Source organism: Aegilops tauschii, chromosome 4 (genome assembly GCF_002575655.3).
Source record: "Aegilops tauschii subsp. strangulata cultivar AL8/78 chromosome 4, Aet v6.0, whole genome shotgun sequence".
NCBI classification, from domain to species: Eukaryota; Viridiplantae; Streptophyta; class Magnoliopsida; order Poales; family Poaceae; genus Aegilops; species Aegilops tauschii.
The window spans coordinates 102,604,075-102,676,163 of NC_053038.3; the positions used below are offsets into that span (position 1 = coordinate 102,604,075).

A 72,089-nucleotide genomic window follows, 5' to 3' on the forward strand; every position below is an offset into this window, starting at 1 on the left:
TCAGCATGAGGCAATGCTGACGTCAGCAGGTCAACAGAGCGGCTGACCAGGTCAAACTGACCAGTGGGCCCCACCTGTCATAGACAGTGGGCTAACAGAAGATTAAACTAATTAATTTTTAGTTAATTAGCTACTGGGCCCACCTGTCAGTGAGTGATTAGATTAATTAATTAGTTTTAATTACAAAAACATTTTTCTTTTCTTTTTTTTAATTTTGCGGCAGGGCCCGCATGTCAGTGGCTGGGCCTGCCCAGTCAGCACGTTGACTGGGTTGACCCAGTCAACGGGGCCCACGGGGCCCACTGGCAGTGGCACTGGGGTGGCCCCAGGCCAGCCACGTCGGCGGCCGGCGCCGGAGCGACTCCGGCGACCAAAACAGCGGCGGCCCCTCGCCGGAGTTGGCCGGAATCGCGCTACGGGGCTCGGGGAGGAGCGGGGCTAGGCCCATTCGAAGGAGCTCGCAGCGCCGCATCCAGTGGTGGCCGGGGCTTCGCCGGACTTGGCCAGAATTGGCGCCGGCGAGCGGCGGAGGCGGCGGCGCGCACGGGTGCCCGACGGAAACGAGGCTACGGCGGGCTATCGAGCAAGCGGAGGGGCTGGGGGGCATCTACGCGCTGTGGGGAGTGCAGCGGGCTTGAGCCCGTGACCAAAAGGTCACCGGAGACCCGCCGGCGACGAGCTCCGCGGCGCGGCGTTCGGGCGCGCGTGGGGAAGTAGCTAGGGGGCGCGCGAGAGCGAAGGGACAGGGGAGGAGGGGGGAGAAGCTCACGGCGAGGCTGTAGGGGGACGGCAGCGTGCTCGGGGAGGCGAAACGGGGCGGCGATCGACGGCGGCCGTGCGGGGAAGAAGAGCTCGGGGAGGTCGTTGCAGGGGCTCCGGTCTCCAACGGGCTGCACCAGACGATGCAGCGGGCGACGGCGGTCCTTGGAGACACCGTGGGGCGGCGAGGCGGGCACGGTGGCCGTGGGAACGACGGTGAACGGCGGCGACCGCGTCGGGCGTGGGGAAGGGAGGAGCGGCGTGGATCTGGGGGGGAAGAGAGAGGCACAGAGGTGAGCGGGGGTGAGTGGGAGAGGGGCCCGAGGAGGCGGGGGGAGCTGGCATCCTTATCCTCCCCGTCGCCGGCGAGGTGGTGCGGCGGGGACCGGCCCTGTTCCGACCCCGGTCGGGGGAACAGGGAAGGGGGGGGCGAGTGGGAGATGGGCTAGGCCGGCTGGGCCGGGGGGGTCGGCCCAGTTGGGCCAGGGGTCCAGTGGGGGGGGCCTTCTCCTCTTTCTTTTTCTTTGTCTGTTCTGTTTTCTGTTGTATTATCTTTTTATTTATTTATTTTATTTTCTGTTTTATTTCATTTAAAAGTATTTAGGTATTTTATAAAAATGTGTTTTCTCCACCATAATTACCAGTGTATTATTTGGCACCCACGGAACATTTTTGTTTAAATTTTTGAAAACTTTTATTTTCCACTTTAATTTTAATTGAAGTTTGAATTAGGAGTTTGAAAAGAAATGTGATGCCAATGTGATCAAGCCCTGTTTAGCAACATGATTAGCTTAATCACAGAGAGTTACTGTAGCAGGATTCTCGGGGTGTTACACAGTCTTACTTACCCCCCTCAATGTTAAATCCTGCTATGTCCCTGCTCTCCACATCAACAATTATCTTAACTAGCAAGACTCGACGATTGAGGGCAATATTTGTGGGCTCTGTTCTAGTCCACCCAACAGTTACTTTCTTGCTCCACAAGTGCATGTACACATACTATTTGTGCTTGAAAAAATCACGTCCACCAACACCGTGTTGTAGTAAATGCGTGTTGGGAGAATTTGCATTAATTTGTTTTATTTACTTGATTGTACACCTAGCTTGCTAGTAGCATGTGGGGCTTGGTGAAGGAAATATGCCCTAGAGGCAATAATAAAGTTATTATTTATTTCCTTATATCATGATAAATGTTTATTATTCATGCTAGAATTGTATTAACCGGAAACATAATACATGTGTGAATACACAGACAAACAGAGTGTCACTAGTATGCCTCTACTTCACTAGCTCGTTAATCAAAGATGGTTATGTTTCCTAGCCATAGACATGAGTTGTCATTTGATTAACGGGATCACCTCATTAAGAGAATGACGTGATTGACTTGACCCATTCCGTTAGCTTAGCACTCGATCGTTTAGTATGTTGCTATTGCTTTCTTCATGACTTATGGGTTCACTGGCAACGATTGCAACTCTGGAGCGTTCATTCTTAGGGGCACATGCACAAAGACTTTCCCACTGTCATCGGAATTCCTAGGGCTACAATGACACTTCCGTGACTAGTTCTTGCGGTGACCGTGGTCGTTTAGTGGTCTAGGGGCCTCGGTGTTAATCTTAGAATTTCGGGTGCTTTGTACTTCTATTGAACCTTTATAATGGACCCGACTCCTTAAAAAAAGGAGAGAAACTATAGTAGTCTTATCTGGTGCTAATTTTCAAAAGTAAATCTTCTATATATTTGGGGATCCGCATTGAGAAACACGTATGCTGGTACAGTGTATCAGATGATTATAACCCGAGTTCCAATTCGGTTGATGCGTAACTTTCTTAAAAGATTGGGAATGAATTAGTCACTTCTGTCAATTGAGCTCCTGTCCACTTCTTAAAAGTATATGGTACCTTGCATGTTGTTGTGGGAATATTTTGCATATTTTTTAATGATATTTGATTGTATGAAACATAAATATTGGGAGTAATAATATGAGAACCAAAACTAAAATACATATATTCTATTTTTTGATTATTGTATAGTTGTAACATATTTATAAAATATAAATAGCATAATGAAATCGAATTGTCGCCATGCATGTTTGCATGTTGATATGGACCTTTTCCTATGCATGATTCAGTAATAATATGAGAGCTAAAACTAAAAATACATACTTTTATGATTATTGTATAGTTCCAAAATATTTATTAAATATAAATAGCATAATGAAAAAAAATGCATGTTTGCATGTTGAGGTGAGCTTTCCCCTATACATGATTGTAATGTTGAGATGGGCACTTCCCCATGCATGTTGCTTGCTGAGATGCCATGCTTGCGTGCTAAGAAAAATAGGTTAGTGAAAGTTAGATATTAAATATAGAAGATAAATGGACATGCCCAGCTTCCTATGTAAATGAAGGCTTGGAAGTTACTGCTGGGGGTCATAGGATGAAGAGAGTTCTGCTCCTTTAGCCAGTGCATAGCTTAGTGGACTGATTAGTTTCCTTTTCTCACATTTTGGTGTCTTTGATGCCAACGAAGGAGAGAGAAAATGTGTGTATTGTGTGTGTGCGCGCCTTTATTTATAGATCATTTATATTCTCTTGTATGTCTTGTAAACTCTTTCTTTTGTGTGATGTCATCTATCATACTTGTTTTTGTTGGTGTCATGTTCTGCATGTCTGCGCCATGTGTTCTTATTTTCCAAGTGAAATCATTATAATTCTCGAGCGGAGGGCGGAGGGACCTGTGGGCTCATAGTCAGTAGTATCTGGTGGGACTTTATCAACTCCTCGGGAAGGTAAAGACTGTGGCATTTGATCTTTAGCTCCTCTTTACTTTACAATTTCAGGATTTGCCAATGCATACGTTGAAAATATAAATTGATTTGCCACATCTCACTTTGCACTTTGTTCTTCTGCTAGTGCATCCATGTTCAGTTCTTCTGTGAACATGGCACAAAGGAGCAGTATTATAATATCTTTTAACCTTTTATCCTTAAAAGAAAAGGAAACAAATGAGTTTAAGTGAAAAAGGGAAAATTATCATGAATTCAAGCATGGGAAGAACATCGGAATTGTCGGTGTGGGAAGGGGAGAAGAATCTTAGTTCATCCTCCTGCAGTTCATTCTAATATGTCCGTTGGATCCTGTCAGCAGCGTTATGTCCCCCATCTTGATCATTCCCTCCACAAAGTCCTTGAAGAAGGCGCTCTGGCTACCGACGTACTCCCGGACCAGCGCGTCGGCAGCACCGCCATTGAAGAGCTCCTGGTCCGAGTGCAGTAGGCCCCTCTTCTAGACGAGGTTCTTGTAGTAGTCGTTCTCGAAGACAGTCGGGGTTTGCAGGTCCAGCGGCGCCAGGTTGTTGTCGCTGGAGCCGGTGGCGCGAGGGCAGCCTGACTGGCGGCTCCTGGCGAAGCCGGCGTCGATGTTTGTGTCGTTGTAGATGTGGTCCCGGAAGTTTGTGCAGCGTGCTAGGCCGATTGTGTGGGCTCGTGGAACACAAGTTATACCGTCAGCTCAAGTTATTACCTGTTTTGCAGTTACTCTTTTGTCAATCCATTGATCGGTAGGAATCATTCACCAACTTTCCTAATTAGCACTACGTGTTTAAGTGACCAAGGAACAATGTTTTTTGACGTTGTCCAGTCTTACAAATTAAGCGGACAGACCAAAGGTTAGGTCAGTGGTAAGTAGTCATCAATCAACTTTGTAACTCATCACCTGTAAAGTAGTATATTTGTTTAATCCAGAGAAATTATCTTATGTAGAAATTTTGAGCTTTGGAGTCAAAACGTTGCTATTAGTTCCGTTGGTTGATACCAGCTGTTCTACTGCTAGAAAGCTATAACTTGCTTCTTCAGCAAATTAAAGGAAAATATTGCTATCTCCGTCCTGGTTTATTGGTCCCTTTCATATTTAGTATCAAATTTTAACCACAGATTTAACTAACAAAACGTCAATACACACGACAAAAAATTAGGACGCGTCTAGGGAGCGGCCAGCTGCTCCCTAGCGTTCCCGAGCGGCCACCACCAGAAAAGAAAAGATTCGGTCCCCTGGCTCCAGAAAAGGAAATCCAGCTACAGACCCACGCCAACCCAACAAACCACACACAGGACGCGGTCCCCAGGCCATCACATGCCCTTCCCTCCCCTCCTGAAGCACTCAAAGCTCTCACGCCCTCTTGGCCACGAACCTTCTCCCCATATGCCCCTACCTGCCCCCACCTAGCTTCTTCTCCACGAAACAAGGGGTTCCCAGTTCTGGATCTCCATCACCAGAGCTACCATGGCAGATGAATCAAGGTGAAATAACAATGCTATGGAACAATTTGCTGCGAAAAAAAGAAGAAAAAGAGGGAGGACAGATTAGAAAGTACCAGGCAGCACCAACAAGGGTGAAAAAAGAGGTTGATCCTTTCTCCTCATGTCCAGATCCTCACTCCTTGACTTTCCCTTTCACCCCCACACCAAATTTCTCTGTGAAAAATAGCTTCTCCATACTTAAAGGACAACACAAACAAGGTAAAAAAAATGGGGAGATCCGGTACCTGTGCAATTTTAACTAATTATTGTGCAACTAGATCATAAGACAAGTCAACTTTTGCAGCAATGTGTGCAACAAAACACAGAAAATATGCAAATATATATAAGAGAGCACATATAGAGTCTTATTTCACACATAATGCAGAAGAACCAGTGTCACTATAGCAAAAAAAGAAAAAGAAAAAAGCATATTGTAGGTACAATGAAAATATAACTACCAACTAGACAAGAAGTATATGTGTTTTTTTCCTTTGATCTTTCCACACAGTAGTATATGTCACTTTGTAGCTTAGAATTGTGTGCAAAAATCTATATCAGTTCATGCACCCCCATAGCCTGTAAAACCTGCACATGATGCAAAAAAAGAAGCTTGAGAAAAAAATGAACCAACGCTAGCTTGTATTTGTAAAACTTAACGGGTACAAGTGTGCAACCGACAACACTCTCATATCCATCCACTTGTGGGGTTTGAATTTCATTAGTTGGCATCTTCAACTCATATAAAAGTAAAAGATGCCAACTCAGATAATTTCAGATTCATTTTGGTTTTAGCTAAAAATCTGTATGCAGAATTCCAAAACTAAACTTTATGTTGGCTGTTGTGCAACTACATCATCTATTTTGTGCAACTGCAAGTACTCCTGCATGCAAATCATGTCGCGTGTTTATGCAGCTATGTAATGAATTTTGAACTGAGGAACATGATGAATTTAGCCTATCTAAACACAAGAAAATAGATAAAATAGTGAATTTAACAGATTATAATCTTCCAAATAAGTAGTGCAACTATAGTCAAGTGCATTTGCAAACCTAGAAAATCATATGCATGTGAACACATGAGGATGCCAACTACTGAATGGTTCTTGTGCAACTAAAGAAGTTGAAGATGCCAACTCATGTGGCACTGTTGGTAAATATTAAAAAATTGGTGATGCCAACTCCTGATTGGTTCTTGTGCAACTTAAATAGTTGCGGATGCCAACTCATGTGATATTGTTATGTGACTATTCAAAAAGTTGAGACTGCCAACTCCCAAATGGTTCTGGTGCAACTATGAAAGTCGAGGATACCAACTCGTGTGATACTATTGTGCAACTATTTGAAAAGTTGAGGATACCAACTCTTAATTGATTTTTGTACAACTATAAAAGTTTCAGGATGCCAACACCTAGCTGGTTCTTATGCAACCGCGTAAAAAATAATATCCCAGGTTTCTTTGTGTAGGAAAAAAATCCTAATGCCATTTTATGTTACCTCGGCAGCTGCTGCAGACGATGTTCCAACTCCAGCTACAACTCCAACCTGCGTGGTCGCCTTCCGTTTCCGCCGTTTCACGAAGAGGAATGGGTTACCAACCTAAAGGATGCATGGAAAAAGTAAGTTGTGTGTGTGCAAAAAAGGGAAATGCACCCTCACTGCTTTCTCGGTACCCCTGTTTTTGAGTTGAACGAATAGTCACGACTAGTCGATGAGTCGTAACTAGAAGTCGACTCAGACACCTCGACTAGATCGGCATGTCATGACTCGTCAAGAGTCGCTACCCCAGAATGACCTGTCGAGTCGAAAACCTTGAACGATACTTATCTCGTCATCCTCTGCCTCCCCATCGATATCAGCACGACGCGGCTGCCGCTTGGCGGGCTGTTTCGAGTTCCACCGAGAAGAATTGTTTACAGGCCACTGGATAGAACAAACAAAACACATAACATGGTCAGGAACACCCCCCCCCCCCAAAATAGTTATTATAATTGCAAAACAAAACTGCCACAAGGATAAATGAAAAATGATGAAAAAAGCAAACATACCTCTCATTCACTAGGAGCCGCATATCCTTCTACAACCATTTTTGGTCTGTGAAAAGAAAAGTGAACAAACAAATTAGTCGAAGCAACCAAATGTATTAAAGAGAAAAAATGAGCAAAAACAATTGATATCAAAAAAATGCCATGAGGTAAGCAAGTAATGTTGATTTTTCAAAGCACACCTACAAAACAAAACAAAAATGTGTGCAACTTGATGCACTGTATGGCCAACAGGTCACACATGAGTGTGCAACCAAAAAATCAGCATACACACTGCATGGTCATGATTTAGGCATTGAAACCAAAACTAAACTAGTTGTCAACCATGCAACTATATAGCCCTTCCCTGTACAACTGCATAAGTGTGACTAAGCTAGTTCGGATATGTATTGCTTATATTTGCAAACTCATGTATGAATGCATACCCTTGTGACAACAGAGCACACATGAGTGTGCAACCAAATGAACACATATACTGCTTGAACATGGTTTACACAATGCATCCATCTGAATACTATCGTTTGTGCAACTGGTTAGCTCTCACGGTGCAACTTCATAAGTTGGCTAGCCAACTGAGATTTGTATATGCATGATCCAACTACATTTACGTTTCTGTGCAACTATGACAACAAAATAGCCAACTGGTTATTTATATGCATGCAACTTATTAGAAAACAGAGAAACCACACAAATACATTTTGAGAGGGTTGAGCAATAACATTAGAACTATCCTCTCGGTACTCTTATGTACTTCCCTTCTTCTATTCCAACTCAAATCGCCGCCCAAAAATCAAAACATACAAACGTTATAGTGTTAGCTGACTAAACAAAACACTTATTTCACCACCCAATCATTCAGTTTCTGCAAGGACGATGGAACACACATATAATTGGACTATTTTGCTTCAGTCATGTACTGAGTAGCAGACTAGCACTCAATTAGAAAAAGGAAAACAAACATTAAAAATGTAAATATAAACTAGACTTGGGTGCTAGAACTACTAGCAAATACTACTACACTGTATTGACATGCAGGCACCCAGAATCGCTAGGCTATGATGGTCCAGTCAACGAATTTCAGACGAGAAGGTGTCAGTGCTCTCCCACGGGACCCTTCTGCCTGAATCAGGCCAGAATCGCTGCCGGCGCTGGGACCTGACACTGCTGCACCTCCGCTTGACAGATCATGACCGGAAAGACCACATCAGACACCACCACCACCGGAGGCTGCTCCATCTTCGCCATCGCGTGACACGGCCATCAAACGCCACCGTGACCATAGAATCCTCCACCTCCGCCATCACGGTGTCCAGGCACGTAGAGGAGATCATCAAAGAGCAAGCAGATGGGGGAGTGGGCTCAGTCAGAGCGGGAGGGGAAGGAATCTCAACCAACCTCGGGCAGACGAAGGAGACGACGGCCGCATCCCGTCGACGACGGCGGGGCACGGCGGCGATGGGGCTGGATCTGGTTGCGCAGGGAGGAGCGGGGCAGTTGGAGAGGACGCCATGGTGGAGTGGGCTGGTGGTGGTGCGGCCAAGCCAACCGCCGTCGTGGTGGTGCGACGACGACCTCGGGGCAGAGCCACGCGGGGGTGGTCCTCCCCTCCCTCGATCCGCCGGTGGAGCGTGGTGGCCGGTTAGTGGGAGGCTCCTGGTGGTCGGCGTTGAGGGGAGAGGCCGGTGAGCCCCGTCTGATCCAGATCCGTGGGGAGAGTGAGAGAGAGAAGCGGGTGCTGCGGGGAAGACAGAGAGAGGCTGTCGGTGGGCCGGGAACTTGTCAGATAGCGGTTGTGATGGCCGGATCGTGCGATCGCGAGCCGGCCGCTCGATGTGTCCAAATAGTGCATATGCACTTTTTAGATTTTAGGAAAAAATTATACCATTGAAAACAATGTTTAAATATGAATCCAATGGTATAATTTTTATCATATGCGTTAACATTTTATTAGTTAAATTCATGGTCAAAATTTGTCACAAAATACTATGAAGACCAATAAACTAGGACCGAGGTACTACTTGGCCATGACAAATTATGTTGGTTTAGAGTGCAACCGCAAAATTGTACTACCTGAGAGTGCGACCATGTCTTTCTGGGAGAGCCCCTGCGCCGCGAAGAGGGACGTAAGGTTCGCGAGCCCCGATGTCGGGGGAGGGATGTTGTTCTCGGCGCCGTTGAAGCTCGCCGTCGTCGAGTCCCTCCGCCCCATCTTCACCTCCCAGCTCGGCCCACCCAGCTACAGCATGTCACAGTAGTGTTCGACTTTGTTGAAGGGTACGTAGTACAGTAGTAGCTACCTAAGCATGACTATGAATGTATGGATACTTACGAAAGCGACGCTCTCCTCGGCCGCGATGGCCAGGATGTCGGCGCAAGAGACGACGCCGGGACAACACCCCTCGACGGCCGCCTTGACGGCGTCGATGACCTCGAACCCCCTGGCGGAGTTCTTGTTGGGCGTGGCGTTCTTCTTGCCGCGCAGGCCCGGCGCGTCGTCCAGCAGCAGCGAGGCGTCGCAGCCCTGGACAAAGCAGCCGTGGACGAAGCAGTCGTTCTTATGATGAGCTTCGCATCTTCGGCTGCCTTTGCTACCCTAGCATCGCCGCTACTGTGCCTCATAAGCTTGCACCCCGCTCGGTCGCCTGCATCTTTCTCGGCTACCCACCTAACACTAAGGGCTACCGCTGCTATGATCCCGTCTCTCATCGTGTTTTCACCTCCCGACACGTTTACTTTGATGAGATGGTGTTTCCGTTTCAGCAGCTGGTACCTCTTGTCGCCTCGTCACCGCCGGCCACCGGCGGCCCTCCGGCGACTCCGTCAGTTGGACGGCCCCGTTCGACCCGTGGACCGCCTCCGGGCTTTGGCGGTCCTCGCGCTCCCACGCCGGCGCCTGCATCCTCGGCCTCCTCGGCCGACCCCGACGGTGTGGCTGGCGCGCATCCTTCACTCGCCGCCCCCGACTCGGGCGCCGCGGGATCGGGCGCTGCTGGCTCGGCCGCTACTTCGGCTGCCTCGACGCTGGCCGCCTCGCTGGGCCCGACGCCAGCCGCCTCGCCGGCCCTGACGCCGGCCCCCTCGCTGGCTACGACGCCGGCCGCCTCACCGGCCCCGACGCCGGCCGCCTCGCCAGTGGCTTCGCCGCCCGTGTCGCCGGCCGCCTCGCCGGTGTCTCCGATGGCGCCGACTGGCCCTATTACACGGGCCCGCACCGGTGTTCATCGTCCGAGCCTCCAGTACTCGCGCGATGAGTATGTCCTCGCCGCCTCCACCGCGGAGCCGTCTCCTCTTCCCGCGTCCGCTCGCGCAGCCCTTCGTGATCCACACTGGCTTGCGGCGATGCAGGAAGAGTTTGACGCTCTTCAGCGGAACCGTACCTGGACAATGGTTCCCCGGCCTCCTCGCGCCAACGTCATCACCGGCAAGTGGGTCTTTCGCCATAAGACCCGCTCGGATGGTACTCTTGAGCGCTACAAGGCTCGCTGGGTGGTTCGTGGTTTCCGCCAGCGTGCTGGAGTGGACTTCACTGAGACGTTTGCCCCGGTTGTCAAACCGGGCACGATCCGCACCGTCCTCCAGCTCGCGGTGTCCCGAGGCTGGCCTGTTCATCAGATGGATGTCTCCAACGCCTTGCTCCACGGCCATCTTGAGGAGCAGGTATATTGTGAGCAGCCCACCGGTTTTTTCGACACCTCACTTCCTGGCCATGTGTGTCTGCTGTCCCGATCTCTCTACGGGCTCAAGCAAGCACCCCACGCCTGGTACCAGCGGATCGCCGGGTTTCTTCAGACACTGGGTTTCAGCGTCACTCGTTCAGACGCCTCATTGTTGTTCTATCGCGACGGTGACACAACTGCATATTTGCTCCTCTACGTCGACGACATCATCCCGACGGCCTCCTCCGCAGCTCTTCTTCAACAGATTACTCTTCGGCTGTGTGACGAGTTTTCCATCAAGGACTTGGGTGCTCTACATTATTTCCTTGGCATTGAGGTTGTTCGGCTCCCGGACGGTTTCTTTCTTCATCAGCAGAAGTATGCGCATGAGCTTCTTGAGCATGCTGGCATGCTCAACTGTCACCCTGTTGCTAGTCCTGTTGACACGAAGGCCAAGGTTTCTGCTCTCGAGGGCTCGCCAGCGTCGGATGCTCCTTTCTACCGGTCTATCGTCGGTGCTCTTCAGTATTTGACTCTCACCAGACCGGATCTTCAGTATGTTGTTCAGCAGGTGTGTCTCCACATGCACGCCCCTCGTGACTCCCATTGGACTCTCGTGAAGCGGATCCTCCGTTACATCCGCGGCACGATGACCCTCAGGCTGACACTCACGGCGTCCACTTCTCTGGAGATGATGGCCTACTCTGACGCGGACTGGGCTGGCTGCCCAGATACTCGTCGGTCCACCTTTGGCTACTGCGTCTACCTCGGTCCTTCCCTCGTCTCGTGGTCGTCCAAGCGACAACCCACGGTTTCGCGCTCCAGCGCCGAGGCTGAGTACCGAGCTGTGGCCAACGCTGTTGCTGAGTGCACCTGGCTACGACAGTTACTTCAGGAGCTGCATCACAACGTCTCCCAGTGTAACATCCCAAATTTTCAATTTGGTATGTTATACATAGATCATCTTTGCATATCATGTTTTATTGCATTTTGACAAATCCTCGATAAATCCTAAGCAACTCAAGGACCCTCGGAGAGAGTTGGGGATTTTTTTTCGAATTTTCATATTTGATTTTCATCAAATAATAAGACGAGGATTTTGGTTTTAATTATTTTCTCTCCGGAAAAATATTTCATTTTAAAAATAAATGAGAGGAGAAAATATGACTTCTCCAAAACAATTGAAATACTGGAGGAAAAATGTTAAAATCATTTATTGGATTTATTTGGATTTTATTTGCAATTTTTATTGCATTAAAAATATTGCATGTTTTCAAAATATTTATTTTGTGTTAAAAAAATGTTCACCCTATTCTAGATTTTCTAACTAGACGGGGAAAATTTATTTTATATTTTTTGGACTTTTATTTATTTTTCTACGAATTATTTTCCGCGGAACTTAAAAAAAAACGCGCGACGCCCGACCGGGCCGCAGCCCAGCCGCGCGCCGGCCCGCCCGCGCCCCTCTCCTTCTCCAGCACGCGCCCGCCGCCGCCGGAGTCCGCCATGGCCACGGGAGCCGCCTCCCGCTCGGCTTGCCCCCTCCCTCAAGCCACCGGAGCCCCCCTCCCTCCTATATATACCCCCTCTCTCTCTCCTCTCATCTCGCCCGCCGCCGCCTCCGCACTTGCCGCCCCGCCGCCGCCGGTGTGAGCTCGGGAGCCGCCGCCGCCATTTGCCGCCGCCCCTCGCCGCCCTCGCCCTTTCCCCGAGCCCCGCACCCCCGCCGCACCCCCGCGCCCCGCCGGAGCCCCGCCGGATCCTCGCCGGAGCCGCCCCGACGAGGTATACCCGATGCCTTTCGGTTTGCCGGTTTTCTTTAAAAAAACCATTCGTTTTAAAAAAAACCCTAGATCGGTTTTTTTTCGGTTTTGTTATTTTGCGAGCGTTCACCGAACCGTTCGTTTTTACGAACGCGTTCGTCGATTTTTCTCTGTTAACGAACGTCCGTTCTTTAACCGTTCGTCCGTTTTTCTTTTTCATCGGATTTTTCTGCGATTATCTCAGATTCGATTTCTGATCGAATCTTCGTTTCTGTTTAACTTCTCGCTCGTTTATCGGAATCAGGCGATTCAAGCCCCTAGAGTTTTGTCTCGAAATTCTCTTTCCGTTTAACCTACTCAAACAAGTTTTTGCTACAGTAAAATTTGACCTAGATCCAGATTAGTAAACGAAGCTTCTTTCTTTCACCGTTTGACTTTCGTTGCTTCGTTCGAGTTGATTCTTTTTGCAAACCGGAGTTCTTAAGTTGAACTTTCTGGTTGGATCTTTCATTCGAGTTTTACCTGTGCATTAGATGAGTACTGATTGTATGCTTGTGTGTTTGCGATAGAGTACCCGGAGTGTGCCGCTTGTTACTTCGACTCGCTAGGTTTTGCGGATCATCAGCAAGGCAAGTAACACTTTGATCATACTTTTCATACCCAGTTTTATTGCATTAGATCTTTTCCTCAAACAATTGCATGATTAGGATCTAATTAAATTGTGGGTATTGGGAAGTAGTTGAGGTAGTACCTATTACCTGTTTTCTATTCAAACCCTTGGGAGTTACTTCTACGTTGCTTTTATTATTGCCATGCTATGCTCGTAGACGTGGATGGGTTTGAGTGATATTCATGACAGATGTGAGATGTTTATTAATGGTTCAACTTAAGGTGGCAACTAAAACTCACATCTGGGTGGATTGAGGCACCTGGAGAACCCAGTGTTGTCTGTTTGTGTAAGGACCGCCACCCAGGCTCAAAGGGATCATAAGATTATTCATGCTAGAAACTTCCATGTGCAGCCACAAGCTATTATGGGCTCTAGCATAGTTGAGTAGGTTACAGGATCTCTTGAAGAGGTGGGCTAGCAGATGTAGGGGAAAGTAGGTGTACCGGTCCATCCGGAGTAAAGAGTGATTGTTCCTGAAAGACTGTGTCTCGGTCATCCGTTTCTCAAACATCATGTAGTGCGAGAATCAAACGGAGGCGATCGAGTCTTGTGGGGAAAAGTGCGCAAACCTCTGCAGAGTGTACAAACTAATCATGGTTAGCCGTGTCCCCGGTTATGGACAACTTGAGTATCTAGTACCTGGATTATCATTTGAATCTCATCACCATGTTACTTTTAATTAATTTTGTTGGGTTAATGATGACACTTAATTGGGATTGAGTTGGAGGTACCTTCTCAATGTTTCACAACCACCATGATAGTTAAATAAAATTTATTCCTTTGCAGTAGGATAAAATTGGCTTTTCGCAAAACTGTAACCATAGAGCTTTCCACCAGCCATATATGCATGTAGTATAGCATTATTACTGTTCTTTATTCTCTATGTGTTACTTTGCCAGCATATCCTATGTGCTGACCCGTTTTCGGGCTGCAACGTTTCATGTTGCAGACTTTTCAGATGACGAGTAAGGTGCCTTAGGTCGTGGTCTTATACTCAGTGATGCCGCTGGAGTTGATGGACTCACTTATCTTCCAAGTCTTCCGCTGTTATCGTTTTTAGATGGCCTTAAGCCATGTTTATCATACTTAATCTCTTCGGAGATATTCGATGTAATAAGTGTGTGATTGCTACTCTGTTATAAATCCTCCATTTGTACTGTGCGTGTCAGCATTACTGATCCAGGGATGACACTGGTGCACAGCAGCACAGACCATTTGAGGTCTGGTCGCTACAAAGTTGGTATCAGAGCACACGCTGACTGTAGGACACGGCCACTGAGCTTAAGCCCTAGAAAGCTTCTCTCTTCTCATTTCTGACCCCTCTCCACTTTCTACTCTTTTAGGAATGGCGGATGCAAGGAGCAAGTTCATGCAACCAGATGAAGGCACGCCGTTTGGACGACACTTGAAGGAAGTCACCAAGTACTTGAACATAGGAATACCAAGCATCACCGGAACCTACAACGCCACATTACCTGAAGAGGAGAGCTGGAAGATTCAAGTTATCATTCCAGGAAGGATGTTTAGTGCCATAAGATTGGTTTTCGAAGCACCAACCTGGAGTTTAGGGAAGAGCATGGCCGCACACATCGCCCTGGGACGCATTGGAGAAGTCTATCACCAGGAGCTTAAGGATACAATTTACCAAATTTGTGGACGCCGAGACGCGCAATGGGAGATGATCAGAACCAAGAAGGATGGATCAATTACAGCTTTCATCCAGGAGCAGAACCAACATATTCGTCACCAGGAGAACCAGATGTGCACGGACAAGGAAGAACTGAAGAAGGCATTAACCAAGATCAAAGAGCTCCAAGAAGAACTCAAGGCTACACGCGAAGATTATTTGGAGGAAATCAACGCACTAGTAGGGAAGAATGACGACCTGGAGAAGAAGATTGGAGTATTCATGGGAAATCCAGTGCCAAAAGCAGAAGTCGATGAATGCACTTGTCCGGATAACTACATCATCATCGACGACACCGACTCAGAACCAAGTGAAGACGATTGGGTTGATGAAGCTGGAGCAGACATCATGGAGTCTTCAACAGATCATAATTTCTAGTAGACCACCATATCGGTAGTAGTTTTCCCCCATTTAATAGTATAGTTCAAGCACTTTGTAACGCTAGTTAGATTGATTGTTTTGCCTTGTTTGAATTGATTGAGTGATATTGATTGTATTTGTCTCATGAGCATATGGGTAGTGTTTTCCCTCTAGACCTCATTCTATTCTTAACTCTCATCTTTTCTAAACCCATCAGATGCCTCCGAGACGCGACACCGGATTTGTTTTCCCGCCAGAGATCACCCAGTTGATTCAGCAACAGAATGCCCTGATGCAAGTGTTAGTGCAGAACCAAGGCAACAACAACAACAACAACCCACCTCCACCACCACCTGTTGATCACTTAGCCCGTTTCTTAAGGCTAAACCCGCCGGTGTTTTCCAGTAGCACCGAGCCGATTGTAGCAGATGATTGGCTCCGCAAAGTTGGAAGGGAGTTGACCACTGCAGGATGCATAGATGCGGAAAGAGTGCGTTTTGCCGCACATCAGCTTGATGGACCCACAACATCATGGTGGGAGAATTATACAGCCACGCACCCTATTGACACTGTCACATGGGACCAGTTTCAGCAAGCTTTCCGTACAGCTCATGTTTCAGCAGGAGCTATGGCTATGAAGAAGCGTGAGTTTCGCAACCTACGCCAAGGAGGACGCATCGTAGGCCAGTATGTGGAGGATTTCAGTAAGCTAGCACGTTATGCACCAGATGACGTTGCTAGAGATGCTGCCAAGCAGGAGAAATTTTTGGAAGGGCTGAATGATGAACTGAGTATGCAGTTGATGGTAGCAACCTTCAACAACTACCAGGAGCTGGTAGATAGAGCTCTCATGATTGAAGGGAAGCAACAGCAGATTGAGAAGCGCAAGAGGAAGTATGGACAAGGGAAGTACAATTCTGGAGCCCAGCAGAAGCCACGATTTACCCCGAAGCCGGGAGGACAGTTTCAGCATACCCATGGAGGAGGTAGTTCGCACAACCATAATGGCTCCAAGAATGGTAATGGAAATGGAGGAGGAAACGGACAGAACCGCACCAACCCATCTACCCCAACCAAGAGGGATCTAAGTCACATTACTTGCTTCAAGTGCCAGAAGACTGGACATTATGCAACTGATTGTCCTGAAGCCCAAAATGGAAATGGCAATGGAAGCTCTGGGAAGAAGCCGAACCCGTTCAACAAAGGGCATGTGAACCACGTGAGCGTGGAGGAAGTTGAAGCTCAGCCTGATGCAGTAATAGGTAAGTTTTTGGTTAAGTCATTTACTGCAACCGTTCTTTTCGATACTGGTGCATCGCATTCATACATATCAAGGGGATTCGTGAATAAGTTTAAGATGTCCACCCAAGTTCTCAAAACCCCTATGTTAGTAGCCTCGCCAGGAGCAGAGTATATGGCAACCCAAGGATGTTTTCAGATACCATTGGCCATTGGAAGGCATGTTTTCCCCTCAGACCTCATTGTTTTGGAATCGCAAGGTTTGGATGTGATTTTGGGAATGGATTGGCTATCGTTGTATGGAGGAAACATCGATTGTGCCAGCAAGACGATTTTGCTTACCACCCCCGAAGGAAAAAGGATCAAGTATGTATCCCGGCATATGCCAAAAAGGACTCAAGTGAATTCCTTATCAGGAGTTGTATAGGAGGAAGTACCAGTGGTGAAGGACTATCCGGATGTATTTCCAGAAGAGTTGCCAGGCATGCCACCAGATAGAGACATTGAGTTCTTGATTGAACTTTTGCCAGGCACAGGGCCAATATCTAAGAGACCGTACAGGATGCCCGCAAAGGATTTGAAAGAAATTAAGAAGCAGACCAAGGAGTTACTGGATAAAGGCTATATTCACCCAAGTTCGTCACCTTGGGGATCACCAGTACTCCTAGTGGAGAAGAAAGATGGATCGCTGAGGATGGTTGTTGATTACCGAGGATTGAATGAAGTGACCATCAAAAACAAGTACCCACTGCCGATGATCAATGATTTGTTTGACCGCCTACAAGGAGCTAAAGTATTTTCCAAGAATCGATCTACGATCAGGATACCATCAGTTAAAGATTCGAGAGCAGGATATACCAAAGACGACTTTTACCACCAGATATGGATTGTATGAGTATACCGTTATGTCATTTGGACTGACTAACGCACCTGCCTATTTCATGAACCTGATGAACAAAGTGTTTATGGAGTTTCTGGATAAGTTCGTCGTGGTGTTCATTGATGATATTTTAATCTTTTCCAAGGATGAAGAAGAGCATGAGGAGCATTTACGATTGGTACTTGAGAAGCTCAGAGAACATCAGTTATACGCCAAGTTCAGCAAGTGTGAATTTTGGCTGAAGGAAGTTGGATTCCTTGGACATGTTATTTCTGGAGAAGGAATAGCAGTAGACCCTGCCAAGGTTGACACAGTGACAAGTTGGGAATCACCCACGACAGTGGGAGAAATCCGGAGTTTTCTTGGACTCGCAGGATACTACCGGAGATTTATTGAGAATTTCTCAAGGATTGCTAAGCCCATGACTGAGCTATTAAAGAAAGACACCAAATTCAATTGGACTGAGGAATGTGAAGCTAGTTTCCAAGAGTTGAAGAAACGATTGGTTACATCACCAGTGTTGATTCTGCCCGATCAACGCAAAGACTATGAAGTTTATTGCGACGCTTCTCGTCGAGGACTTGGAGCAATGCTTATGCAGGAAGGAAGAGTTGTGTCATATGCTTCACGACAACTTAAGCCTCATGAAAAGAATTATGCTACGCATGATTTGGAATTAGCAGCCGTGGTGCATGCATTGAAGACATGGAGACATTTTCTCATCGGAAACCATTGTGAGGTGTATACGGATCACAAGAGTTTGAAGTATATTTCCACGCAGAAGGAGTTCAATCTCAGACAGAGGAGATGGATGGAGCTCATTAAAGACTATGATATGAGATTGCATTACCACCCAGGAAAGGCTAACGTAGTAGTAGACGCGTTGAGCCGCAAGAGTCATGTCAACACCTTCATGACAGGAGAGTTACCTCAGGAGTTAGCCGAGGACCTTCGCGAGTTATGTTTGGAGATAGTCCCAAGAGGCTATTTAACGGCATTGGAGATTCAGTCTACCTTGATGGAAAGGATCAGAGAAGCTCAGAAGACAGACAAGGAGATTGAAGAGATAAAGGAGAAGATGAGCAAAGGAAAAGCCAAGGGATTTCGTGAGGATGAGCACGATACCTTATGGTTTGAGGACCGCGTATATGTGCCAAATGATCCGGAGATCAGGAAGTTGATTTTGCAAGAAGCCCATGATTCACCGTACTCGATTCACCAGGGAATACCAAGATGTATTTGGATTTGAAGAATACTTTCTGGTGGACCGGAATGAAGAAGGATATTGCAGAATATGTAGCAGTTTGTGATGTATGTCAGAGAGTGAAGGCAGAGCATCAGAAGCCAGCAGGATTGCTACAACCATTGCCGATACCCGAATGGAAGTGGGATAAAATAGGCATGGATTTTATCACAGGATTACCCAGGACTCGTTCAGGCTATGACTCAATATGGGTTGTAGTCGACCGATTGACGAAAGTGGCTCATTTCATTCCAGTGAAGACCACTTACACCAGTGCTAAGTTGGCAAAGATATACATGACCAGGATCGTATGTTTGCATGGAGTTCCGAGGACCATTGTATCAGACAGAGGAACCCAATTTACCTCGAAGTTTTGGAAGCAGTTGCATGAAACATTGGGAACCAGGCTGGAATTTAGTACAGCTTTTCACCCGCAGACAGATGGACAGACCGAGAGAGTCAACCAGATTTTGGAGGACATGTTGAGAGCTTGTGCACTAGATTATGGATCTAGTTGGGACGACAATTTGCCATATGCGGAGTTTTCGTATAACAACAGTTATCAAACCAGTTTGAAGATGGCCCCTTTCGAAGCTTTGTACGGAAGGAGGTGTAGAACACCGTTGTTATGGGACGAAGTTGGAGACCATCAGTTGTTTGGACCAGATTTGATTAAGGAGTCTGAACAGAAAGTGAGGTTGATTCGCGACAGGCTCAAGGTAGCCCAGTCCAGGCAGAAGAGTTACGCTGATTCTAAGCGAAAGGAGACAGTTCACGAAGTTGGAGACAGAGTGTATCTTCGAGTATCACCACTTCGAGGAGTGAAGCGCTTTGGAGTTAAGGGAAAGTTAGCGCCCCATTTTATCGGACCATACAGAGTTGTGGAACGTATGGGAGAGGTTGTCTACAAGCTGGAATTGCCCGAAGGATTGTCTGAAGTTCATGATGTATTTCATGTTTCTGAGTTGAAGAAGTGCCATGCAGAGATGGCTGAGATACCACTGAAAGATACTGTACCGCTGGAAGCGATTCAGCTGGAAAGTGATTTTACCTATGAGGAGAAACCAGTTAAGATTCTCGAGTATGCCAGCCGAGTTACCCGCAGCAAGGTTATCAAGTTTTGCAAAGTTTAGTGGAGTCACCACACGGAAGATGAAGCCACCTGGGAGCGAGAGGAAGATCTACGGAAGGACCACTCCCACCTGTTTTCTAGCCAACCCGAATCTCGAGGGCGAGATTCATCTTAAGGGGGTAGGTTTGTAACATCCCAAATTTTCAATTTGGTATGTTATACATAGATCATCTTTGCATATCATGTTTTATTGCATTTTGACAAATCCTCGATAAATCCTAAGCAACTCAAGGACCCTCGGAGAGAGTTGGGGATTTTTTTTCGAATTTTCATATTTGATTTTCATCAAATAATAAGACGAGGATTTTGGTTTTAATTATTTTCTCTCCGGAAAAATATTTCATTTTAAAAATAAATGAGAGGAGAAAATATGACTTCTCCAAAACAATTGAAATACTGGAGGAAAAATGTTAAAATCATTTATTGGATTTATTTGGATTTTATTTGCAATTTTTATTGCATTAAAAATATTGCATGTTTTCAAAATATTTATTTTGTGTTAAAACAATGTTCACCCTATTCTAGATTTTCTAACTAGACGGGGAAAATTTATTTTATATTTTTTGGACTTTTATTTATTTTTCTACGAATTATTTTCCGCGGAAATTAAAAAAAAACGCGCGACGTCCGACCGGGCCGCAGCCCAGCCGAGCGCCGGCCCGCCCGCGCCCCTCTCCTTCTCCAGCACGCGCCCGCCGCCGCCGGAGTCCGCCATGGCCACGGGAGCCGCCTCCCGCTCGGCTTGCCCCCTCCCCCAAGCCACCGGAGCCCCCTCCCTCCTATATATACCCCCCTCTCTCTGTCCTCTCATCTCGCCCGCCGCCGCCGCCGCACTTGCCGCCCCGCCGCCGCCGGTGTGAGCTCGGGAGCCGCCGCCGCCGTGTGCCGCCGCCCCTTGCCGCCCTCGCCCTTTCCCCGAGCCCCGCACCCCCGCCGCACCCCCGCGCCCCGCCGGATCCTCGCCGGAGCCGCCCCGACGAGGTATACCCGATGCCTTTCGGTTTGCCGGTTTTCTTTAAAAAAAACCGTTCGTTTTAAAAAAACCCTAAATCGGTTTTTTTTCGGTTTTGTTATTTTGCGAGCGTTCACCGAACCGTTCATTTTAACGAACGCGTTCGTCGATTTTTCTCTGTTAACGAACGTCCGTTCTTTAACCGTTCGCCCGTTTTTCTTTTTCATCGGATTTTTCTGCGATTATCTCAGATTCGATTTCTGATCGAATCTTCGTTTCTGTTTAACTTCTCGCTCGTTTATCGGAATCAGGCGATTCAAGCGCCTAGAGTTTCGTATCGAAATTCTCTTTCCGTTTAACCTACTCAAACAAGTTTTTGCTACAGTAAAATTTGACCTAGATCCAGATTAGTAAACGAAGCTTCTTTCTTTCACCGTTTGACTTTCGTTGCTTCGTTCGAGTTGATTCTTTTTGCAAACCGGAGTTCTTAAGTTGAACTTTCTGGTTGGATCTTTCATTTGAGTTTTACCTGTGCATTAGATGAGTACTGATTGTATGCTTGTTTGTTTGCGATAGAGTACCCGGAGTGTGCCGCTTGTTACTTCGACTCGCTAGGTTTTGCGGATCATCAGCAAGGCAAGTAACACTTTGATCATACTTTTCATACCCAGTTTTATTGCATTAGATCTTTTCCTCAAACAATTGCATGATTAGGATCTAATTAAATTGTGGGTATTGGGAAGTAGTTGAGGTAGTACCTATTACCTGTTTTCCATTCAAACCCTTGGGAGTTACTTCTACGTTGCTTGTATTATTGCCATGCTATGCTCGTAGACGTGGATGGGTTTGAGTGATATTCATGACAGATGTGAGATGTTTATTAATGGTTCAACTTAAGGTGGCAACTAAAACTCACATCTGGGTGGATTGAGGCACCTGGAGAACCCAGTGTTGTCTGTTTGTATAAGGACCGCCACCCAGGCTCAAAGGGATCATAAGATTATTCATGCTAGAAACTTCCGTGTGCAGCCACAAGCTATTATGGGCTCTAGCATAGTTGAGTAGGTTACAGGATCTCTTGAAGAGGTGGGCTAGCAGATGTAGGGGAAAGTAGGTGTACCCGTCCATCCGGAGTAAAGAGTGATTGTTCCTGAAAGACTGTGTCTCGGTCATCCGTTTCTCAAACATCATGTAGTGCGAGAATCAAACGGAGGCGATCGAGTCTTGTGGGGAAAAGTGCGCAAACCTCTGCAGAGTGTACAAACTAATCATGGTTAGCCGTGTCCCCGGTTATGGACAACTTGAGTATCTAGTACCTGGATTATCATTTGAATCTCATCACCATGTTACTTTTAATTAATTTTGTTGGGTTAATGATGACACTTAATTGGGATTGAGTTGGAGGTACCTTCTCAATGTTTCACAACCACCATGATAGTTAAATAAAATTTATTCCTTTGCAGTAGGGTAAAATTGGCTTTTCGCAAAACTGTAACCATAGAGCTTTCCACCAGCCATATATGCATGTAGTATAGCATTATTACTGTTCTTTATTCTCTATGTGTTACTTTGCCAGCATATCCTATGTGCTGACCCGTTTTCGGGCTGCAACGTTTCATGTTGCAGACTTTTCAGACGACGAGTAAGGTGCCTTAGGTCGTGGTCTTATACTCAGTGATGCCGCTGGAGTTGATGGACTCACTTATCTTCCAAGTCTTCCGCTGTTATCGTTTTTAGATGGCCTTAAGCCATGTTTATCATACTTAATCTCTTCGGAGATATTCGATGTAATAAGTGTGTGATTGCTACTCTGTTATAAATCCTCCATTTGTACTGTGCGTGTCAGCATTACTGATCCAGGGATGACACTGGTGCACAGCAGCACAAACCATTTGAGGTCTGGTCGCTACACCTAGGCTACAGTTGTCTACTGCGATAACGTTTCCGCGGTGTACCTCTCCGCCAACCCCGTTCATCATCGATGGACTAAACACATTGAGCTGGACATTCATTTTGTGCGCGAGCAGGTGGCTCTCGGACGCATTCGGGTTCTCCATGTGCCGACTGCACAACAGTTCGCCGATGTGATGACGAAGGGTCTGCCGACTTCCACCTTCGAGGAGTTTCGTTCCAGTCTTTGCGTCACTGGCGCCGCTTCGACTGCGCGGGGGGGGGGGTGTTGAGTATATTGTGTACGTGTATATTTGTGTGTAGGGCCCACCTCCTGTTTCCTTTGTATAGTTGAGGTTGTGGCCCACCTCTGTACTTATATATACGTGCCTGGTGCACCGATCAATACATCGCGATTGCACAGCCCACATCTTGTCCTTCTACAATTCAAAATATCTCATTATAGAATTATACATGTATTTATACATGGCATTGCTTTACATGTTAAGCATGAAATTGTTACTTGTTGAAATGTATTTAAGTAATATACGCTTAAGGAAGCTGGTCGACTATCAGTGAAATACAATATTATTTATATTGAAAAGACTACCCGGGTACACTGATGATTGAAAGGAGTTAGATCATATAGTTAGATTGCGGCCCTAAGAGCATCTACAACCGGACTTGGCAAATCTGGCCCCTCACACGCCCAGGGACGCGTCCGGGCACGCCCGCGGGCGCATCCGGACGGGCCCTCATATTTCCTTCCGTGCATCCACATATCTCAAATCCGGACTCTCATATCCATGCAAATATATGCACGTCGATCATGCAACACAATATGGCACGTAAATAGCAATTGTTGGTATCAAGCATACATAGCGTTTACATAAAATTTATTTGAAGTGCCAAACTCAAGCATTTCCTCGTTGGTTGCCATTATCGGTCCACATGTGCTCCACAAAATCATTGAGTAGCTACGTGTGCATCTGCTAATTTCGAAGATTCTGATGCATCTGCAAAAAGTTCATAAGCTGAGCCGCATCTTTATCTTTCGGAACTTCAACTTGTTCTCCGAGTGCTTCGAAATCATGGGTTTGGTCTACACCATCACCCTCATTCTCGACAATCATATTGTGCAGAATAACACAATATGTCATCAGCTGCCACAAAGTTTCCGATTCCCACATCATTGCAGCGCTCCTCACAATTCCCCAATGAGCTTGAAGCACACCAAATGCCCTCTCCACATCCTTCCTAGCCGCTTCCTGCATTGTTGCAAAGTGGCTTTGTTTATTGCCACGCAACTCGAATATGATCTTCACAAACGCCGCCCACTGAGGATAGATACAAATGGCAAGATAGGACCCCATGTTGTAGTCCCGGACGTTGACGTTGTAGTTGCACGGTGGTGATTCCCCATTGCAAAGCCTCCTGAACACCAGAGATCGTTGAAGCACGTTGATGTCGTTGTGAGAACCGGGCATTCCAACGAAAGCATGCCAAATCCATAAGTCATGTGATGCCACCGCTTATAGTATGATGGTGGCCTTTCTGGTGTGACCTTGATACATTCCCCGCAGACCTTTGGGGCAGTTTTTCCATTGCCAATGCATGCAATCAATTGATCCCAGCATTCCTAGAAACCCCCTTGCCTCTCCAATAGCCAACAACTTCTCTGTGTCCTGCGCATTTGGTTCTCTGAGATACTCCGGCCCAAATAACTCAACCACGGCGCGAGCAAAATTGACAGTAGTCTTGAGGCACGTGCTCTCCCCCATCCTAACCATCTCACCAACGGCGTCTGCAGCAGTACCAAGTGCAAGCATCCTCAGAGAAGCCATGCACTTCTGCTTGGCTGAGAAAGAGAGTTGGCCGCAGCAATCCCTTCTCAGCTTGAAGTAGTCGTCGTGTGCCTCCAATCCCTCCACAATGCGCAAAAACAATAGTTTTCGCATGCGAAAACGGCAATGAAACCATGGATCATCCGGGAAAGCAGGTGTGGGAGCAAAGTAGTCATTGTGCAGTAGTTTTGCTCCGGACACCCTGTCCCGGTTGATCACTCTTCTCCCTTTGATTGAGCCCTTGAAGTTGAGAATACACTCCACTTGCCAGTCCATTTCCCCTTGCATGCTCATGAGCATGATCGTGTCCACTTCTTCGTCTGAATTCGACGAATCGAACAACTCATCTTGAATCATTTGGTCAAGCTCCGTCGGTCCATACTCCTCGTCCGACGAAGCATCGGAATCCATCATTTACGTAAAAAAATCACAATAATTCTGGTCGGTCAATGTGTCGAACACATCAAGCGCAAGGCGAAGCCGGGGAGTTGCCGGACGTACCACGGTGGTGTCTGGGCCGACGACAATGTCCCCTGCGGCGAGGACGGGAGCGCTCTTCCGGACCTGGCGGCAGTGAGCCTGGGAACGGCTATGGAGCGGGCGCAGCGGCGGAGCTGCGAGACGGACGGCGCGGAGGAGGAAGAATAGAGGAGAGAGCAAATGGATCCGGCAGCTCGGGGCGGGGGGGGGGGGGGGATTCGGTGCAATTTGGGGTGGGGTCGGGTTGTCGGGTCCGACGTGGCGGGCGTGCCAGGGCGCGCCTAGGCGCTGATACGTCTCCAACGTATCTATAAATTTTGATTGTTCCATGCTATTATATTATCTGTTTTGGATGTTTTATATACATTAGTATGTTATTTTATATTATTTTTGGACTAACTTATTAACCTAGAGCCCAGTGCCAGTTTCTGTTTTTTTTCTAGTTTTTGACTTCTACAGAAAAGGAATACCAAACGGAGTCCAAACGTAATAAAACTTTACGATGATTTTTCTTGGACCAGAAGACACCTAGAAGACTTGGGGAGAGGGCAGCGGAGTCCCAAGGAGGCCACAAGCCCTGAGGGCGCACCCTAGGGGGGACGCGCCCCCAAGGCTTGTGGGTCCCTTGGAGGTCCTCTAACCCTAATTCCAGCTCTATATATTCTCAAATATTCCCTGAACATAAGAAGCGTCCACGAAAATACTTTTCCGCCGCCGCAAGCCTCTGTTCCCGTGAGATCCCATCTTGGGGCGTTTTCCGGTACTCTGCCGGAGGGGGATTCGATCACGGAGGGCCTCTACATCAACCTTGTTGCCCTTCCGATGAAGTGTGATTAGTTTACCACAGACCTACGGGTCCATAGCTAGTAGCTAGATGGCTTCTTCTCTCTCTTTGATCTTCAATACAATGTTCTCCTCGATGTTCTTGGAGTTATATCTGATGTAATATTTTTTTGCGGTGCCTTTGTTGAGGTCCGATGAATATGATCAGATTATTTATGAATATTATTTGAGTCTTCTCTGAACTCTTTTATGCATGATTAAGATATCTTTGTATTTCTCTTCGAACTATCGGTTTGGTTTGGCCAACTAGATTGGTTCTTGCAATGGGAGAGGTTCTTAGTTTTGGGTTCAATCTTGTCGTGTCCTCACCTAGTGACAGAAGGGATAGAGAGGCACGTATTGTATTGTTGCCATCAAGGATAAAAAGATGGGGTTTATGTCATATTGCTTGAGTTTATCCCTCTACGTCATGTCATCTTACTTAAAGCGTTGCTCTATTCTTATGAACTTAATATTCTAGATGCAGGCAGGAGTCGGTTGATGTGTGTAGTAATAGTAGTAGATGCGGAATCGTTTCGGTCTACTTGTCATGAACGTGATGCCTATATTCATGATCATTGCCTTAGATATCGTCATAACTATGCGCTTTTCTATCAATTGCTCAACAGTAATTTGTTTACCCACCGTATGTTTTCTTTCAAGAGAGAAGCCTCTAGTGAAACTTATGGCCCCCGGGTCTATTTTCCATCATATATTTTCATATCTATAAACCAAAAAACACAAAAATACCTTGCTGCAATTTATTTATATTTACTTTAGTTTGCTCTTTTATTTATATTTTATCTCTATTAGATCTCACTCTTGTTCGTGACCGTGAAGGGATTGACAACACCTTTTTCGGTTGTGTGCAAGTGTTTGTTAGTTTGTGCAGGTGCATATATTGAGACTTGCTTGTGCCTCCTACTGGGTTGCTACCTTGGTTCTTAACTGAGTAAATACTTATCTCTACTTTGTTGCATCACCCTTTCCTCTTCAAGGAAAAAATCAACGCAAGCTCAATGTGACGCCCCGAGACCGATGTTCTAGTTACCTTCCACTTATTTCATCAACGTTGTGTGTTTCAATTGTTTGTTGCCATGATCTTGATGGGTGCCATTGTCATATTTTGCTTCTTGCATCAGGCTCATCATTTGGTTATATTGCATTGTCATGCCCATCATTGTCATATTGCATTGCCTCTTGTCATTTTGCATGCTAATAATATACCTTGTGGTAATCATCATGTTGTTGCCATGTGCATTTCATTCATCCTTATGTGGTGTGTTGTTGTTATGATGTGTGTGAGCATCATTTCTTGCCATTGCCCATACATCATCACCTCCTTTCTTCTTCTCTCTTTCTTGTTTTGCAAGTGACCTTTTCCCCTCCTTCATAAATGTTCATTCTTTCCCTATTAATCTTGAACCATGCCTACACCCTCTCTGCCAATTTTCAGCTCTTTTGGACTTGATTTGGTTGGAATCAAAATTGCCTCAAGTTTGAAAAATTCAAACTTGTCATAATTTTCTTTCTCTAAAAATGCCCAAAGCAATTTATTCAAATGCTTCATAAAACCAGGATATCATATATATCCTTATCTCATCCTAATTCTTTGCCAAACTCTCTGCACTTTTTCTTGCATTTCTATCTGAAGAAATTGATCAAGAAAAGAATAGAGAGGAGCAGTAGTACAGCCCAGCCAACAGCAGCAGCAGCCTGCCTGGGCCTCGTCCTCCAGGCCGGCTCAGCAACGGACCCAGCAACCCCTCCGCCGCAACCCAGCTCAGCCTGCCCCACGCCTCTCCCTCGCTCCTATTCTTCCCCGCGCACCCATCTACCCCCGCGAGCTACCTAACACGTGGGCGCTTCAGCCCCACCTGTCAGTGACCCCGCTCTCTCTCTCTCTCTCTCTCACCCACCTTTTCTTCCTCCTCGGTCCCCCCTCGCCTCGCCGCACATGGCCACGGCTGAGCGCATGCCGTGCTCCACCCATCGCCCTAGCCCCCTTTTAAACCCCTCTCTGCGTCCCATGCCTCGCTAGGGTTTCCCTCTCACGTCTGCCGCCGCCACCAGGTGAGTCCAGCGACCATAGCCACCGCCCGAAGCTCTTCCCGAGCGCATCTGGGAGCGCGTCCTCGTTGCCGGCGTGCTCTACGTAGAATCCAGGCGCCACGACCGTGTCCTCCTTCTTCCACGACACCGTCTTCGTCCACTACGTCGACTACGGTGCCTGGAACACCAAGTCCTCATGTCTTCTTCCTCGTCCTCGACTCCTGTCGCCGCACGTGTTCGGTCACTGTCGTGGTCGACTCCGTCCTTCTCTCGTCGATCCGAACGCGTGAGCGTGTTCGTGGTGAGCTCAAGATCCTCCATATGCCCTTCTTCCCCTCTTTTGCATGTTCTAAGCATGGCCGCCATGTGCGTCCATCGTCACCGCCTTCGGGCCTCGTCTCCGGCGAGCACCCTGATCCCCGTAGGAGCGCATGTCCATAGTGTTCCTGCCGTCTCCTAGGTTCGCCCCATCATCGTCTTGTCTCCGTAGTTTACTCCCTCATGTCGCCGTGTTCGAGTCTGTCACCGCCGCGTCTGTCCCTCGTCGGCGTCTGGTGCGGCGAGATGCACACGCGCGTGCGGGTTCCTCATGCGGTCCCATACGCACCCTCCACCGTGCTAATAGGTCACTGGAGATGCTCAGGCAAGCCCTCCACTGCTCCTCGCTCGTCGCCGGCCAGATCCTCTTCGATTCAGTCAAAATCCGTCGAACCCCTTTCTTATCAGTACTCCCCGCCCTATCCCAGCGGCAGAGCCCCTGCCCTCCTAACCCAGCGACCGGGGTTCGACCCCCCCGTAGGCGCAGTATAATCCCCCCCATTTTTCCAATTAGCTAGTCTATGACAGGCAGGCCCCACCTGTCATACCCACTTCCAGCCAGGGCCCAGCTGTCATCCTCTAACCCTCCTTCCTTTTTTTTTATCTAATTAGCCCAGCGAATATTCCTTTTCTGGATGAGGGCATCTTTTCCCTTTTGGGAAAGTCCAATTCTGGACATTCCAGATCGGGCAGTATTCCACTTCTGCCTTTTACCATATTTGGTAGGTTTTTACTTCATGCATTGTGGGCATTTACAGACAACAAGATATACATGTTATATATGTTTTTGGGGTAGAAAATCCCACCAATCCATCTGTGGCATCCATTTCATCATTTGGGCAAGTTTGTAAACATGTTATTTATGCAGCATATGCCATTTTGTCATTTTTGTGTATTTATTTCCATGTATGTTATGTGGTAGTTTTGCACATGGTTAGGTTCAACATCATGTCTACTTGTTGCTAATTTTTATTCCATGCCATGATATGTTTTGTAGTGAGTGAAACAAGCTTGCAAACATGCCTACTCATATCTGTTAATGCCATGCCTTGTTATTTCACTGTCTGAAACTGCTTATATGACTTGCCATTTTGCATTGATGCTATCATCTTAACTATGTGTTTCTGGCACATGTTCAGTGAGGGAGTTTTGTTAAGTGCATTTACTACATGAATGCCATGTTCTTGCTTGCCATGATAAGTTCCTGTAGCATATAGCTTACTAGCCCTAAACATTGCAATCTGGAACTGTTTCTGCCATGTCCAATATTTTTTTCACCAAGTCTATAAAACTGTTATCATTTGTCTTTTTGCCATGTTGTTTTCATGATGATCTACTGAGTTTTAGAAATAGGTCAGTAATCATGTTTTGTAGTGGATGTTATGTACTTCAATGCCATGCCTTTTTTACATGTTTAGGTTCTGTTGCATATTTAAATGTTGCATCCAAGTTGGCTTGTTGCTGTTTTATACAGCTTTGCATTGCATTTTGTTTTGTTCATCATTTGCAAACTGTGCATCCGTTTCCGATGATCTTTATATCGTTTTCGACTAGAATCCTCCAATATTTCTAGTGGCATGCTTGGTTTACCAAGATTTTCCCATATCCATCTTACCTCCACCGATTCCTTCCCGTTGGCGTATCCCTCGTTCCGGTAGAACCGTAGCCCCTTTCGTAACTTTCTTCATACCCATTCATGATAGAATTGTATGTAGAACATGTTCTTTGGCATGCCATGCTTCATTAAAATGGACATACATCATACTTGGTTGTGCATCATGCCTTGTTCATGTGTTGTTTGTTTACCGTGTTGTTTGCTTCTTTCCGGTTCTGCTTCTTCTCGATAGTTATGGTTTCTTTGCAATTGTGAGGATGCGTTCGACTACGTTGGTTCGTCTTCTTCATGGACTCAATCTTCTTCGAGGGATTTCAGGCAAGATGACCATTACCCTGGATACCACTACTATCTTTGCTTTGCTAGTTATCTCGATGCTATCGCTATGTCGCGCTACCTACCACTTGTTTATCAAGCCTCCCAAATTGCCATGATAAGCCTCTAACCTTTTCCACCATCCCAACAAACCATTGTTTGGCTATGTTACCGCTTTGCTCATCCCCTCTTATAGCGTTGCTAGCTGCAGGTGTAGTGCAGGTTGTTCCATGTTGGGACATGGATATCATGGGATATCACAATATCTCTTATTTAATTAATGCATCTATATACTTGGTAAAGGGTGGAAGGCTCGGCCTTTTGCCTGGTGTTTTGTTCCACTCTTGCCACCCTAGTTTCCATCATACCGGTGTTATATTCCTTGATTTTGCGTTCCTAACGCGCTCGGGGTTTATGGGCCCCCTCGACAGTTCGCTTTGAATAAAACTCTTCCAGCAAGGCCCAACATTGATTTTACCATTTGCCTAATAACAACTAAAACTTGCATAGGGATTTACCGGTACCCGAGGATAATTAATCAACAAACCGGGCCAGTGCTCCTCATGAGTGTTGGTCCACCTACCTAGCAGTCGGCGGTGCCGCCTCGGGGAAACTCGATGGTATTTTGGCTATCGTCCACTTTGCATAGACGGTGTTGTCCTGAGAACGAGATATGCGTGGCTCTTATCGGGGTGACGACACACTCGGTGGTCTTGCTGGTTTTGTTTTACCATTGTCGAAATGTCTTGTGAACCGGGATTCCAAGCTTGATCGGGTTGTTCCGGAATGGAGGATTTTCCTCTGCAGATCGTGAGAGTTTGTGATGGACTAAGTTGGACACCCCTGCCGGGTTTAATCTTTTTGATAGTCGTGCCCGCGGTTATGTGGCAGATGGGATTTTTTAATATTCGGTTGTAGAGAACTTGACACCAGATCCGTAATAAAATACACCAACTGCGTGCGTAACCGTGACTGTCTCTTTTCGAGCAAGTTCGAGAAGAGAACACGGTGGGGTTATGTTTGATTCGTAAGTAGTTCCGGATCACTTCTTGATCATTACTAGTTGCGACCGTTATGCGTATATTCTCTTCTTATTATTGTACTTGTAAGTTAGCCACCATACAGATACTTAGTGCTGCTACAACCTCACCACTTATGCATTCCATACCCATTAAGCTTTGGTAGTCTTGATACCCATGGTAATGGGATTGCTGAGTCCTCGTGGCTCACAGATTACTACAACAATAGGTGCTCGTACAGGTAATGTGATGATATGATGTGAAAGTGATGCTTGCTTGTTTTGGTGTTCTTGTTCTGCTTCTTCTTCTTCGATCGAGGGATAGGTTCCTGGTCGGCAGCCTGGGCTAGCAGGGTGGATGCCGTTTGAGCTTTTCGTTTGTGTTTCATCCATAGTCGGATGTTGCTCTTTTGTGTGATGTTTGATGTATTTGTGAGGCAAGTGTATGCCTTTGTATGTATCCCCATTTGAGTTGTATATGGTACGATGTAATGATATCCACCTTGCAAAAGCGTCTTCAATATGCGGCTCTATCCTTGATGGGACCTTCGAGTTCCTCTCGGATAGGATCGCATATTGGGTGTGACACTCAAGAAGTAGCAGGAAGAATTTCTGGCGCCATTGCCGGGGAGGTTCTACATCAAGCCTACCAAGTACCCATCATAAACTCTCATTTGTTGCACTTACATTATTTGCCATTTGCCTCTCGTTTTCCTCTCCCCCACTTCTAAAATGTTTTCAGAAAAATAAAAAAATATTTGCCTTTTATTCGCCTTCTTTCGTTCGTCTTTTCGTTTGCTTTTAGTTTGCTCGTGTGCTAGATTGGTTTCTTGCCATCATGTATGAATTTGGGGAGATTATCATTGAAAAAGAGAGTAATAATCTTGAGGGAAACTTTGATGAATTTGCTAATAATGATCCTCATGAAGAACCTACTATCATGCATACTAAAAAGCTCTGCGTGGGTAGCGATAATATTATTGGAAAAGGTGTTATCCAAGATTTCTTTACTTTTGCTGGTACGATACCCATGCTAGGAGGGTCAATCCTTAATAAAACTAATAGCCTTGCGGATGCAATATCTTTGCTTGTAATTGAACTTGAAAGACAATTTGTTCACATGCATCCGTGTATACAAAGGGTTTTCCTAGAATTCTCTAATTTTCACCACCCTTCCGTTAAACGTATTGCCAACATATTCCTAGCTCATGAATTTAGGTTTATTTTAAAAGAAGCGGGTGAAATATTTGCTCATTATAATATCAATAGTGGTTGTCCTCCCATAGAGGAGATCCTTTTTAATCAAGAAGAAATAATGGGATTGCAATCTCCGGATTATGCTGCTTATAATGAAAACTTAAGAAAGGAAGTTCCTCACGATGTTTTGGTTGGTAAGATTTATGAACACAATGACCCTTTTGCTATTCAAAATAACGGATTTGGGTTTGTGCTAAGACATAAACTTAGAGAATTCACTCAAAGGAATATTTATAATGAAGAAATAATTATCAAGTACAAATGGCCGAAGGAGTGCCCTATTCCTCCCAAACTTGATCTTATAGATCATTACACTATTAAATTTAGCCCCTTCGATTATTTTTGCTTGCCACAAAGAAATCTTGCTGCCGAGAGGAGGGAGTATGAGATGAGCATTGATGATCTCCCTCACTTCTATTTCAATGATTAAGATCTATGTTTTATGCCTAGCTAGGGGCGTTAAACAATAGCGCTTGTTGGGAGGCAACCCAATTTTTATTTTTATGTTTATTGTTTTTGGTTCTGTTTTTCAATAAATACACATTATTACCTCTGTAGTGATTGTGTTTTGGTGTTTTAATTAGTGTTTGAGCCAAATAAGAACTTTGGGATGGTCTATCGTGATAGTTGATTTGATTTTGCTGAAAAACAGAAACTTTTGTGCCCATTGCCAAAAATTTAAAAAATCACAGAAACGTGCTTTTGGTCTTAATTTTTTTACACAAGATTGATATAAAAATTTCCTAATTTTTCCTAATTTTTCAGAATTTTTGGAGTTACAAAACTATATGAAATTTCCAGATTACTACAGACTGTTCTGTTTTTGACAGATTCTGTTTTCTATGTGTTGTTTGCTTATTTTGATGAATCTATGGGTAGTATCGGGGGGTATGAACCATGGAGAAGTTGGAATACAGTAGATATAACACCAATATAAATTTAGAATGAGTTCACAATAGTACCTAAAGTGGTGATTTTTTTTTATTATACTAACAAATCTTACGAGTTTTCTATTGAGTTTTGTGTTGTGAAGTTTTCAAGTTTTGGGTAAAGATTTGATGGACTATGGAATAAGGAGTGGCAACAGCCTAATCTTGGGGATGACCAAGGCACCCCAAGGTAATATTCAAGGACAATCAAGCATCTGAGCTTGGGGATGCCCCGGATGGCATCCCCTCTTTCGTCTTCAATCCATTGGTAAATTTAGTTGAGGCTATATTTTTATTCATCACATGATATGTGTTTTGCTTGGAGCGTCTTGTATGATATGAGTCTTTGCTTTTTAGTTTGCCACAATCATCCTTGATGTAAACACATTTTTAGATGGACACGCTTTAATCATGAATTTATTAGAATACTCTATGTGCTTCACTTATATCTTTTGAGCTAGGCAGTTTGCTCTAGTGCTTCACTTATATCTTTTTAGCGCATGGCTGTGGCTTTATTTTATAGAAATTGTTGAACTCTCATGCTTCAATTATATTATTTTGAGAGTCTTAAACAGCATGGTAATTTGCTTAGGTTATGAATTTAGTCCTAATATGATGGTCATCCAAGAGGGATATAATAAAAACTTTCATATGAAGAGCATTGAATATATGAGAAGTTTGATTCCTTACATTTGTTTTGAGATATAAAGATGGTGATATTACAGCGATGCTAGTGAGTAATTGTGGATTGGTAGAAATACTTGTGTTAAAGTTTGTGATTCCCGTAGCATGCATGTTTGGTGAATCATTATGTGATGAAATCGGAGCATGATTTATTCTTTGATTGTCTTCCTTATGAGTGGCGGTCAGGGACGTGCGATGGTCTTTTCCTACCAATCTATCCCCCTAGAAGCATGCGTGTGCATGTTTGGTGAATCATTATGTGATGAAATCGGAGCATGATTTATTCTTTGATTGTCTTCCTTATGAGTGGCGGTCAGGGACGTGCGATGGTCTTTTCCTACCAATCTATCCCCCTAGAAGCATGCGTGTAGTACTTTGTTTCGATGGCTAATAAACTTTTGCAGTAAGTATGTGAGTTCTTTATGACTAATGTTGAGTCCATGGATTATATGCACTCTCACCCTTCCACCATTGCTAGCCTCTCTAGTACCGTGCAACTTTCGCCGGTGCATTAAACCCACCATATACCCTTCCTCAAAACAGCCACCATACCTACCTATTATGGCATTTCTATAGCCATTCCGAGATATATTGCCATGCAACTTCTACCGTTCCGTTTTATTATGACAGATACCACCATTGTCATATTGATTTGCATGATCATGTAGTTGGCATAGTATTTGTGGCTTGGCCACCGTTCATATTTTTTATACATGTCACTCTCGATCATTGCACATCCCGGTTGATCAAGTGTAAGTACAGTGGGGTTTTACGCCCAAACTGCGAGTGTCGTGTTCTCCACAGGGACTAGGCGATGGCAACTACACTCGGCTAAAGCTAGGTGGCACGATTATGGGTGATGAAAACAAAAAATAAACCTAACACAACGAATGGTAATTATCGAATTCAACTAGTACAGGGGACTCACAAATAGTCAAAACCACAGTTACTAGAATTAACCACAATCACAAATATACATATGACTGAAAACATATATATGACAGTACAAGTCTAACTCGAAATGAGCAGCTCAAGCACTCACAATTTCACATATACTGTAGTAACTAAACATAGAGGAGGCACGAATTATGTATACAGAATAGTATGCAAAGTTCACATTACAGTTTTCAGAAATTGCTAAGAGAAAGAGAGAGTGGCAAGATTTACAAAGGAACAGCAGCAGGGGGGCGTGAGGAGAGAACAACATCAATTTTGAGGGAGGAGCAGCTACAGAAGGAGGTTCAGAGAAGAAGAGCAGCAAGGTCAGGAGAAGGAGAAGTGCAGCAGCAAGGTAAGGAGAAGGAGAAGAAGCAAGGGCATCAGCAGAGGTAAGGGAAGAGAAGAAGAGTAGCAGCGGCGTGGGGATCAGCAACAGGTTCAGAGAAGCAGCGGAGCAGCGGCAGTTTCGAGCAGAGGAGAGTTTCAACAGGGAGGCGCAAGAAGAAGGAGCATCAGGGAAAAGATTCAGAGGGCAACAGCACGGGAATCAGAGAGAGGTGAGAGCCACGCAGAAGTCCAGACACCGTCGGCTGTGTGTCCGGTCGGGCGCGCCGGCTGGAGGTGATGGTGGATGGGTTCTGGCGGCACTGTAGATGGAGGGGAGGATAGGTGGCTGGGAGGCACTAGTACAGCGAGCTCATAAACAAACGGTTTTAACCCCTTTCCGCGACGGCCTTTGGAACCGTCACCAAGTGCGTGTGGGTGATAGGGGGAGTCCTTCCCACACAACCCAGAAACCGTCGGGGATATGCCCTCTTGGCCCACACGCTTGGCAAAATGAGGTCATGTGCGACTGGCGAGCACTCAAATACAGAAATACGTACAGTAGTGCTAAAAAAAGACAATTATACAGGCGAAATTATTTCGGTCGCAAGTACATCCCACACAGTTAGTCCCCGCTAAACATTTCCGTTCGTATGTACATCCCACACAGTCGCTCCAAGGAAAACGTTTCCGTTCACAGGTACATCACACACAATTTTTCCTGTTAAATAATTTGTGATAGCGTTGCCGTTGCACACGATATTAACAATTTTATCGTTTGCGTTATTGAATACATCACACACGGTGCGTAGAAGAAACTGTGTGGCAAAGGCTGTCCATCACACACAGTTTTTATGTGGTAAACGTTTGCGCCAGGTGGCCTAACGCAAACAGTTTTCAATAGGACGTCGTGTGTGATTGTTCATTAATCTAACATGGTTTACTCCTAGAAACTGTGTGCATTATTGAATGCATCGCACACGGTGTTTTCTCAATAACCGTTTGCAATAGGAAAAACCCAATTAGCAGGCTAATTATCCGATTATTCATAATCCATTTATTAATCTAATTGACATTTCATATTAAGCACACAATATATTCCATTTTCATAATTGAAATACATCAGAGTACAACATCATATAGCTTCAGCACTTAGCTAACCCATTACATAACTACACCAGGACCAAGTTTCACATGCAACATCTATAACCTTTCGAAATTAGCATCATAGACGGTACATAGACAGATGTATCTCATCTGGAAAACTGCTGAAGCAGAAGGCGGATATTGAGCCTTCATTGATGTTGAAGGTCTTTGTAACTTTAAGCCAGTGCCTGTGGATGATTGACCGTCCATCCTTCGTCCTCTTCAAGAACACTTCAATATTGAACCGTGGGTGTTGTATGAATAACTTCCTCGCCTCCGGACCATATAGGTGGTTTGAGAGGTAATCGGCAGTGAACTGCTTTGGAAAGGCCTGAAAACAAGGATGTGCATAAATATCTTCTCTATATTGGAAATGGGGTAAAGGAATAAAAAAGGCAAGGTATAGTAGTTAGTACCATCCTGTAGTGAACTGATGTCTTGTTCATCGTGCAGACAAAGATCTTGTTGTTTTTTGTCGCTAATTTCTTTATCCTAACAATCTTTCTGAGTTTCTTGACTTGACTGATATTCATGGACAACTCATTTCCCCATATGCAAAAAGGGTTGAACAGTGGGTCAAAACCTATGACAGCAGGACCTACATGTGCAAGACGAAATTGTTAAAAACCTAAATATTAGAATGGTTCCTGCAATTGCATAATAATGTGCTATTGGACAATGGACCATGTACGTGCTAACCTCGATTGTAAACCTCGGTGCTTCCCATTGTTTCCCTGCAACACATATAAGGTAGTTAGTCATCAGGTTAAGTAAGGGTTTGCATGCTATCAGTAAAATATGTTGATGAAAAATAAGCACATTGCAGATTCATTAGATTAATTCAAGCCACATGGAAAACCCATTTATCCAAACCAAGCATAATTAAGAACTAGGAAATATAGCACTTGTATATGTTTCTCATGTATTAAGTGTAGCCAAATTCGATCTATTCCTCACATACACAACAATACAAAATTCTACCCACGACAATTGGACATCACAGTGTAGAATTGAACCAAGCAGTTAGCTAAACACCACAACAAATGAACCAAACATTAACTGAGCACCACATTGCATAATATAACATACTCCTAATAGAAGATCAGACAGTAACCAAACCAAGCATGCTTAACAACTTGGAAATATAGCAATTGTATGTGTTTCTCATGTATTTAGTACAACCAAATTCGATTTATTTCTCACATGGTATACAATAATAGAATGCAGCCACAACAATTGAACATCGCATTGCAGAATTGAACCAAGCAGTTAACTAAACACCACAACAAATGAACCAAACATTAGCTGAGCACCACATTGCACAATATAACATACTTGTAATAGAAGATCAGACAGTTAACCAAACCAAGCATGCTTAACAACTTGGAAATATTGCACCCTGAAGAATTGAACCAAGCAGTTAACTGAACACCACATTGCACGACATATATAACATATACACTATAGTAGAAGATTGCATGGTAAAAGTAGATAGCACAATTCACTAGAATTTGTTCAGGAAAGGCAGTAGCTAGCAAACGATGGCCTCGAGAAAACGCCATGAACTGTCGTTTAAAGAAGCCAACCGCGTCGCGGCATCAGCGCGCGAGGCGTCATCGGTGGCCTCGACGACGTGGTGCTCCTCCAAGATCTGGGGGTCGGCACGAATGGCAGCCATCGCGACCTCATCCGCGCGTGCGGCCGCGATTTGCTTCTCCGCTGCCAAATGCTTCTTGAGATCCTGGCTATAGTGCGTGCACCATGGCTTAGGTCGGCGCTTATTTGGTGGAGGGGTGTCGGTGATTTGGGTGGAAGGTGTCGCGTTCGCGCCAGCAGTCGGGGCATGTGGGATGTGGAAGGAGGAGGAGGATGGGGGTCGGGTGTGGATTACCTGCCTGGATAGGCGAGGCCGAGCAGCGTGAAGGAGGGTCGCCGGCGAGGAGGCGGCGCTGCAAGAAAGGAGTGAAGGTTTCAACTTGGAAAGGAAGGCGGAAAGGGGGGAAATGTGGCTTTTGGTAAGGGGGAGGGGAGGTAGATATTTCCGCGGAAGCCAAAAATTTGGAATCGCTTCAACCAAAAAACTGGCGCGCAAAGTGTCATCAGACACGGTCCCTTATTCAGAACCGTGTACGATATGTGAACATCACAAACGATTCAGATAGCTTAACCCGTGTGTGATGAGTTTGAACGTCAAAAATTTTGGTGCGAATTTCCATGATTACAGTGGTCATCCACGTCATTGCATAATTTGGGTACACAAAGGAGACTACAGCACACCCACACTTCTTAATCGAGCAAGTTCAGCAATTAAACAGAGCTAGCTGACCTAAACATTACGGCTACGGCGCTCTTAATGAAACAAAACAAAGAGCACTACTACGGGTGGTGCTCGTCGATCTCCGCCGCCGCCTCCATGTCCAGCTCACGCCCGACGGTCTCCTGGGGAAGGGGCTCCATGGCATCAATCGCACCATTCTCGGCAAGCATCTCGCCATCCGCGTCCGCCATACCTTTGGAATAGGCCGCCACAAGCAGGGCGTGGGCGGCCATGATCTGGGCTTTGGTGGGCTCCGTCGTGGCAAGGTATGCCGCGCAGGAACGGATGGCTGCAGGAACTCTCTCGGCGATTGCCACCTCTTCGGCCGTGGGTTGCCGACCGTTGTCGGAGAAGCTTCCTTCGATTTGTGCGGTGAGCGCCACAAGCTGGGCGTGGACGGCCTCGACATGGTGGTGGGTGGACTCCATCAGGGCTAAGGCCGCCGCTGCGGAACGGACAACTGCTGTGCTGCTCTCGCCAGTTGCTATCCCCGAGGCAGATGCTGCCGCCGCTGCCTCAGAAGCAACAACGGCCGTTTGGCCTGCCTTGGCCGCCCGGACGCAGATTGCGGTCGCCCTCATGAAACTTGCTAGCACGCACCTGGCGGCTGCGGCCGCGCTCTTGCCGGAGTGGGCCGCCGAAGTTGCCCTCACGACACGGGTCCACGTCCCCATCTTTCACCGGCGACGATTGAACAGTGAAATGATATTTGGGGAGTGAGCTAGTGTGCTTGACACACCGGCTGTGGACTGTAGCTGACGAACCTTCTCGCGTAAGCCATAGGCGTACTATACGCCGACAGTGCTCCAAGATATTTTGTGCTGCATCTCACACGGTTGGTGATAATAAACTGTGTGCTATCTACTTGATTTTTCGTCTTGATTTGAATTACGTAATGGGGTCACAGCTCCAAAGGATGGTGTTTGAATTACCAGAACTTTTATCTGCAGTGAACATGCAACTATAGGTGTGTCGTCAAAGAAATTGGAATTATTCAGGGTTCGTTTGGACGCTTTTATACATTAACTTGGTTTTGTAGGCATTTCAGGTGCATAATTCAAATTTGAACTACATGCACATGCTCCAGTGCATAAAAATTGGTTGAAAAATCAAATCTGTGTCCTTAGTTGCATGCTTAGGTCCCATGCAAGAAATGGGAATGAATGTCAATCACCCAGCCACCGTCACTCGGCCACAAACATTGAGATACTTGGTTTTTAAATTCTAGTAAATCCAAAACTCATCTGAAATTCATGAAACTTGGCATGCTATCATGGAGCGGCATCAACATGCCGTGGTAAATTTTTTGTCCATTTGGGGCAGGTTTGGGTATAAGCTTCTCACAAACCAGAGCTTCTCACAGCAAGCATGATGGTTTCGGTAAGGAACGCCCCACCTTTGGGGACGAAACAATATCTGTTCCCTCTTATTGTTTCCAAAAAAATTCTCGTGTCAACATAGAACAACAGGAGTGTTGTGTTATTTTTTGTGATTTTTCGGGGTTCGTTTGGACATTTTTATGCATTAACTGAATTTTCAATGCATTTATGTTCATAATTCAAATTTGAACTACATGCACATGCTCCAGTGCATATAAATTGGTTGAAAAATCAAATCCGTGTCCTTCGGTGCATGCATAGGTCCCATGCAAGAAATGGGAATGAATTTCAAACACCCTGCCACCGTCACTCGGCCGCAAACATTGAGATACATGTCTGTTAAATTCTAGTAAATCCAAAACTCGTCTGAAATTCATGAAACTTGGCATGCTATCATGGAGCGGCATGAACCTGCCGGGGTAATTTTTTGTCCCATTTGGGGCAGGTTTGGGTATAAGCTTCTCACAACAAGCGTGATGCTTTTGGTAGGGAACGTGCCACCTTTGGGGACGAAACGATATCTGTTGCCTCTGATTGCTTTCAAAAAATTTCAAGTGTCAACATAGAACAACAGGAGTGTTGTGTTAATTTTGGAATTTTTCGGGGTTCGTTTGGACATTTTTATACATTAACTGGGTTTCCCAGGCATTTTATGCGCATAATTCAAATTTGAACTACATGCACATTCTCCAGTGCATATAAACTTGTTGAAAAATCAAAAATATGTGTCCTTGGTTGCATGCTTAGGTCCCATGCAAGAAATGGGAATGAATTTCAAAGACCTTGCCACCGTCACTCGGCCGCAAACATTGAGATACCTGGTTTTTAAATTCTAGTAAATCCAAAATCGTCAAAATTCATGAAACTTGGCATGCTATCATGGAGCGGCATCAACATGCCGTGCTAAATTTTTTGTCCCATTTGGGGCAGGTTTGGGCATAAGCTTCTCACAAGCCAGAGCTTCTCACAACAAGCGTGATGATTTCGGTAGGGAACGTGCCATCTTTGGGGATGAAACGATATCCGTTGCCTCTGATTACTTTCAAAAAAATTCGAGTGTCAACATAGAACAACAGGAGCGTTGTGTTCAATTTTGGAATTTTTCACGGTTCGTTTGGACATTTTTATACATTAACTGGGTTTCCTAGGCATTTTATGCGCATAATTCAAATTTGAACTACATGCACATTCTCCTGTGCATTTAAACTGGTTGAAAAATCAAATATGTGTCCTTGGTTGCATGCTTAGGTCCCATGCAAGAAATGGGAATGAATTTCAAACACCTTGTCACCGTCACTCGGCCGCAAACATTGAGAGACCTGGTTTTTAAATTCTAGTAAATCCAAAACTCGTCTGAAATTCATGAAACTTGGCATGCTATCATGGAGCGGCATCAACATGCCGTGGTAAAAGTTTTGTCCCATTTGGGGCAGGTTTGGGTATAAGTTTCTCACAAACCAGAGCTTCTCACAACAAGCGTGATGGTTTCGGTAGGAAACGTGCCACCTTTGGGGACGAAATGATATCCATTGCCTCTGATTGCTTTCAGAAAATTTCGAGTGTCAACATAGAACACCAGGAGTGTTGTGTTCAATTTGGGAATTTTTCGCGGTTCGTTTGGACATTTTTATACATTAACTGGGTTTCCTAGGCATTTTATGCGCATAATTCAAACTTGAACTACATGCACATTCTCCAGTGCATATAAAATGGTTGAAAAATCAAATATGCGTCCTTGGTTGCATGCTTAGGTCCCATGCAAGAAATGGGAATGAATTTCAAACACCTTGCCACCGTCACTCGTCCGCAAACTTTGCGATAACTAGTTTTTAAATTCTAGTAAATCCAAAACTCGTTTGAAATTCATGAAACTAGGATGCTATGATGGAGCGGCATCAACATGCCGTGGTAAAGATTTTGTCCCATTTAGGGCAGGTTTGGGTATAAGCTTCTCACAAACCAGAGCTTCTCACAACAAACGTGATGGTTTCGGTAGGGAACGTGCCACCTTTGAGGACGAAACAATATCCGTTGCCTCTTATTGCTTTCAAAAAATTTCGAGTGTCAACATAGAACAACAGGAGTGTTGTATTCAATTTTGGAATTTTTCGGGGTTTGTTTGGACATTTTTATACATTAACTAGGCTTTCCAGGCATTTTATGTGCATAATTCGAATTTGAACTACATGCACATTCTCCATTGCATATAAACTGGTTAAAAAATCAAATCTGTGTCCTTGGTTGCATGCTTAGGTCCCATGCAAGAAATGGGAATGAATTTCAAACACCAGGGCACTGTTGATTGCCGGCAAAACATTGAGATACTTTGTTTTTAAATTCTAGTAAATCCAAAACTCGTTTGAAATTCATGAAACTTGCCATGCTATCATGGAATGGCACCCGACATGCTGTGGTATTTTCCGTGTCCATTTTGAGAGAAGGCGCACTTGAATAACAACCAACAAAGGCATTTTGAAACAAATAGCTGCCACTGTAACATCTCAAACATTTTGTATAATTTAAATTGTGTGCGTTCTGTTAACCATTCACGTGAGGCCACGCCTCACTCTTTTAATGGCTAGGAGGTGCCATGCGGACAGGTGCTGTCGGGGGTGTCGTGCGACATATGCCAAGGGATGGCTTTTCATGGAGGGGGATAATAATACGTCGCCGGTGCCAGGAAACGGGATAAGGCGCAAACATGCCCGTCGGCGAATCTTACCCAGGTTCGGGGCTCTCCTAGAAGATAACACCCCTACTCCTGCTCTACGGGGCCTCCGCATGGTCACTCAAGCAACAATGGTGGCTACAAGCTTGGTCCTTGAGCTGTTTCTCTAGAGGGGGAAGAAGAACAAGGCTAGCCCTAACTTCCTCTCTCTATACGTGGGTGTGGGCGGACTGAGGTCTGAACCCTTTGCATGGGTGCCCTGGGGGGTTTATATAGGCCTACCGCCCAGGGGTACAAAGGTAATCTGGCCGGGTGTAGGACCTGGCTGTCAGTGACTGTGGTCGCCGGCTTCTCCGCCGGCCGCTGGCGCCCGCCGGCTGTCTCGTACTTAGCCGATAGGCCGCGCCCGCCGCTGGTGGGTCCTGTCGGCTGCGGAGTACTGTGGCAATGCCACTGATAATGTATGCTTTATCGGGGGAGGCGTGGCTACAGTACCACCGCCTCGCGGGCGTTCACTGTAGCCACTCCCCGTCTCTTCTGATTAATGGCGCGCAGACTTTGAGAGAGGGGGAGGGTCGGCTGCTAGGAGTCGGCCTCCCCCACACCGACTGGTTGGGGCTCGCCGCCTTCTGGCTTCTCGGTGATAGGCAGGGCGTGCCATCCGCAGGCCGTACCGACAGCCCATAGTGGAGGCATGGCCTCTCCCGTTATGGGTGATGTCATTCGCTGCGTGGCAACAGTGCCGTGCCGGGCGGGGGATGTCCGCACAGTACGCCGCACTGTGGCCACGCTCCGCCCTAGATTCGGGGGTGGCAGACTGCACTGTAGCCACGCCCCGTCTCGTCGTCTTAATGTGGTGCAAACTTCAAGGGGGCGGAGGGGGCCACCTCCTGGGAGCCGGCCTCTCTAGAGGCCGCCTAGTAGGAGTCGGCCCACCTCAAGGCGGTCTTTTGGGAACTGCCGCCCTCTAGCAGCCGGCCGCTTGGACCAGCCGGCCTTGAGAAGGCGGATCTTCATCTTTGAGGCTTGAGGGGCGCAGCCAGCCCGATGTCTTGAATTGCCATGGGGAGCAGATGAGGCTACCCGTGGTTATTTACTCCGACAGTGGTCTCCGAAGCTGGTGGGGCGCCGCGGCTGAAAAGGCGAGGAGCTTAAGTAGCTTCCTACTCCGAGTGGTTTGATTGATCTTGCTTTGTCTGTCTTTTGAAGCGCCGACTTCTAGGAGCCGGCAGTGGCCAGACAGGCCGCCTGATGATTTCGAAACGTCACGGCGGGAGCCTGGTGGCATGCCAGCCAGGCGCCAGGCTCGCCGCCTGATGCCTGCGTGCCACGCGGTGCCAGCTAACCGGGCCGGCCTGCCAGCCCACGCGCGCGACGGGACGTCGCCGCAGGCTGGGGCCCGCCACTACTGGGCCTCGGCGCGCGTGCAGATCCAGTGCGACCGAGGCAAGCGATTTGGATTCCGTGGCGCAATTACTTCGCGCTGTTACCGCACGGTAAATGCAGGGTCGTGGGCACAGTTAATCCCACGATCCCCACGCCCCATCCCCTCGGTTTCGCAGCCCGGGGCTATAAGTAGGGGGAGGAGGGCAGCAGCACTAGCACGCGGGCCCTCCTCTCCCTTCGCCATTTTCTTCCTCTTCTTCCTCTCCGCTACCGCCGTACTCCCGTGCCATGCCGAAGTGCTGCCGCGGCCCGTCCTCTCCGCCGCGCCGTCGCCTCGTCGAACTTGAGCTTCCATGGCACGCGAGCGGGCCGGTGACTGGGACGGCTCGAACGTCCTGGAAGACCACATCACCTTCCTTCGCAACACGCGGCGGCTACCCGGCGAGGGCTATGTCCAGGCGCGCGTTGCGCCCGTGAAGGAGATCCCACCGGCGCCGGAGAAAGGCGAACGCGTCATCTTTCGGTCGCACTTCCTTTGCGGCTTCGCCTTGCCGGCGAGCGACTTTCTCCGTTCCTTTCTTCAGTTCTTCCGTCTCCAGCCGCACCACCTCACACCAAACACGGTGGTGCTGCTGTCGGCCTTAGTCACGCTCTGCGAAGGCTATCTCGGCATTCTCCCCACTCTCGAGCTCTAGGGGAACTCTTCTACACCAAGCTCGGCACCGCCGCCAAGAACGAGGCGGCTCAGTACGGAGCCTTCATCGCGGTGCGGCACCCGGGTGCTGGGAATTGCTTCCCGGCCATCAGCTTGATGTAGTCGGTCAAGCTGAATCATACTTCTACGTCAAGAACGTCAACCCGGCGATCGACTTCGTCAACCTGCCGACTTACGAAGCCGGCCTGCCGGCTGAGCCCCGCACCAACTGGACCTTCAAGCCGAAGACGCTGTCGGCCGCCTCCACCGCCGCCATCGCCCGACTCAGGGTGATGATGGAGTCGGAGGGCCTCAAAGCCTTGGACTTGCTAACTGACTTCATGGAGCGCCGGGTTCTCCCTCTTCAAGGCCGGCCTCATCTGATCAGCCGGATGAGCGGGCATCGAGACCCGTGCTGGCTGTCCACCAGGGAGATGCCAGCCGCAGAAGTAGCCCGTCTGGTGAACGAGATCTCGAACTTCAAACTCTCGGAGTCGGAGTGGCAGTTCGGCAAGCGGTCGTATTCCCGCGCACACCCGCCGCCTGCGGTAAGCTCTTAACTCTTTTTCTCTTTTGCCTGTCAGGCTCTTTTTTGCCGCCTGACTAGTCGGTCATGATGCAGCTCCTCACGACCCAGTCGGCAGCCGACGCCCTGGAGTAGGTCCAGGAGTACCTGCTGGACCGATCTGTGAGTGATGCGGACGACCCCGACTTGGGGGCGGCCGCCATGGAGGAAGACGACGCCACAGGCGATGGTGACGGAGCAGGTGGCTCCGGGGGAGGAGGCAGCCTCGAGGACTGGCCAGACGACAACGGGGAGGAGCACACGCTGCATTGCCCGCCGGTCGCCAACAGGGCGGGGGCGAGCTCCTCGGCGGCGCCGACTGCGCCAGGCGGTGCATCAAAGCGCCGAGCCGGCTCGCAGCTGCAAGGCGGCCGGCCGAAGAAACCCAAGGGCTCGGCCGCAGCGACCAGGCGGGAGGAGGCAGCCGCGAAGGCGGCCCAGTTCCAGAGGGCCCCGAAGCAACCGGCAACGGTGTCCGCGTACAAAGCTGGTCCTTTCTTGTATTTTCCTTTGTCTTTTTTTTGCAAACTCCCTTTGAGTTCTTCTTGTCTTGTTTGAACAGGGCCCCGCCCTCCCTTGAGCGGTCGACCTCTGCGTCCATCATCGGGGGGACGGAGGGCTCCGCCAACACCCACCACATGGACCTGCGCGCCGAGTGATGAGGACATGTACCTAGGGTAGGGTCACGGGCCTGACCTAAATACCCTCCCCAAGGACATCACTCTAAAGCCAGAAGCATTCGAGGGGTACCATCATCCACTCGACCAGAAACATTTCCACTCAGAGGAATCAAGGTCACTCGACCGTAACAAGAAACACTCGACGGACAGAAGACCTAAAGTCACTCTACACAGCAACGGTCGGGCATTAACTCCTAGACTTAATAGCCATTTATAACACTTTATTACGGACGTTACCTGCAACGCTCCTTCTTGATGAACATTGAACTCCTTGTAACGTGGGCTGGCTGGGGTTCTGGCGCACGCTATATAAGCCACCCTCCTCCACTGGCACAAGGGTTCGCACCCCCTGTAACACACACGCATATAATCCAGTCGACCGCCTCCGGGCTCCGAGACGTAGGGCTGTTACTTCCTCCGAGAAGGGCCTGAACTCGTAAAACTCGTGCGTACAACTTCTCCATAGCTAGGATCTTGCCTCTACATCCCTACTCCCCATTTTACTGTCAGACTTAGAACCACGATAGTTGGCGCCCACAGTGGGGCGGGTGTCTTAGCGACTTGTTGGAGAAGTTGCAATTTTTCCGATCCCCATCAGCATGGTTTCAGGCGGAGGATTGGCCGAGGGCCGTGAGATCCGTCTCAGCACGCTCGTGTTCGTCGCCGATGACTCCGCTTGGCTCCAAGAGGCTCCACTCGACGTCGAGGCGCTCCCCGTCCGCAGGGCAACGCACTTTCGCGCGTGCGTCCGCGGCGTCCTCCTGCGGCAGCCGTCGACCCAGTATCGGTCGGCTCCTGTGGCATCTTCACTCCCTGCTGCCCGCCGGCACAAGCGTTCCGGTCGGTCGAGGCTCCAGCGGTGGGTGAGGCACGCGGTGGCTCGCCAGTCGGTCACCCCCCAAGTCGCGGCAATCGAGCCCGACGAAACTCTCTACGGCCTGTTCGACCTGTCGACTGGCTCCGTCGAGACTGCATCTGAGTGCGACAACAGTGACCCCGAGGCGGAAGTCTTGATGGTCAATGGACCACGTAGTCCACCTGGCTTCCCTGGCGACGACGGTGGTGACGGCGGAGACGATCCGTCGCGTGTCCACGAGGAGTACCGCCTCGAGACCCTCTCTTCGCAACAGAGGGAAGAGCTTCGCCGCCGTAATATGGATGCACTTCACACTCCAATCGTTGGAGAAACCCCCGAGGCCCGGGACTTGGAGAAGGCGCGCTTGGCCAACTTGGCTGAACGCACTCGACTGGAGAACCTCCAGCACGCACTCGATGAGCGTGCTCAGCAGCGGGTTCCTGAGTCTAGTCGACGACAGCTTTTTCCGCCTCTGACTCAGGTATATCGAACTCCGATCCAGAATCTCACAGCTGCCGCCCGAATAGAAGAGTCGATTCAGCCTTCCGAGTCGGAGGCTGGCAGAGGTTTGATGTAGATCCGAGCTTTGCTCCGGGCGGCGGAGGAGCAGAACACAGCAGTGTCATGGTCTCGAAACAGGATTCATAGTAGATCTGTAATGGCAGACACAGTTCAGTCGGCTCACAGCCCAAGATCGCCTCCAAGGCGTGAGGGACGTGGAGACCAACAGGATCAGTACAAAAACCGTGAGCAGTATGATCGACGTCGAGTACCCACACCTCCCCCAAGGAGTGGGTCAGACGCACCTCGGCAACACTATGACAGACGCCCTCACAGTGGTGGGCGAAGGATTCCAGTCGACCCCCGGGAGCCGGGCTTTGACGCGAGATCCATTCTCGTTCAAGTTCTGGTTGACAGGAACAGGGCACACAGAGATGGCCACGATAGAGATTATCCGACGGATAGCAGAGTGCATGTTTCAGATCCCGAGTGTTTCAGCAGAGCCATCAGAGCAGCAGTGATTCCTCCCAACTTCAGGTTGGCGACTTGAGACAACAAGTTCACTGGTGAGTCCAAGCCTGACACTTGGTTAGAGGACTACCGAGTGGCTGTGCAGATTGGTGGTGGCAATGATGAAGTGGCCATGAAGCACCTTCCTTTGATGTTGGAGGGCTCGGCCAGAGCGTGGTTGAATCAGTTAGCACCTGGCAGTATTTATAGTTGGGAAGAACTTGCCCGAGTGTTTGTTAGAACATTTGAAGGTACATGCAAACGACCAGCAGGGCTAACAGAGCTACAATCTTGTGTGCAGAAGCCGAATGAAACCTTGAAGGATTATATCCAGAGATGGATCACGTTGCACCACACGGTGGAAAATGTGTCAGATCACCAAGCAGTTTGTGCCTTCAAGGAAGGTGTCAAGTATCGAGAGTTGAATCTGAAGTTCGGTCGGACCGGAGATATGTCTCTGAGTCGAATGATGGAGATTGCCACCAAGTATGCCAATGGTGAAGAGGAGGATCGGCTCCAGAGTGGCAAGCACAAAACAGTCGCCCACGAAACCGGAGGAGGGAACTCCAGTCGGAAGCAGAAGCGCAAAGCCGAGCCAGCTGCTCCTGGAGAAGCCTTAGCCGTGACTCAAGGAAAGTTCAAGGGGAAGCCCAAAGGACCGTGGAACCCCAAGAAAATAAAAGATCAAGACGGAAATGATGTGTTGGATTTGCCATGCCACATTCACACCAAAAAAGATGAAGAGGGTAATCTCATTTACCCGAAGCATACCACTCGACGGTGTCGGCTCCTAATCCAGCAGTTCCGAGAGAAACAACCCAAAGAAAAGGAAAAAAAGTCGGACAAAGTTGAGGATAAAGAGGAAGATGATGATGGTTACCCCCACGTCAATTCCACTCTGATGATTTTTGCTGATGTTGAGAGCAAAAGTCGACTGAAACTCATCAACAGAGAAGTAAACATGGTCGCTCCGGCGACACCCAGTAATTTGAAGTGGTCTCAGACTACCATTACGTTCGACCAGTCCGATCACCCAGCGCACATAGCCACCCCTAGGAGGCAAGCGTTGGTGGTCGACCCAGTTGTTGGAGGCACTCGTTTGACTAAGGTTCTGATGGATGGTGGCAGTGGCTTGAATATATTGTATGCAGAGACCTTGAAATGAATGGGCATTCTGATGTCCAGACTCAGTGAAAGAAATATGAGTTTCCATGGGGTTATTCCTGGCAAGAAGGCTGAGTCACTCGGCCAGATCGCCCTTGATGTGGTTTTCGGTGATTCCAAGAATTACCGCAAAGAAAAGTTGACGTTTGAAGTCGTGGGTTTCCAGAGTGCTTATCATGCTATACTGGGCAGGCCAGCTTATGCATGTTTTATGGCTCGACCATGTTACGTGTACCTCAAATTGAAGATGCCTGGTCCTGGAGGAGTGATCACTATCTCTGGCAATCGGAAGAAGGCAGAAGAGTGCTTCCAGAAGGGCTCAAAGATCGCCGATGCACAAATGGCAGTAGTAGAATTGCAGGAGTATCAAAAGAATGCAGATCCGAGTGATTTGTTGCGAGCTAAGAAGCCTGCCACAGATTCTGCATTCTAGTCGTCTGGTGAAACGAAGCCGATTCAGATTCACCCGACCGACCCCAATGCTGCTCCGACACACATTTCAACAACACGCGACTCCAAATAGGAAGAAGCGCTCATCCAGTTCCTCCGTGAGAACTGGGACATCTTTGCATGGAAACCTTCTGACATGCCGGGTGTTCCCAGGGGGCTGGCTGAGCACCGTTTGCGAGTCGACCCAAAAGTCAAACCAGTCAAAGAACATCTTCGACGGTCCGCCGTACAGAAGAGAAAAGCAATTGGTGAAGAAGTGGCTCGGCTCCTAGCAGCTGAGTTTATCCGAGAGATTTACCACTCCGAGTGGCTAGCCAATGTTGTCATGGTCCCCAACAAGGACGACTCACTTCGTATGTGCATTGACTTCAAGCATATCAATCGGTCCTACTCGAAAGATCACTTTCCTCTCCCCCGCATCGACCAAATAGTCGACTCGACTGCAGGGTGTGAGCGCTTGTCCTTTTTGGACGCCTATTCCGGGTATCATCAGATCCGACTGTATGGACCCGATGAGATAAAAACAGCTTTCATCACTCCATTTGGGTGCTTCTGTTATGTCACCATGCCATTCGGCCTGAAGAATGCTGGAGCCACATTCATGAGGATGATTCAGAAGTGTTTACTCACTCAAATCAGTCGGAATCACTACAGGAAACAGGTAATTTGCCGTCTGTGGATCACAGACAGCAAAGAGCTAAATCTAGACGGCAAAGAGTTTGCCGTCAGGAAGCAGACGGCAAAGTCAGACGGCAAAGATAAGTCGGCAAAGAATACTTTGCCGCAAGCTTTTCATCAGCCAGACGGCAAAGACTTTGCCGTCAGCCAAATCTTCTTCGCCGTCAGCCTTGTAAATCATAGACGGCAAAGAAATGAAGTTTTGCCGTCAGCTAGACTACAAGTTTGCCGTCTGCTATTCGCGTCTTTGCTGTCAGCCTCGTATATCACAGACGACAAAGAGAGGGGTCAAATTAAAAAAACAGCAGTGTTGCTCCCGAGCGATGCGGTCAACTCATGCTAGTGCACTGCCTATCTTTCTTCTTCTTTTTTAACAGGGAAAAGCCCATCCGCGTGTAGTGCCTTTCATTCAACGTTAGTGAAGTACAATATGCATACATGACCCTGAAAAAAACTAAAGTGTTACAGAGTAGTCCTGGAAATTAATACAAAGGACCCTAACAAGTAAGACCGAAAAGAAATCGGGTCCTTCTCCACTCCATTGCTCTGCCCGCCCTGCCGTGCAGTCCGACGCTCGCCTCGCCGCTCTGCCGTTCAGCTTGCTGTGCCGCTGCCCGACCCTGCTCACCCGCGCAACTCCGGCCCAGCCGCGCTTGGGGGCTGACTCGCACCGGCGCCGCGGGGAGGCACGCGAGGGAGGTCGGGATGGCCCTGCTCAGCCGCGCTCGGTAGCTGACTCGCTCTGGCGCCGCGGGGAGGCACACGAGGGAGGTAGGGGATGGCCGGTGCTCGACCGGTGGAGCACCCGGCTTCTCAAGCGGCGGAGCTCGCGAGGCGGAGTGCAGGACCGGCGGGTGTTGACGGGCTCGGGTGTGCTCCCGGAGGAGCTGTGCGCATGGCCGGCCAGTGAGGACGAGCTCGCGAGGGGTGGAGCTTCATGCGGCGCCGACGAGGTGGCGGACGGATGTGCGGAAGGGCGCTGGGCGTGGCGGCGGACGTACGGGCTCGCGGGTGCTGGCCACGGCACACGGTTGCTCGGGGATGGGCGGGCGCTGGACGGGTGTGCCGGACGGGCGGGTGGCGTTGGCCGGCGGTGTGTGGCTGCTCTAAGGGGAGAAGGAGGGAGGAGGGCACTGGCTAGCGGCGTGCTAATGCTCTTGCAGATGGAGAGACGAGGCGGCACGAGGGAGAAGGAGATGGGAATCGTGGGTGGGGAAGGTACGGGCGTGGGGTCATGGGTGGGGTCGTGGGTTGGGGCGCGTGCGTCGTTGGGTGGGTTGGGGCGTTCGTGCGTTGGTCCTGAGTGGGTGGGATGTGCGTCTCAGATGCTGCCAAGTCATTAATCCGTGTGATGGATCCGCGTGGTGTGCTTCTTCTTTGCCGTCTGCGAAAACAAATACAGACGGCAAAGAGCTCAATTTGCCGTCTGCCAAAAAAACACATACGGCAAAGATTCTTTGCTGTCTACCAAAGCAAACACAGACGGCATAGATGCTTTGCCGTCTGTGATTTTTGTTGCAGACGGCAAAGTGAGCTCTTTGCCGTCTGTGTTTTTTTTGCAGACGGCAAAGTTTTTTTTGCTGTCAGTTTTTCTTTGCCGTCTGTCGATGACGGCAAACCCTTTCTTTGCCATCTGCCCGACGAAAAGCTGATGGCAAATTAACTGTTTCCCATAGTTAATGTGGAAGCATACATGGATGACATTGTGGTCAAGTCACGTAAAGGTTCCGACCTGCTCGCTGACCTTGCTGAAACTTTTGCCAACCTCAGAAGGTATGATATCAAGCTTAATCCATCAAAGTGCACATTCGGAGTTCCGGGCGGAAAATTACTCGGCTTCCTCGTTTCCGAGCGGGGGATCGACGCTAACCCAGAGAAAGTTGGTGCCATTCTCCGAATGAAACGCCCTGTGCGTGTGCACGATATACAGAAGCTTACAGGTTGTTTGGCCGCCTTAAGTCGATTCATTTCTCGCCTTGGTGAAAAGGCATTGCCTCATTACCGACTAATGAGGAAGTCTGATAAGTTCGAGTGGACTCCTGAAGCTGATGCAGCATTTGCAGAGCTCAAAGCCCTGCTTTCCACCCAGCCGGTGCTTGCTGCCCCAATCAGCAAAGAGCCTTTATTGCTTTACATTGCAGCCACTGGACAAGTCGTCAGTACAGTACTTACGGTCGAGCGGGAAGAAGAAGGAAAAGCCTATAAAGTTCAGCGCCCAGTATATTATGTTTCTAAAGTTTTGACTCCATCAAAGCAAAGATATCCACATTATCAGAAGCTTGTTTATGGGATTTATATGACCACGAAGAAGGTTGCACACTATTTCTCTGACCACTCCATTACAGTCGTCAGCGACGCTCCATTATCAGAGATTCTGAACAACAGAGATGCAACTGGTCGAGTGGCAAAGTGGGCGATTGAACTCCTTCCCTTAGATATCAAGTTTGAGGCAAAGAAAGCTATCAAGTCCCAAGCAATAGCAGATTTCCTCGCCGAGTGGATCGAACAGCAACTGCCGACTCAAGTCCACTCAGAGCACTGGACCATGTTCTTTGATGGCTCCAAGATGCTGAATGGTTCCGGTGCTGGGGTGGTACAGGTATCCCCCCGAGGAGACAAGCTCAGATTTGTTCTCCAGATTCACTTTGATTCCTCCAATAACGAAGCGGAATATGAAGCACTCTTATATGGGTTACGTATGGCCATCTCACTCGGTGTCCGTCGCCTCATGGTCTACGGTGACTCAGATTTGGTAGTCAATCAAGTGATGAACGAGTGGGACGTCAGAAGCCCATCTATGACTGGTTACTGCAATGCGGTGAGGAAGTTGGAAAAGAAGTTTGAGAGGTTAGAGCTCCATCATATACCCCGACTGAAAAATCAAGCAGCCGATGATTTGGCAAAGATAGGTTCCAAGAGAGAAGCCATTCCCAGCAATGTGTTTTTGGAACACATTCATACACCTTCAGTTCAAGAAGATCCTTTCACTGAAGAGCCCCCGCAGCCTAAGAGTGCTACAGATCCGACTGAAGTCGAGGTCCCAGCCGTGGTGGACCTGATCATGGAGGTTTTAGTCATCACTCCCAACTGGATAGAGCCATATATTGCGTATATCCTTAGGAAGGAACTCCCAGAGGATGAAGAGGAGGCTTGACAGATCGTCCGTCGGTCCAAAGCCTTTACTGTGATAAGAGGACAGCTGTTCAGAGAAAGTGTGACTGGAGTCAGCCAGAAATGCATAACGCCAGAAGAAGGTCGAGTGATCCTCAACGATATCCACTCGGGGACCTGTGGCCATCATGCGTCCTCTCGGACCATTGTGGCCAAAGCATACCGAGCTGGATTTTATTGGCCACGAGCAAATGAAATGGCGAAAGATATAGTTGACAAATGTGAGGGCTGCCAGTTTTACTCCAATATGTCCCACAAGCCTGCGTTATCCCTGAAGACCATTCCACTCGTCTGGCCCTTTGCTGTTTGGGGATTGGATATGCTTGGACCACTGAGGACTGGTAGGAGCGGCTTCACTCATGTGCTTGTAGTAGTCGACAAGTTTACCAAATGGATTGAAGCCAAGCCTACCAAGAATCTTGAAGCCAGTACTGCCGTCAGCTTCATCAGAGAGTTGACATTCAGATATGGGATTCCTAATAGCATCATCACTGACAACGGGTCGAACTTTGATTCTGATGAGTTCAGAGCCTTCTGCGCTTCCCAAGGCACACGAGTCGACGATGCTTCAGTCGCCCACCCCCAGTCGAATGGACAAGCAGAAAGAGCAAATGGCTTGATTCTCAAAGGACTGAAACCCCGACTGATGCGTGATCTCAAGCACGCAGCAGGTGCCTGGTTCGATGAACTTCCATCACTTCTTTGGGGATTGAGGACAACTCCCAATCGGTCGACTGGCCGAACTCCATTCTTCTTGGTCTATGGAGCTGAAGCTGTTCTACCGAGTGACTTGCTTCACAATGCACCCCGAGTCGAGCTCTTCTCTGAAGATGAAGCAGAACAGGCCCGGCAGGACACAGTCGATCTCCTAGAGGAGGAACAAGAGATGGCCTTAATCCGGTCGACCATTTATCAGCAAGACTTGCGTCGATTCCACGCCAAAAACGTGAGGGGCCGAGCCTTTCAAGAGGGAGACTTGGTTCTTCGAGTGGATCAGCAGAAACCACACAAGCTCGCCCCTGCTTGGGAAGGTCCCTTCATTGTCACCAGAGTTCTCCACAATGGAGCATACCATCTTTACAATGTCGAGCATCAGAAAGACGAGCCACGGGCTTGGAATGCGGAGCTGCTCCGCCCCTTCTATACTTAAGTACTCATTCGGATGAGATGTAATAAGAAATATCTTTGTAGTTTGTTTATCAAAGACAAGAGCTTTACAGTCTTCTTAAATGATTGTTGTTGCTTTTGTTTGCATCTGAAATCCCCCAGTGGGTGACTTTGCCACGAATCCGTTTCGCCTAAGTTTGAAAAATCCTACCGAGTGGTGAGCAAGCTTCTCACTCGGGGGCTTAGCCGCGAATCCGTTTCGCCTAAGTTTGAAAAATCCTACCGAGTGATGAGCAAGCCTCTCACTCGGGGGCTTAGCTGCAGTCCAGTACTCGCCTAAGTTTGAAAAATCTTACCGAGTGATGAGCAAGCCTCTCACTCGGGGGCTTAGCTGCAGTCCAGTACTTGCCTAAGTTTGAAAAATCCTACCGAGTGATGAGCAAGCCTCTCACTCGGGGGCTTAGCTGCAGTCCAGTGCTCGCCTAAGTTTGAAAAATCCTACCGAGTGATGAGCAAGCCTCTCACTCGGGGGCTTAGCTGCAGTCCAGTGCTCGCCTAAGTTTGAAAAATCCTACCGAGTGATGAGCAAGCCTCTCACTCGGGGGCTTAGCTGCAGTCCAGTACTCGCCTAAGTTTGAAAAATCCTACCTAGTGATGAGCAAGCCTCTCACTCGGGGTCTTAGCTGCAGCCCAGTACTCGCCTAAGTTTGAAAAATCCTACCGAGTGATGAGCAAGCCTCTCACTCGGGGGCTTAGCTGCAGTCCAGTGCTCGCCTAAGTTTGAAAAATCCTACCGAGTGGTGAGCAACCCTCCCACTCAGGGGCTTAGCTGCAGTCCAGTGCTCGCCTAAGTTTGAAAAATCCTACCGAGTGGTGAGCAACCCTCCCACTCGGGGGCTTAGCTGCAGTCCAGTACTCGCCTAAGTTTGAAAAATCGTATCGAGTGGTGAGCAACCCTCCCACTCGGGGGCTTAGCTGGAGTCCAGTACTCGCCTAAGTTTGAAAAATCCTACCGAGTGGTGAGCAACCCTCCCACTCGGGGGCTTAGCTGCAGTCCAATACTCACATAAGTTTGAAAAATCTTACCGAGTGATGAGAAACCCTCCCACTCGGGGGCTTAGCTGTAGTCCAGTGCTCGCCTAAGTTCGAAACCCATCCCTATCTGCAAGGACGACGAGGTGCAGGTCGACTGAAACCTTCTCCTTCGGAGCTGCGTCACAAGTACGACGGACGCTCCATGCCTATCCGCAAGGACGACGAGGTGCAGGTCGACTGCAACCTTCTACTTCGGAGCTGCGTCACAAGTACAACATATGCTCCATCCCTATCCGCAAGGACGACGAGGTGCAGGTCGACTACAACCTTCTCCTTAGGGACTGCATCACAAGTGCAATGTGCACTCCATCCCTATCCGCAAGGACGACGAGGTGCAGGTCGACTGCAACCTTCTCCTTCGGAGCCGCGTCACAAGTACAACGCGCGCTCCACCCTTATCTGCAAGGACGACGAGGTGCAAGTCGACTGGAGTATCCACCTCAGAGCTGCATCTCAAGCACAAAGATTATTCCGTGTGGAGAACAAATTCCACTCAAAGGCAAATGCAAGCATATTCAGAGATAAATCAAGTTCAGATAAATCCTAAAGTTCAAGACCACGGATCAAAGTACTCAGACATTCAGCCCAAAGGAGTTTAACGATTACAAAATCACTCGACATTCCGAGGCAAATTTAAGACAGGCATAAAAGTTGGTTCACTCCGCAGGAGGGGGGCTGGCAGGCTCGACGAATTCCTCCAGGTCGATCCCGTCAGCAGCAATGAAAGTCTCCATGAAGGACTGGAAGTTGTGCCTCTTGGTGTTAGCAACTTTAATTGCCGTCAGCTTCTCTTCCCGAGCTTCTCGACAATGGACGCGAACCAGAGATAGAGCCACATCAGCGCCGCACCGGGCAGAAGACTTCTTCCATTCTTGAATTCGACTGGGAACTTCATTGAGCCGAGCCATTATAGACTCGAGGTCATTCTGAAGTGTTGCCATGGGCCAGAGAGCTGTATCAATCCGCGACATCACGACTTTCAGTCGGGCGAGATAATCAACAACACCAGTGATGTGGGATTCCAGTCGGAGCACATTCATGGCAGCTTCATCCTTCACTGGAGAGTTGATGGGGTCCAAGCTTGGTTCAATTCGCCCGGTCTCTTCTTTGAAGTCCCGGCAAAACTCTGCATGCACAATTCAAGGGTGAGTCAATGATCATATGTCGAGTCGACAAGAACAAACCAGTCGGATCAAAGAAAACACCTTCAAGCATGACGAACAACTTCTTAGCAAGGCTTCCCAGATAACTCTCCAGATCGTTCCTCCTGCGGGCAATACCTTCCATCTTCTCATTCAGGTTTTCCTTGTCCTTCTTCAGGCGAGTCGCTTCCTTATTGGCTTCGTCAAGGGCAGTTTTCAGCTTGGAGTTCTCTTCCTCCAATTTGCCGACTGAAGCCAACTTCTGTTCAGCGAGCGCGGTTTTCTCATCAGCTTTTTTCTGCGCGGCCGCCAGATCTTGATCCTTTTTCGCCAGAGCTTGGTTCAGTTTCTCTGAAAGAAATAATGCTTGATTCAGAAAAAGCAGAATGAAATCCGGTTTAGGGATAACTCAGTCCACAGGTCTTCCTTACCAGCGGCGTCATCCTTGGCTTTCTGCAGTTCTGTCTTGGCTAGCTCCAGATCGAGGTTGATTTGAATCTACTGCTTCTCCAGGTCAGCAAAACGAGCTCCAAGATCACAAGATTTCTGCAACCAAAGAACATGTCAGTCGACAGGTGAAAAGATTGGTTATTTCGGAGAGATAAAAGGGTAAGCCAACAAATTCTAAGACTACTACCAAATCACACATCCAACAGTAGTCTCGGGGACTACACCCAGTGGGTGCACTTAGCGTGCCCCCACCGGTTCAGTTTACACTCGACAAGGCCTGTCCAGCACGAGTGCAAAAAAAAGAGAGAAAGCAACAAACAGAGTCTTCAGACCATAGTCGACTGCCCGCAGTCGACCACGGTCTCGGGGACTACACCCAGTGGGTGCACTCAGCGTGCCCCCACTGGTTCAAAGTTCCACTCGACATGGCCCGACCAGACCGAGTGAAGAAATTCAAATTCCAGGACTACAATCGACTGCCCGCAGTCCACCATAGTCTCAGGGACTACACCCAGTGGTGCACTCAGCGTGCCCCCACTAGTTCAAAAATTCAATCGATGACAACATCGGATTCAGCTCAGAGTACGGATTTGCTCAGTGACAAATCGAAACATCTAGTGGGTGTACAGATGCGAAGCACAGACAAATGAAAAGATTCTTTGAAAGAAAGTTTTCAGGTACCATATCCTAACAGAACAAGCCAAAAGAGTTGGTAGGCAATCTGCTAACCTGGACGTTGCTCTGGAGAGCGGAGCTGGCATCATAAGCAGCTTGGCTGGCTTCCCGCACCATCTTCACCTTCTCCATCATAATACCCGCCTGGCGTATAGGCTCTTTCGCAGCACCCACTTGGTCCTCTGGGACGTGATGTGTAGCAAAAATTGAAGGTGGATCGGCGGGAGCCTGTGCAGCTGACGCGGAAGGCCGAGCACTCGACAGCGGTATGGCGAAGGAGACGAAAGTCCGATTGGCATCGCCAGCGTCCTGAACTACCGGTTCCGCCACTGGCGTCGACTGAAGCGTCTTGCCAGCGGACGTTTTTCTGTTTCTTCTCCCCAAGGGCCTCTGTGGTTCGTCCTCGTCGTCGTCGCGGAGGTCAATGACGTTGAGAGCTATAAAAAGATCAGTCGCCAAAATTTCAACACCCGATTGGATATATCACAGTTCAATCGACAAAGCGAAGACAAAATCACGAAGATTCTACCCGGATTGGAGGTGACCGCATCTTCCATTTCCTGGTCCTCGTTTTTATAAGCAGAGGCCCCGGAGGTAGCGGCACTGCCAGTTTCAAGATTCATTCGGTCAAACCAAGGGGAAAATAAACAGCACAGAGCGTCAAGTAAAAGCGAAAGAAGGACACTCACGCAGAAGCAACAGGAACGTCAATTTTGATTCTCGGCAGCGCCTTCCGAGTCTTCTGCACTACAACCTTGGACTGCTTTGGAGCCTTTTCAGTTGGTGCCAGAGAGGACGTCCGAGGACGCTGTGACGACTACCCGGTCTGAACGGTCGCCTTGTCACGGGCGCTCGCCGGGTCGTGAGTAAGTTTGGATCGCCTTTCCCTGCGGGGAGGAGAGTCGACCTCTTCTTCGTCACTCGGGTCATCTCTCTCCTCGTCCCCCTCTCCGTCTGAATGCCACTCGCCGCTTTCACCTCTGCTTGCCTCCCCCTCCGGGTCCTGCTCTTGCTCTCCGTTGGGCATCGAATACATTTTAGTAAGGGCCTAGAAGAAAACAAGCAAGACAAATTCAGTCGGTGAAGCATAAACAGTTGCATGTTAAATCAAGATGGCACTCGGTAATTCAGAATCGGACCTTGTCTGGTTCATAGGATTGGTCAAGTGGAGGGATTCTCCTGGCTCCTCTGGGGTTATCCTTGTTGCCAGTGATACTCCTCAACCACTTCTCCACCGTATCCTCGTCGACTTCTTCTGGGGTGCACCCGAGTGGAATCTTCAATGCCCAAGTACATCCTCATCGGATGGTCCCGGGCTTGAAGTGGCTGAATGCGTCATCTGAGAAAGACTTCCAGCAGATCCATTCTAGTTACACCCTCACGGATGAGATGGACCACTCGCTCAACCAGCACTTTCACCTCCGCTTTCTCTCCTGGAGTCACTTTCAAGGCAGAGGGCTTCTCTACGCGAGCCATAGAAAAAGGAGGAAGTCCAGTCGACTGACCTGGAGTCGGCTGGTCTTTGCAGTAAAACCAGGTCGACTGCCACCCTCGTACCGAATCAGGAAGAATTATGGCTGGGAAAGAGCTTTTACCCCTCATCTGAATCCCAAGACCCCCACACATCTGGATCACTTGGGTCCTCTCGTCACTCGGGTTGGCCTTTTTGACCGACTGGGAGCGACACGTGAAAATGTGCTTGAAGAGACTCCAGTGTGGTCGACAACCCAAGAACTTTTCGCACAGAGACACGAAAGCAGCAAGATACACGATGGTGTTGGGGGAAAAGTGATGAAGTTGTGCTCCAAAGAAATTCAAGAAAGCTCGAAAAAAAGGATGCGGAGGCAAAGAAAATCCACGGTCGATGTGAGTGGCGAGGAGGACGCACTCACCCTCCCGCGGTCGGGGTTCGGTCTCATCCTCCGGGAGCCGCGCCGATCCGTGAGGAATCAGCCCCTCCTCCGCTAGATCGTTGAGGTCGTCCTGGCGGATCGTCGACCGGATCCAGTCGCCCTGGATCCAGCCGCGCGGCAAACCGGACCGCGACGAGGATCCGCCCCGGCTGGACTTTTTCCCCTTCGCCTTCGCTGTCGCCTTCTTCGCGCGCTCCAGAGCCACCGTCTTTTCTTTCCCCATCGCCGCGGACGGAGCTCGAATGGAGCGGCAGTGCTGGAGCGGGAGCAGGCGTAGTGGGGAAAACTGAGAATGGAGAAGAAGAATGAGGACACACTGTTCAAAAACCCCGGTCCGGCGCCTTATATGGGGTTGCTTCCGAGTGACTGACCTGTAGGCCCGGGCGATCTTATCAAATCCCGCAACAGTCGCGCGCGCGATACGTGGCAAAAAAGGCGGCACGGCAAACGTGGCAAAATCCCGCAACAGCCTTGCCTTATCCAACCCGATTACTGCGGCCTCCTCCGCCCCGCGCGCTTCCCGAAATTCGAATCCCACGAGATCTGCGGGCAGCAGAACAACTTGTCAGACGGAAGATCTCCTCCACATTAGCACTCGGACCTCTTCTAGCAAAAGTTCACTCGACAAAACCAGGAATGGATCAAGGTGACTGAAAAAGAAGTTGGTGTCATCACCTCGGTTCGTTGATCCAAAACAAGACACACCTGAAGCGCGAAAAATGAGTCAGAAGTATTTTCAACTCCTTCTCCACTCGAACCCCGATCCATTCGGGGGCTAATGACGAGGACATGTACCTAGGGTAGGGTCATAGGCCTGACCTAAATACCTCCCCAAGGACATCACTCTAAAGCCAGAAGCATTCGAGGGGTACCATCATCCACTCGACCAGAAACATTTCCACTCGGAGGAATCAAGGTCACTCGACCGTAACAAGAAACACTCGATGGACAGAAGACCTAAAGTCACTCTACACAGCAACGGTCGGGCATTAACTCCTAGACTTAATAGCCATTTATAACACTTTATTATGGACGTTACCTGTAATGCTCCTTCTTGATGAACATTGAACTCCTTGTAACGTGGGCTGGCTGGGGTTCTGGCGCAAGCTATATAAGCCACCCTCCTCCACTGGCACAAGGGTTCGCACCCCCTGTAACACACACGCATATAATCCAGTCGACCGCCTCCGGGCTCCGAGACGTAGGGCTGTTACTTCCTCCGAGAAGGGCCTGAACTCATAAAACTCGTGCGTACAACTTCTCCATAGCTAGGATCTTGCCTCTACATCCCTACCCCCATTCTACTGTCAGACTTAGAACCACGACACCGAGCTCCAGGCGGCAACAGAGCGGAACGCGCGGGAGGCGCGTGAGGAGTGGGAGGAGGCGGAGCGGCAGAAGGCGGCGGCGGCCAAGGCGGTGCAGGAAGAAGTCGATGCGGTCGCCATGGCCCAGGCCGACGCCGCGGCTAAGGAGCGGGCGAACGCGGTCGCCAGGGCGCGGGCGGAGAAGGCCACGTGCGACCAGACGCCGCAGCTTGTCGTCCCCCTGCGCTCTGCGCCGCCCGCACCAGAGATCCCGACGCTGACTGGGGGAACCGGCGATGAGCAGCCGGTCATGGAGAGGGAAGGGGGTGACGCCGTCATCTTGAGGACGGAGGTGCTCCAGGAAGCGCCGACTGCCGAGGTCGAGGGCACTCGGCCTGTCGTGCCGCCAACACCTCAAGTCGGCGGCGAGCTGGTGGTGGGGGCGACCCCCGGTTGTTCGCACTCCGGCGCGCCGGCGTGCGGCGAAGGCGACTTCGGCGCTGCAGCCTCGGGAGATCGGGGCCTCGAGCTCGTCGGCCCCTAGTGCCGTCCCGCGAGAGTGGACATCTGGGGGTGGGACGAGCGTCCTGAACAAGGCTACACATGAAGTCCAGTCTCTGCTTTAGGCCCAAGGCACCGCCCTCTAGAACTACATGCAGGCGTTCCTGGCATCGCGAGCCGCCGTCCGGGTATGTTCCTTGACCGCTCGTTCCTCATTCTTGTAATTTTCTTGAATTCTTCTATGGGGGCGCGCCAGCGCACCCACTGGGTTTAGCCCCCGAGTTCCATGCCGGCTGCTGAGCAGGCGGCAAGGAACTTAAAGGTAAGTTCCGAGTGCTAACCCTTTCTTTTCTTCTGTTGTCTTTGTTGCAGGATTACCACAACATCTGTGTGGCCGCCTTTAACTCCCAGGTCCAGGAGCTGGCCAAGCGGACCACTGCTTTGGCTGATAGCCGGAGTAAGCACTCCGCGCTTTGTTCTCGCGGGGCGCGCCAGCGCACCCGCGGGGTGTAGCCCCGAGATTCGGTCCGACTGCTGAGTAGTCGGGTTGGATCTTCCGGCGACCACTTTTCGTTTTTTTCTTTGAATCGTTCAATCCTTAGTCTTGCAGGGGCGCGCCAGCGCACCCGCGGGGTGTAGCCCCCGAGATTCGGGCTGACTGCTGAGCAGTCGGGTCGGATCTTCCGGCAACTACTTCTTTATTTGTTGATTTGCTGATCGTCTTTTCTTTCTTGTCTTCTGCAGAAGCCAACGCCATCTTACGGAAGCAACTAGGCGAGGCTCAAACCGCGCTGCACGCCAAGGAGGAGGAGCGCAGCAAGATAGAGCAAGAGCGCGACCGCCTGGCCAAGCAGTTGGCTGACCAGGCGGAGCTACAGATGCTTAAGGATGCAGAGGAGGCCCTCCAGGCCGAGTACGAGACTCAGCGCTCGAACTGGGTCGAGAGGGAGAAGGCCTTGTCGGACGGCTATGGCGAGATCAAAGACATGCTCGATGGTGAGTTGTCCTTCTCTTTCTTCTGCCTGCCGACTTGTCCTATGAGCCGGCTTCCGGCTTCATACTTCTTTTTCCTTCTTGTGCAGAGTATTTCCCTGGTTACGCCGTCACCGCCAGCCAAGCCGTCGAGGCTCGCCGTGACGAGTGGAGGCTGGCTGGTGTGGAAATCACGCCCAACGCCCCTCGAACTCTTGTCGAGCAGCTCCTCGCCGTCCAAGCTCGTCTCCAGCCGGTGCATCCGGCCCTCCGTCGTCTGCACCACGCCGGAGCCCAGGTGGTCTCCGCCCTCTGGCCGGATGCTCCAACTCTGCGCACCGCCAGTCATACCTCCAACTAGTTAGAGGTGGCCATCGGCCGCATTGAGGCGTGGAAGGGCTCCGCAGCCCGAGCAGGCGCAGGCGGGCCCTGGAGTTCGTCAAGGGGTGGTACCCTGGACTAAACCTAAACCAGTTGGCCACTCTCCGTGCTGAAGCTGCCGAAGAGCTGGCGGTGGTGGCGCCCGACCTCTATCGTCACGCCGCGGCTATAACCGAGTACACGGACACCAGTGTTTTCCTCCCCGAGCTAACTGAGGAGGGCGCCGAGGCACCGCCCAACTGGTTCCGGCTGAACCCAGAAGACGGCGAGGAGTCGGTGGAGGTGATCGCCTCCGGCGATGAAGGTGAGGAAGAGGAGGAAGAGGACGACGAAGACGATGCGCCGGATGGTGGAGACGACAGCCGGCCTCAGCCCGACCAAGTCTCGACCAACGGGCGGCGCGCCGATGAGCCGACTGCTGCTGGTGCTGACCAGGCCGAGACAGACCAGGCGGCCGCTCCACCACCCGGAGCCTCGACCTCCGTCGAGCCCTCCTATCCGACTGCTGCTCCTCTGGCCTAGGTGGCCAAGTTATCTTTTTCTCTTCCTGTTTTGTAATCTCTTGAACAAAAATTGTTAAGTCTGCGCAATTCCACCCACTGGGGTGTATTCAAACTCTGTTGAATGCTGGCCGATGGCCTTTTGCTATGTAAATTGTCTTTGCCAATTTCTGACTTGTCTTGCTTTTCTGCTCCTTTGGCTTTTCCCTTTGCCGCCTTCCTTGGCTGCCGTCTTGCCAACCGGACAGCCGCTCTACGGTCTGTGGCTGGGTCAAGTACTTGGCCGTTTTTCGGAAGGCAAGTACTTTAGCCGCAGGTACAGCGTAGCAAGTTAAGTTAGAAACCGGCCGGCCGGCTTCTCAACAGTCGGTCGGCGAAGCGAGGAGCCGGCTTAACCTTTGCGAATGCTTTGGTCCTTAGCCTTTTTCATGTGGGCACCATTTCCTGCCTTTAATTCTTGCCGCCGGATAGTCGCTCTGCGAGCTGCGGCTTATGGCAAGAGAGGGCTTAGGTGCCGGCACACTACTTGTCCGACTGCAGCTAGCATTGACATAGTACAAGGCGGCAAGCCCCCGGGCCGACTGGTCGAACCCAGTGCCAGGCAGAATAATGAAATGACACATTCATAGGCATAGAACTTATCATATAGATAAAAAGGGTAGCCCCCGAGTGCTCCTCGAGGGACCCGATGTCTTAGTGCTTAATACAAAAGGTAGCGTGGTACATACTGAATCAACTGTAAAATCTTCGGAGGAGATTTGCATTCCATGGGCGCTCCGATTCCTTGCCGGAGTCGTCTCTCTTGTGTGCTCTGGGCTTCTGCGCATCGATGAGGTAGTAGGAGTCATTGTCCAGTGCTTTGCTGATGATGAATGGGCCTTCCCAAGGGGCCGAGAGCTTGTGATGGCCGGCTGTTCGCTGGATCAGCCGGAGCACAAGGTCTCCCTCTTGGAAGGATCTTGGCTTGACCTTCCGGCTATGGTAGCGGCGCAGACTCTGCTGGTAGATGGCGGACCGGCTGAGTGCCAACAGCCGGCCCTCTTCCAGTAGATCGACGTCGTCTTCTCGTGCTTCCTTTGCCTCCGCCTCCGTGTACATGGTGACGCGAGGTGAGTCAAACTCAATGTCAGTTGGGATGACGGCCTCGGAACCGTACATGAGAAAGAATGGAGTGAAGCCAATTGACTTGTTCGGAGTGGTGCGGAGGCTCCAGAGGATGGCCGGCAGCTCGTCGATCCAGCAGCCGGCCGACCGCTCCATTGGCTCGACCAGTCGGGGATTGATGCCGGAGAGGATGAGGCCGTTTGCTCGCTCGACTTGGTCGTTTGACTGCAGATGGGCAACGGACGCTAAGTCCAGTCGGATTCCCTGCGTCGCGCAGAAACGAGCCAAGGCTCCTTTGGCGAAGTCCGTGCCGTTGTCGGTGATGATGCTGTGTGGCACACCGTATCATACGGTGATATCTGCAATGAAGGTCACAGTAGTTGGACCTTTCAATTTCTTGATTGGCTTCGCTTCAATCAACTTGGTGAATTTGTCCACGGCGACGAGGAGATGGGTCATGCCGCCGCGTGCTGTCTTGAATGGTCCCACCATGTCCAGCCCCCACACGGCAAAAGGCCAGGTGAGGGGGATGGTCTTGAGGGCAGAAGCCAGCAGATGTTGCTTGGAGCTGAATTCCAGGCATCCCTTGCAGTGTTTGACCCGATCCTTGGCGTCCTCCAAAGCAGTCGGCCAGAAGAAACCATGGCGGAAAGCTTTGGCGACAAGGGATCTGGAGGCCACGTGGTGGCCACACTCGCCTTGGTGGATATCTTTGAGGAATGCTTGGCCCTTCTCTGGTTCTACGCAGCGCTGGAAGACCCCAGTCACGCCGCGTCTGACAAGCTCTCTGTTTACTGTCGTGTAGGCTCCTGCTCGGCGCTGCACTTGCCGCCCGAGATCTCATCGGCCGACAGCTCTCTGTTCACCAGAAACTTGAGGATGGGCTATGCCCATGATGGTGCTTGGATTTCTTCTACTACCACTACGGCCACTTGTACTAGGGAGGTTCGGTTGGGAGGCGGCGGGTCGGAGTTGGCTGCCACTTGCTGCATCGTTGAAGTCCTCGGGACGACTGCTGCAGCCCCCGTGCCGGGTTGTGAAGTCCCCGGGATGGGTGCGACTGTTGCAGTCCCCGAGCCGCTTGGTGTAGTCCCCGGGCGGGTTGAAGGAAATATGCCCTAGAGGCAATAATAAAGTTATTATTTATTTCCTTATATCATGATAAATGTTTATTATTCATGCTAGAATTGTATTAACCGGAAACATAATACTTGTGTGAATACATAGACAAACAGAGTGTCACTAGTATGCCTCTACTTGACTAGCTCGTTGATCAAAGATGGTTATGTTTCCTAGCCATTGACATGAGTTGTCATTTGATTAACGGGATCACATCATTAGGAGAATGATGTGATTGACTTGACCCATTCCGTTAGCTTAGCACTCGATCGTTTAGTATGTTGTTATTGCTTTCTTCATGACTTATACATGTTCCTATGACTATGAGATTATGCAACTCCCGTTTACCGGAGGAACGCTTTGTGTGCTACCAAACGTCACAACGTAACTGGGTGATTATAAAGGTGCTCTAGAGGTGTCTCCGAAGGTACTTGTTGGGTTGGCGTATTTCGAGATTAGGATTTGTCACTCCGATTGTCGGAGAGGTATCTCTGGGCCCTCTCGGCAATGCACATCACTTAAGCCTTGCAAGAATTGCAACTAATGAGTTAGTTGCGGGATGATGTATTACAGAACGAGTAAAGAGACTTGCCTGTAATGAGATTGAACTAGGTATTGAGATACCGACGATCGAATCTCGGGCAAGTAACATACCGATGACAAAGGGAACAACGTATGTTGTTATGCGGTCTGACCGATAAAGATCTTCGTAGAATATGTGGGAGCCAATATGAGCATCCAGGTTCAGCTATTGGTTATTGACCGGAGACGTGTCTCGGTCATGTCTACATAGTTCTCAAACCCGTAGGGTCCGCACGCTTAAAATTTCGATGACGGTTATATTATGAATTTATGAGTTTTGATGTACCGAAGGTTGTTCGGAGTCCCGGATGTGATCACGGACATGACGAGGAGTCTCGAAATGGTCGAGACATGAAGATTGATATATTGGAAGCCTATATTTGGATATCGGAAGTGTTCCGGGTAAAATCGGGATTTTACCGGAATACCGAGGGGTTACCGGAACCCCCGAGGGCTTAATGGGCCATAGTGGGCCTTTGTGGAGAATAGGAGAGGCGGCCAGGGTAGGGCCACTCACCCCTCCCTCCTAGTCCGAATAGGACAAGAAGAGGGGGGCGGCGCCCCCCCTTTCCTTCCTCTCTCCCTCGTCTTTCCCCCTCCACTCCTAATCCAACAAGGAAAAGGGAGGGAGTCCTACTCCGGGTGGGAGTAGGACTCCTCCTGGCGCACCCCCTCCTGGCCGGCCGCACCTTCCCCCTTGATCCTTTATATACGGGGGCAGGGGCACCCTAGAGACACAACAATTGATTGTTTGATCTTTTAGCCGTGTGCGGTGCTCCCCTCCACCATAGTCCACCTCGATAATACTGTAGCGGTGCTTAGGCGAAGCCCTGCATCGGTAGAACATCATCATCATCACCACGCCGTCGTGCTGACAAAACTCTCCCTAAACACTCGGCTGGATCGGAGTTCGAGGGACGTCATCGGGCTGAACGTGTGTTGAACTCGGAGGTGCCGTGCGTTCGGTACTTGATCGGTCGGATCGTGAAGACGTACGACTACATCAACCGCGTTGTGCTAACGCTTTCGCTTTCGGTCTACGAGGGTACGTGGACAACACTCTCCCCTCTCGTTGCTATGCATCACCATGATCTTGCGTGTGCGTAGGAATTTTTTTTGAAATTACTACGTTTCCCAACAGTGGCATCCGAGCCAGATTTTATGCGTAGATGTCATATGCACGAGTGGAACACAAGTGAGTTATGGGCGATATAAGTCATACTGCTTACCAGCATGTCATACTTTGGTTCGGCGGTATTGTTGGATGAAGCGGCCCGGACTGACATTACGCGTACGCTTACACGAGACTGGTTCTACCGACGTGCTTTGCACACAGGTGGCTGGCGGGTGTCAGTTTCTCCAACTTTAGTTGAACCGAGTGTGGCTATGCCCGGTCCTTGCGAAGGTTAAAACATCACCAACTTGACAAACTATCGTTGTGGTTTTGATGCGTAGGTAAGAACGGTTCTTGCTAAGCCCAGTAGCAGCCACGTAAAACTTGCAACAACAATGTAGAGGACGTCTAACTAGTTTTTGCAGGGCATGTTGTGATGTGATATGGTCAAGACATGATGCTAAATTTTATTGTATGAGATGATCATGTTTTGTAACCGAGTTATCGGCAACTGGCAGGAGCCATATGGTTGTCGCTTTATTGTATGCAATGCAATCGCCCTGTAATGCTTTAGTTTGTCAATAAGCGGTAGCGATAGTCGTAGAAGCATAAGATTGGCGAGACGACAACGATGCTACGATGAAGATCAAGGTGTCGCGCCGGTGACGATGGTGATCATAACCGTGCTTCGGAGATGGATATCACAAAGCACAAGATGATGATGGCCATATCATATCACTTATATTGATTGCATGTGATGTTTATCTTTTATGCATCTTATCTTGCTTTGATTGACGATAGCATTATAAGATGATCTCTCACTAAATTTCAAGATAAAAGTGTTCTCCCTGAGTATGCACCGTTGCCAAAGTTCGTCCTGCCCAGACACCACGTGATGATCGGGTGTGATAAGCTCTACGTCCATCTACAACGGGTGCAAGCGATTTTGCACACGCAGAATACTCAGGTTAAACTTGACGAGCCTAGCATATGCAGATATGGCCTCGGAACACTGAGACCGAAAGGTCGAGCGTGAATCATATAGTAGATATGATCAACATAGTGATGTTCACCATTGAAAGCTACTCCATTTCACGTGATGATCGGTTATGGTTTAGTTGATTTGGATCACGTGATCACTTAGAGGATTAGAGGGATGTCTATCTAAGTGGGAGTTCTTAAGTAATATGATTAATTGAACTTAAATTTATCATGAACTTAGTACCTGATAGTATCTTGCTTGTCTATGTTGATTGTAGATAGATGGCCCGTGCTGTTGTTCCGTTGAATTTTAATGTGTTCCTTGAGAAAGCAAAGTTGAAAGATGATGGTAGCAATTACACGGAATGGGTCCGTAACTTGAGGATTATCCTCATTGCTGCACAGAAGAATTACGTCCTGGAAGCACCGCTAGGTGCCAGGCCTGCTGCAGATGCAACTGACGACGTTAAGAACGCCTGGCAAAGCAAAGCTGATGACTACTCGATAGTTCAGTGTGCCATGCTTTACGGCTTAGAACCGGGACTTCAACAACGTTTTGAACGTCATGTAGCATATGAGATGTTCCAGGAGTTGAAGTTAATATTTCAAGCAAATGGCCGGATTGAGAGATATGAAGTCTCCAATAAGTTCTACATCTGCAAGATGGAGGAGAATAGTTCTGTCAGTGAGCATATACTCAAAATGTCTGGGTATGACAATCACTTGATTCAACTGGGAGTTAATCTTCCGGATGATAGCGTCATTGACATAATTCTTCAATCACTGCCACCAAGCTACAAGACCTTCGTGATGAACTATAACATGCAAGGGATGGATAAGACGATTCCCGAGCTCTTCGCAATTCTAAAGGCTGCGGAGGTCGAAATCAAGAAGGAGCATCAAGTGTTGATGGTCAATAAGACCACCAGTTTCAAGAAAAAGGGCAAAGGGAAGAAGAAGGGGAACTTCAAGAAGAACAGCAAGCAAGTTGCTGCTCAAGAGAAGAAACCCAAGTCTGGACCTAAGCTTGAGTCTGAGTGCTTCTACTGCAAGCAGACTGGTCACTAGAAGCGGAACTGCCCCAAGTATTTGGCGGATAAGAAGGATGGCAAGGTGAAGAAAGGTATATGTGATCTACATGTTATTGTTGTGTACCTTACTAGAGCTCGCAGTAGCACCTGGGTATTTGATACTGGTTCTGTTGCTAATATTTGCAACTCGAAACAGGGACTACGGATTAAGCGAACACTGGCCAAGGACGAGGTGACGATGCGCGTGGGAAACGGTTCCAAAGTCGATGTGATCGCCGTCGGCACGCTACCTCTACATCTACCTTCGGGATTAGTATTAGACCTAAATAATTGTTATTTGGTGCCAGCGTTGAGCATGAACATTATATCTGGATCTTGTTTGATGCGAGACGGTTATTCATTTAAATCAGAGAATAATGGTTGTTCTATTTATATGAGTAATATCTTTTATGGTCATGCACCCTTGAAGAGTGGTCTATTTTTGATGAATCTCGATAGTAGTGATACACATATTCATAATGTTGAAGCCAAAAGATGCAGAGTTGATAATGATAGTGCAACTTATTTGTGGCACTGCCGTTTGGGTCATATCGGTGTAAAGCGCATGAAGAAACTCCATACTGATGGACTTTTGGAATCACTTGATTATGAATCACTTGGTACTTGCGAACCGTGCCTCATGGGCAAGATGACTAAAATGCCGTTCTCCGGTACTATGGAGAGAGCAACAGATCTGTTGGAAATCATACATACAGATGTATGTGGTCCGATGAATGTTGAGGCTCGTGGCGGATATCGTTATTTTCTCACCTTCACAGATGATTTAAGCAGATATGGGTATATCTACTTAATGAAACATAAGTCTGAAATATTTGAAAAGTTCAAAGAATTTCAGAGTGAAGTTGAAAATCATCGTAACAAGAAAATAAAGTTTCTACGATCTGATCGTGGAGGAGAATATTTGAGTTACGAGTTTGGTCTACATTTGAAACAATGATGAATAGTTTCGCAACTCACGCCACCCGGAACACCACAGCGTAATGGTGTGTCCGAACGTCGTAATAGTACTTTACTAGATATGGTGCGATCTATGATGTCTCTTACTGATTTACCGCAAAAACGTTTTGGGGTTATGCTTTAGAGACGGCTGCATTCACGTTAAATAGGGCACCATCGAAATCCGTTGAGACGACGCCTTATGAACTGTGGTTTGGCAAGAAACCAAAGTTGTTGTTTCTTAAAGTTTGAGGCTGCGATGCTTATGTGAAAAAGCTTCAACCTGATAAGCTCGAACCCAAATCGGAGAAATGTGTCTTCATAGGATACCCAAAGGAGACTGTTGGGTACACCTTCTATCACAGATCCGAAGGCAAGACATTCGTTGCTAAGAATGGATCCTTTCTAGAGAAGGAGTTTCTCTCGAAAGAAGTGAGTGGGAGGAAAGTAGAACTTGATGAGGTAACTGTACCTGCTCCCTTATTGGAAAGTAGTTCATCACAGAAACCGGTTCCTGTGATGCCTACACCAATTAGTGAGGAAGTTAATGATGATGATCATGGAACTTCAGATCAAGTTGTTACTGAACCTCGTAGGTCAACCAGAGTAAGATCCGCACCAGAGTGGTACGGTAATCCTGTTCTGGAGGTTATGTTACTAGACCATGACGAACCTACGAACTATGAAGAAGCGATGGTGAGCCCTGATTCCGCAAAATGGCTTGAGGCCATGAAATCTGAGATGGGATCCATGTATGAGAACAAAGTATGGACTTTGGTTGGCTTGCCCGATGATCGACAAGCCATTGAAAAAAATGGATCTTCAAGAAGAAGACTGACGCTGACGGTAATGTTACTGTCTATAAAGCTCGACTTGTTGCGAAAGGTTTTCGACAAGTTCAAGGGATTGACTACGATGAGACTTTCTCACCCGTAGCGATGCTTAAGTCTGTTCGAATCATGTTAGCAATTGCCGCATTTTATGATTATGAAATTTGGCAAATGGATGTCAAAACTGCATTCCTGAATTGATTTCTGGAAGAAGAGTTGTATATGATGCAACCAGAAGGTTTTGTCGATCCAAAGGGAGCTAACAAAGTGTGCAAGCTCCAGCGATCCATTTATGGACTGGTGCAAGCCTCTCGGAGTTGGAATAAACATTTTGATAGTGTGATCAAAGCATTTGGTTTTATACAGACTTTTGGAGAAGCCTGTATTTACAAGAAAGTGAGTGGGAGCTCTGTAGCATTTCTAATATTATATGTGGATGAAATATTAATGATTGGAAATGATATAGAATTTCTGGATAGCATAAAGGGATACTTGAATAAGAGTTTTTCAATGAAAGACCTCGGTGAAGCTGCTTATATATTGGGCATCAGGATCTATAGAGATAGATCAAGACGCTTAACTGGACTTTAACAAAGCACATACCTTGACAAAGTTTTGAAGAAGTTCAAAATGGATCAAGCAAAGAAAGGGTTCTTGCCTGTGTTACAAGGTGTGAAGTTGAGTAAGACTCAATGCCCGACCACTGCAGAAGATAGAGAGAAGATGAAAGATGTTCCTTATGCTTCAGCCATAGGCTCTATCATGTATGTAATGCTGTGTATCAGACCTGATGTGTGCCTTGCTATAAGTTTAGCAGGGAGGTACCAAAGTAATCCAGGAGTGGATCACTGGACAGCGGTCAAGAACATCCTGAAATACCTGAAAAGGACTAAGGATATGTTTCTCATTTATGGAGATGACAAAGAACTACGTAAATGGTTACGTCGATGCAAG

The 72,089-nt window shown here is 48.4% G+C and overlaps 1 protein-coding gene and 1 pseudogene across 1 annotated transcript; both read right to left on the reverse strand.

Moving 5' to 3' along the window:
- Nucleotides 1-3,854: 3,854 nt before the first annotated feature.
- LOC109762966 (peroxidase 4-like) lies at nucleotides 3,855-10,000 on the reverse strand (annotated as a pseudogene).
- Nucleotides 10,001-24,105: 14,105 nt separating this feature from the next.
- LOC109762964 (uncharacterized) lies at nucleotides 24,106-24,831 on the reverse strand. Its single transcript, XM_020321841.1, has one exon. The coding sequence runs from the start codon at nucleotides 24,829-24,831 to the stop codon at nucleotides 24,106-24,108; it is 726 nt and encodes a 241-aa protein (XP_020177430.1).
- Nucleotides 24,832-72,089: the final 47,258 nt, after the last annotated feature.

Excerpts from the sequence above, each read along its gene's own strand:
- LOC109762964 (XM_020321841.1), bottom strand. The coding sequence starts at position 24,831 with ATGATGGATTCCGATGCTTCGTCGGACGAGGAGTATGGACCGACGGAG.